The 70,075-nt window shown below is 34.2% G+C and overlaps 9 protein-coding genes and 2 long non-coding RNA genes across 14 annotated transcripts; 6 read left to right on the plus strand and 5 right to left on the minus strand.

Annotated features, from left to right (window-relative positions):
* The first annotated feature begins 980 nt into the window (after nt 1–980).
* Nucleotides 981–3,403, plus strand: LOC129321693 (high mobility group B protein 6). Its single transcript, XM_054967570.1, has 8 exons — nt 981–1,528; nt 1,665–1,784; nt 1,853–2,124; nt 2,200–2,305; nt 2,394–2,459; nt 2,545–2,715; nt 2,799–2,887; nt 2,976–3,403. Exons 1-8 carry the CDS (start codon nt 1,076–1,078, stop codon nt 3,175–3,177), a joined length of 1,479 nt encoding a protein of 492 aa, XP_054823545.1. The 5' UTR covers nt 981–1,075; the 3' UTR covers nt 3,178–3,403.
* Nucleotides 3,404–7,118: 3,715 nt separating this feature from the next.
* On the plus strand, nt 7,119–11,898 carry LOC129322660 (probable GABA transporter 2). Its single transcript, XM_054968981.1, has 7 exons — nt 7,119–7,359; nt 7,464–7,694; nt 7,945–8,042; nt 10,301–10,487; nt 10,590–10,720; nt 10,884–11,120; nt 11,226–11,898. Exons 1-7 carry the CDS (start codon nt 7,272–7,274, stop codon nt 11,613–11,615), a joined length of 1,362 nt encoding a protein of 453 aa, XP_054824956.1. The 5' UTR covers nt 7,119–7,271; the 3' UTR covers nt 11,616–11,898.
* A 6,862-nt stretch (nt 11,899–18,760) lies between these two features.
* Nucleotides 18,761–19,752, plus strand: LOC129284350 (uncharacterized). The gene has a single exon (XM_054919799.1). The coding sequence runs from the start codon at nt 18,960–18,962 to the stop codon at nt 19,467–19,469; it is 510 nt and encodes a 169-aa protein (XP_054775774.1). The 5' UTR covers nt 18,761–18,959; the 3' UTR covers nt 19,470–19,752.
* Nucleotides 19,753–25,246: 5,494 nt separating this feature from the next.
* Nucleotides 25,247–27,387, plus strand: LOC129322978 (uncharacterized). 2 transcript variants are annotated; one of them, XR_008596328.1, is made up of 3 exons: nt 25,247–25,848; nt 25,982–26,228; nt 27,137–27,387. It is a non-coding gene; the product is annotated as an uncharacterized LOC129322978 (long non-coding RNA). The 2 variants fall into 2 exon arrangements; XR_008596327.1 differs by having other exon boundaries at nt 25,248–25,848; nt 25,982–26,257.
* On the minus strand, nt 27,034–28,960 carry LOC129322977 (probable WRKY transcription factor 41). Its single transcript, XM_054969461.1, has 3 exons — nt 28,139–28,960; nt 27,923–28,051; nt 27,034–27,832 (listed from the first exon to the last, which is right to left on the minus strand). Exons 1-3 carry the CDS (start codon nt 28,462–28,464, stop codon nt 27,205–27,207), a joined length of 1,083 nt encoding a protein of 360 aa, XP_054825436.1. The 5' UTR covers nt 28,465–28,960; the 3' UTR covers nt 27,034–27,204.
* A 1,676-nt stretch (nt 28,961–30,636) lies between these two features.
* Nucleotides 30,637–33,324, minus strand: LOC129284529 (transcription factor TRY-like). 2 transcript variants are annotated; one of them, XM_054920041.1, is made up of 3 exons: nt 32,935–33,324; nt 32,693–32,843; nt 30,637–30,998 (listed from the first exon to the last, which is right to left on the minus strand). In XM_054920041.1, the coding sequence occupies exons 2-3, from the start codon at nt 32,788–32,790 to the stop codon at nt 30,857–30,859; spliced, it is 240 nt and encodes a 79-aa protein (XP_054776016.1). In that variant the 5' UTR covers nt 32,791–32,843; nt 32,935–33,324; the 3' UTR covers nt 30,637–30,856. The 2 variants fall into 2 exon arrangements, with proteins under 2 accessions (XP_054776016.1, XP_054776015.1); XM_054920040.1 differs by having other exon boundaries at nt 32,693–32,780; nt 32,935–33,318.
* Nucleotides 33,325–41,709: 8,385 nt separating this feature from the next.
* LOC129321728 (uncharacterized) lies at nt 41,710–42,560 on the plus strand. The gene is made up of 2 exons (XM_054967618.1): nt 41,710–42,220; nt 42,342–42,560. The coding sequence occupies exons 1-2, from the start codon at nt 41,765–41,767 to the stop codon at nt 42,345–42,347; spliced, it is 462 nt and encodes a 153-aa protein (XP_054823593.1). The 5' UTR covers nt 41,710–41,764; the 3' UTR covers nt 42,348–42,560.
* A 16-nt stretch (nt 42,561–42,576) lies between these two features.
* On the minus strand, nt 42,577–45,857 carry LOC129321727 (uncharacterized). The gene is made up of 6 exons (XM_054967617.1): nt 45,633–45,857; nt 45,089–45,150; nt 44,661–44,796; nt 44,505–44,577; nt 43,598–43,663; nt 42,577–43,065 (listed from the first exon to the last, which is right to left on the minus strand). The coding sequence occupies exons 1-6, from the start codon at nt 45,776–45,778 to the stop codon at nt 42,853–42,855; spliced, it is 696 nt and encodes a 231-aa protein (XP_054823592.1). The 5' UTR covers nt 45,779–45,857; the 3' UTR covers nt 42,577–42,852.
* Nucleotides 45,858–47,274: 1,417 nt separating this feature from the next.
* LOC129284485 (uncharacterized) lies at nt 47,275–49,825 on the plus strand. Of its 2 annotated transcripts, XR_008586874.1 has the most exons (3): nt 47,275–47,677; nt 47,813–48,825; nt 49,177–49,825. It is a non-coding gene; the product is annotated as an uncharacterized LOC129284485 (long non-coding RNA). The 2 variants fall into 2 exon arrangements; XR_008586873.1 differs by having other exon boundaries at nt 47,275–48,825.
* LOC129284484 (subtilisin-like protease SBT2.4) lies at nt 48,920–49,728 on the minus strand. The gene is made up of 3 exons (XM_054919979.1): nt 49,602–49,728; nt 49,336–49,483; nt 48,920–49,192 (listed from the first exon to the last, which is right to left on the minus strand). Exons 1-3 carry the CDS (start codon nt 49,676–49,678, stop codon nt 49,130–49,132), a joined length of 288 nt encoding a protein of 95 aa, XP_054775954.1. The 5' UTR covers nt 49,679–49,728; the 3' UTR covers nt 48,920–49,129.
* Nucleotides 49,826–55,018: 5,193 nt separating the features above from the next.
* Nucleotides 55,019–59,009, minus strand: LOC129322353 (probable polygalacturonase). The gene is made up of 5 exons (XM_054968677.1): nt 58,226–59,009; nt 56,643–56,763; nt 56,328–56,502; nt 56,009–56,079; nt 55,019–55,766 (listed from the first exon to the last, which is right to left on the minus strand). Exons 1-5 carry the CDS (start codon nt 58,559–58,561, stop codon nt 55,129–55,131), a joined length of 1,341 nt encoding a protein of 446 aa, XP_054824652.1. The 5' UTR covers nt 58,562–59,009; the 3' UTR covers nt 55,019–55,128.
* Between the last annotated feature and the right edge of the window lie 11,066 nt (nt 59,010–70,075).

The following is a 70,075-nucleotide window of genomic DNA, read 5'->3' on the forward strand; positions in this document are numbered from 1 at the left end:
GAACAAAAGTCATACAATAGCAGTGATGCAAATTGCAAGTCCTATTTTGGTCGAATTCCGTTTTTCTGGGTTAAATATCGTAGTCCATTTTTGTAAGTTCTTGACTTGGTGATCCTCACTAAAAGGTCAACGGTTCACCTTTGGACGCGCTTGAGCTCAAGGAAGTATAACTGGATCAGCTTATCTATGTACCCCCCCAAAAAAAAAAAAACTTTAGTCGGCCCTGAAGGTAAATAATTTAAATTTTAAATGAAAAACAAATAGTTGCTATTGTACCTTTTTTTCGATGATACATAACAAATATAATTATCTTATATATATATATATATATATATTGTAATTTTATTGGATATTTTTTAATAAAAAATAGTAATTCATATAGTTTGAAAAACTATACAAGTTTCTCATATACCACATAAAGCCTGAGATGATTATTTGCGCCTTAAGAGCAATATGGTTTATTATGAATTTTAGCTTACATAGTTATATACTGAAAATGATTAGATTATTGACGGAGATGAAAATATGTACAATATTTATTTTTATGTATGAATTTTATTTCTCTTACTCTATTATATGTCGATAAGTTAACGATATAAAATTTCACCAAAAAAATACAATAGAAGATATGAACTCTAATCTAGTCCAATTATTTTATACCGCTTTGATTGGAAAGTTGAAATTCCATGTAAAAATACATTGTACCATCTCATTGCAGGGCCAAGATTCACCTATTTGGCATAGAGGCCTGAAAGATAATGAATGAAATTGAAACAAAAAATTTGAACGGTGTTTTCCTTTTTTTAAATTTTCTTTTTATGGCGACGACACTCGTGACGGTTAAAAGATTTTCCTCGCTTCCCAACGGTCATGATATACAGTCAGCCAAGCGCCAGCCACAGGGTCGCCAAGTCATCTCTATCTCTTTCAAATTTGAAAAATTAGACCGTTGCGCTTCCTCTCGTTTAAAGGGTCAGCCTAACTCCTAAGTTAGCTGCTACCCTCATTCCCCGAAAGAAGCTCAAACAGTGTTTCACACACACACTCTCTCTCTCTCTCTCTCTCTCTCTCAGAGATGGCCGAGATAAGTGCCGAAGTGTCGATCGATCAAATCCCGTCGAGGAAGCAGCGGAGCCGAAGAGCGTTGAAGGATAAGAACCTCTCAGCCAATGATGCCAAATCCTTGACCAAGAAGCTGCCTGATTCCTCCACGCCACAGGTTTCAAAGGAATCAGACGCCGGAAAGGAGAACCAACCCAGCGTTTCTCAACTGCGCTCCTCACCCAAGAAGGGAAGAGCTGCCTCGAAAAAACAGTCGAAGCAATCTCTTGAGAAAGATTTTCAAGAAATGCAGGAGATGATGCAGAAGTTGCGGCTTGAGAAGGAGCAGACTGAAGAGCTCTTGAAGGTCAAAGATGACATATTGAAGCAGAAGGAAGAAGAGCTTGACGAGCGTGGCCGCGAGCAGGAGAAGCTTCAGACGGAGTTGAAAAAATTGCAGAAGCTCAAGGAGTTCAAACCCATCATGGTTCGTTTTAATTTTGTGGTTGTGTTAATCTTTTTTTTTTCTTTTTTGGTAAGTAATATGTTTGTGGGAATCTGGTGAGACCCCATTAAGTAATATTCGTTATATGTTTGTTAAGTAATATGCATTGATTGCTCAGAATTTGCCTATGCTGAGAGACAAGGAGCAAGAAAAGAAGGACAACAAGAAGAAGAATGGATGCGCTGTGAAAAGACCTTCTCCACCTTACATTTTGTGGAGCAAAGATCAATGGGCTGAGGTAAATTTATAGTCAGCGTCGAAATCGAAAACGTTCTTTTATTTTTAACTCCGGGTGCTTTGATGCAGATCAAGAAAGCGAATCCAGAGGCAGAATTCAAGGATATTTCAAACATGTTAGGGGCTAAGTGGAAGACCGTCAGCGAGGAAGAGAAACAGCCTTATGAGGAGAAGTATCTAATTGAGAAAGAAGCTTATCTGCGGGTAATCACCAAGGAGAAACGTGAAAGTGAGGCAATGAAGCTGTTAGAAGAGGAGCAAAAGCAAAAGACTGCCATGGAATTGCTTGAACAGTACATGCAGTTCAAACAGGAAACAGAGAAAGAAAGCAAGAAGAGCAGGTACAGTAGCTATCTTAGAGTTGATTTACATCAGCGTTGTTTATTTATGTTGTCTGACACTATTATTATTCGCAGAAAAGAGAAGGATCCACTGAAACCAAAGCATCCTGTGTCAGCTTTTATCTTGTACACGAATGATAGGCGGGCAGCTATTCTTGCCGACAACAAGAGTATCTTGGAGGTGATTGATCGTTATCTGCGTTTATGATCTCTTTCAGATGATATCAATGAGAATAGAAGAACAATGATTTAATGTTGATGCCTTGCAGGTTTCAAAGATTGTAGGTGACGAGTGGAAGAACTTGACAGAAGATCAAAAAAGACCTTATGAAGAGGTTTGCCTCTCTGTCACTAATTTGACTAAGCCCTGTTCTTTAGTGGCTTGATATCTTGCTAATTCCTTTTCTTCAAAACAAACAGATCGCAAAGAAGAATAGGGAGAAATATATTCAAGATATGGAGGCTTACAAACAAAAGAAGGATGAGGAGGCTGCGAATCTCAGGAAGGAAGAGGAGGAGCAAATGAAACTTCAGAAAGAAGAAGCCTTGAAACTGTTAAAGAAGAAAGAGAAAACGGAAAATCTGATCAAGGTTCACCATTTTCCACATTTTAGATTAATCATCTTGAGGTTTTTCATTCGTTGTTGCTAACCTACACGCACATATGCCTGCAGAAGTCAAAGAAGAAGAAACAGAACAAGGAAGACAAGAATTGTGATCCTAACAAGCCTAAGAGACCGCCATCCTCATTTCTGCTATTCAGGTGAGTCGAAGTTACATTGGATAGGGTTTAAGGAGGAGGGAATTTCTCATTGCTCAATGTTAAAAGAAAATGTGGTTTTGGTGTGCAGCAAAGAAGCAAGGAGGAGCATACAGGAGGAACGACCAGGGATGAATAACTCTAACCTGAACGCACTGATATCAGTGAAATGGAAGGAACTGAGCGAGGGAGAGAGAAAAGTGTGGAATGACAAAGCTGCCGAGGCAATGGAGGCATACAAGAAGGAATTGGAGGAGTACAACAAATCCATTGCAGCCAAGTTGGACCAGTAAGAATAAGAAAATAGGAATCGAAAAGAAGGGACTGACTCTTGGGGTGTTCAAATTTCTGTTGAATACCGAATGCGCGTTGTTGTTTTTAAATCTGATGTAATCTTCAGTATTCTAATGGCCTGACCACGGCAGATAGTTGCTCAATTTCTTCTCCCTCCAATCTTGATGGAAACGTGTGAACTGCTCACTGCTAGATCAAGATAACTAATGATTTTTGCACAGCTCATCAGTCGTCCCACCCACGGAATTTGGCCCCTTAGCAGTTATCGCAATCAACCCGCAACGTGAGACGTGCCCGACAGCATATGACGTGTGTGTGACGACTACCACTTTATGTTTTTGAAAAAATTACACTTAAAAGAAAAGTGCGAGTGGTTGCCGACCATACTCTATAATGAGTGCGAGTTTGATGCATCTCTTTCGTTGACTGGTAGGTTTCCGTTTAAGACATTCTCACATTCCGTTTAGGACATCCATACTCTAATAAGATGAGGCATCTGCTTTAAAATAGATCTGTAAGGCTAGCAGTGTTCCCTACCAAATGAAATTTCTTCCTTTGGTTTTTTTTTTTTTTTTGGGTCTGACCAATCAGAAAATAATACGTTGTTTGGCATGCTCGTCAACTTGCGTCTACCAGCTTCACATTGTTTCCTAACTCAAGTTCGTCTGTTTGATCTGGTTGGGCTACGTTGACTCTTTGTTTCGGCCATACATATATTCCTTCGGTGTAGGTTGCCCCAGTCCCCAATTAAAGTAGCTTCGTAAATATCTCATCCTCCTGCTTTGCAAAGCTCATCGAAGTATTCTAGATCTATAGTGTTTTAAAATATTAAAAAAATATTTATTTTAATTTTTGAATTTTAAAAGAAATAGATGTAGGGACTGTAGTGTGTGTGTGTAGATATTAGATTTAATAAAAATGATAAATATGAAATTTGTTGTGAGATTATAAATTTAATTTAAAATGTAAAAAATAAATATTTTATATTTTGAAAATTTATGTGGGATTCATGAAAAAATAATAGGCATAGGATATATACTAAAAAGTAATGGTGGATACAAGACTTATAGTGAGAATAATAGGCGTTGGATATTCAATGAAATTACAATTTGATTTAATTGAAAGGTCAAAAATAAGTATTAACTGACTGGATTTTTTTTTGGAAATTTAATTTTAATTACGTGTAAATAAAAATTTATATAATAATAAATTATTATTTATATTTTGAGTAAAATAACATGAGTATTAGTTCAATTATAAGGATTAAGGAAGATTCACATGGGCCAAGAGTTAATATATATATATATATATATATATATATAATAGTGATGAGATTCAATAAAAATGATAAATATGAAATTTGTAATGAGATTAAAAAATTAATTTTAAAAATTAGAAAATATAAAATTTGAATATTTTAAAAAAGCATGTGGAATTCATAATAAAAAAATATGTATAGGAGCCATACTAGAAAATGATGGTGGATATGAGATTTATATAGTAAAAATAATAGGTGTTAAATATGTAATAAAATTATATATTTAGTTTAAATGAAAGGTAAAAACTAAAAACCAAGTATCTAACTGAATGGATTTTTTTAGAAATTTAATTTTTAATCATGTAAGGATAAATTACATAAAATAAGAAATTGTTCTTTATATTTTGAGTAAAGTACAGTGAATATTAATTCCAAGGACCATTTGCATGAATTTTAACAATTGAAGAAAAGTATATGCAATTATAGTAAAATAGATAATGATGTCAGTATATTTTACTCTTATAGTTTGAATATACACAAAATAAGAAATTTTAAAGTAATTTGTGTGAAAATAAAACAAGTTGGCATATATTTTCAATATGCAAGACGAAATTTTTTTTTCTTTTTTTGTGCAAAAATTATTCAATATGTACAATGACATTTTTTTTGTGCAAAAATTATTTAGTTATGTACTTTTTTGTATATTATCTAAATTAGGTTTTGTCTTCTAAATAATTAAATATAATCAAGTTGTGTCTTCTAAATAATTTTTACACATATAGAATTTTTAGAAAAAATTAATAAAAAATATAAACTCTGTATTAAATCAAATTTTCTATGGATATCAAACGTGTTTTTGTTTTGAGAAAATCAGTCATTCTTTAATAATTTTAATTATAGGTAAACATGAATTAAATTAAAAGAGCTTGATTTAAACAAGATAAACTACAAAGATATATTTTAAAATTATTGAGAGAAACTGTAAGGACTTGTAACTTAATTTTTCTTATTTTTGTGATAAATTATTTATATTTTAATATATATATATATATATATATAAGAGTAATACATCACAAAATAAAAATTTTCTTTAGATTTTATTTTCCACAAGGCAGTTTCTAAAATAAAATAAATTATTATTTATATTTTTAATATGTATTTATATAATAAATTTTTAAATAGAATAAGTTATTAATTAGTTTAAATTTATATAAAATAATAGAATAGGAGTATATTAAATCATTTTTATTCTTTGAATATTAAAACATCCCGTGCATGGGGAATATATCTGCTTATTATTCATATTAGACTAAAAAGTAAAAAGATCAAGCGTAAGGTGCAACTAGCATCATCTCCCTCGGCAAAATACTCAAAGACCCTCTCTTAAATATGTTTATCGCATTTATTGGCCAAAAGCCAGATGACTTCACTTCTGACGCGATGATGATATGGCAAGATAAAAAATTTGTACTCTAACCCCATTTAGGAGGCAAAGTAAAAAAATATTTAATCTTATTTATAAATTATTTCATTAAATTTTCATCTCAAATTTTGTAAATATTTAAGAAAGAAAATATGTTATTAAAATATTTATATTTAATAGGAATAAAGTTAAAAAATTATTAAATTTTTAAATAAAATTAATGAGTTTTAAAATTATTGTTGATTTTGTGTAAACATATCAAAAGTCCCTTAAAAATAGGATTAGAAGAGTATTTTTAATCGAAAAACAAGAAATTCAGGCCTATTTAGTTTTAGTTTTCAAAAACAGTTTTTTTTATAATTTAAAAACTAGTTTGGATAGGTGTTTGCAAAATACATTACATCATATTAATGAAAATTATAGTTACATGATTATTACAAATCATCAATAATAACCGCCAATGATCACTATTATTATTGAATTTTTCAATTTCAAAACGGTTTTCAAATTACTACACCCAAACAGATTTTCTTTTTATTTTATTTAAAAACAATTTTAAAAACTATATTGCAAAAAAATTAAAATAAAAAATGAAAATAGAAACCAAATATGCCATTAAAGTTCTTAGATAATAAATATGTGTTTTTTAATTAGAATTCAGAATAATAAATATATGCTATACATACAGAACCACATACGTAAATGTAAATATATATTATATATATTCTCATAAAGAAAAGCGAGTCACATAAAATAAATATCCTAAAATACATAAAATGGGGGGGGGGGACAATCGCAAGAAGATTTTAAGGAAATTGCAGGGTAAATTTTAAATTTCACATCTGCACATTTTATTTTCGTACAGGAATATTAAAATATATAATTGTTTATTAAAAATACAGAATAACAATAATAAATAGAACTTTCAAGTTTTAAAAAATAAGCCTTTTTTGGTATGAAAATTAGCCTAATTTAACCAGTTCAACGTAATTAACAGATAGCTGGATCTCTCAAGCATTGTCACATATATGAAAAAACATCTGATAAAAAAGAAAATGATAAGGCCCACTTGTGTGATTTTCGTTACTCCTCAATTGTAGTTGACATTTACCCTGGCAAACAGAAAAAATAATAGTCCAGTACTCTAATTTAACCGACTCGATGAAAAAAAAAAAAATCGATAGTCCAGTACTCATGTTATGACGTCAGGGACGTTGCCAAGAAATATTCACCTGCGCCTTCCGCCTCTGGTGTTCTCCTACTTCTCACCACATGCTCTTCTTCCTATTCCCGTATTTACAGGCGACTGATGCGTTAGACGTTCTCCAACAAATTAAATTGTGCACGCAACACCAATATTATACTTCCATCCACTCTCCACTTCAATTCCCTCGCCCCCTCAATCCCCGCCCATGACTATCCCTCCCAAGGACGACCCCGTCCTCACGGACAGCCACCGCGACGAGGACGCCGGCGCTGCTTTCGTCCTTCAGTCTAAAGGTACCGATTACCAAACTCATTACCTGGCCGGCTCTTTTACTGTGAAGCCATTGTTACATGTATTTTTTCCCCTTTATTAATTTCACTGTATACTCTGCACACAGGTCAGTGGTGGCATGCGGGGTTCCATTTGACGACGGCGATCGTCGGACCCGTCATACTCACGCTGCCTTACGCCTTTAGAGGATTGGGATGGGGATTGGGGTTCTTTTGCTTAACGACGATGGGCGTCGTTACCTTTTACTCCTACTTCCTCATGTCCAAGGTGCTCGATCACTGTGAGAAATCCGGCCGCCGTCACATCCGTTTCCGCGAGCTTGCGGCCGACGTCTTGGGTGAATTAATCGATGCGATATCCACTTATTCTTTCTTGTCGTTTTTGAATCTCTCTGTCATTGGCTATTAATGATACTAATTATTATTCATAATTGCACTGCTAATTAATATATACAGTGCCGTGCCCCGCTATCTCCTATAACTAACTATTGAAATGCGTTGTGCGATTTCCTCTAAATAACAGAGGCTGCTACTTTCATTCGTTTTCAACGAAGCGCTCATTAGTTTTTTTTTTTTTTTTTGGGACAGGTTCTGGATGGATGTTCTATTTTGTAATATTTATTCAAACGGCAATCAACACTGGGATTGGTGTGGGGGCAATTTTGCTTGCGGGCCAATGCCTTGAGGTTTGCTTGCTTCTTACTGCTTACTAATGCATACGCGCACATCCTTATCCGTCCATTTTTACTGTTTTAACTTTTAATGGTAATGGTTAAAGGTACGCTAGTATGAAATATCAGCGTTGTTATAATTACAACGATGAAACAATAGATGAGTGGTCTCCTTTCTGTCGTTTTACAGGCAATTCATTATACTTAAAACAATGGAAGTTCCATTCCGCTCAAGTGGGTTAACTTAATTTCTTAATTATATTTGCATTTTCATTCGGCTTCTTATTTGTCCCTTCTCTGGTGATCGTTCCTTGCTCTGTTTCTGACTTTCATCGCTTTCCTCCCTTCTTTTACTCCCCCGTCCATCCCCGTATGTAATAAAATCAGACGTTAAATCTTTTTGAGGCCTGATGGAGTACGAATTTTCATTATAAAATCTCCCTCGCCTGCCATCAACCACTGAACCACCCACTCAAGTTTATGGAATCTGTCCACACAAGTTCTGGTGTCAGTTCTAGTTGCATTTAATAAGTTATCTACTTTTCTTTTATCTACAGCGCACAGTGTATGAATCTTTTTACTTAGCTGTGAGCACTGCTGAGGATCTTTGTGAAGGATAAGATATTAAATTTGATAATTTATTTCAGCATAGAACAAAATATATATGGTAAAAACTTTGAGCTTTGGAATATATGCTATGTCCCACACGCCCGTCTGCAAATTGTTCGCCGGTAGATTATGGCCCATGTAAATAACATCTCTGCCGCTCTAGAAGCCTTCTTTTTGGTTACGATGAATACGGTGTAGTTGCATCTTGGTAAACACTTGTAATTTTTAGATAAGATAACTAAATTTTTAGGCCCTCAAATTTATATGAATTGATTTTTTAAATTTAATTTTTATCAATTTGGTCATGTATCTTTGCTTAATTTATCATGCTTTTTATGCTTTAAAGTACAAATCAACTTTTAAATTAATCTGATATATAAAATACTTTAATGACATGCATGTGTGTGGGGGGGTTAAATGAGCACAAATCAGTTTTTTTTATGTTCTTTTCTCCTTTTTTTATCTAATGCTTCTTATTTTATTTTATTTTTTTGTCACGATATTTTGTTTTTTTTTTCAAAAAATAGTCTATTTTACTTTTTTTCTACCTAAGTAATTAATTTTTTCATTAATCTACATACTTTCCAATCTAACATTCTGTTATCTATGTAAACATATTTTAATGATATTACTTTCTCTTTAAATAATAAAAATTAAATTGATTATTGAAGCAAACTAAACGAATTACATCTGTAAAAATTAAATTTGAATGAATAAATCTATAGTTGTTGAACTATTCAGGATGTTTGAATAATTAACCTTCATTGCTATAATATCATTAAGCTCTTGTCTCTATTGTTCTCTCTCCTATATTTCTCTATTGGTTTACTTGTTTTAATTTACAACATCATTGTCCCTTTTTAAATCAATCTCTCCGTTCTTTTTTTTCTCGGTCAAAATTTATATCTACGTTTTACCAAAAGTACGAATGGCAAAGAAAACGCGATGGACATTCATATCCACATACATCGTGGGGTCACTGTGTACTGTACTGTAGTGCGGAGGACAAATCAGGTGTCAGTCCATAATAAATAAGTAAAGTAATAGCAGTCTGACCTCTTTCATCGGTTCCCCTCCTTTAATTCTGCATATATTTGGTGTCCCTGGCTTTTGAGTCTTGTTTTCTTGTCTCGTGTACAAAAAGTTTGGAAAATTTGTCGTATTTAAAAATGCGTCTGACGAACCTCAATTGGAAACTAACATCACCGAACCGACTGATGAGTGCGAAAGTGCTGAGGAAGAGCCGTGTCTACTGTCTAGCTTTACTCCAAATTGAAGTGCTTAACAGTATAATTAAGGTTATATTTTATTACTATAATAAAATGGTATGAAATTGATTAAAAAAATAAAAATAAAAATAAAATAGTAAAAAATGATAGGTGAACACATTTATAAAGAATAGAGGTAATTTAATTTATAAAATTAAGAATCATGATTCATAAAATTTTAAAAGAGTGTGATGATTCTTTTATTTATAATATATATTAATAAATTTTATTATGTTTATTACTGGGAGAAAAATAATTTAATTTATTTTTATATTATTTTTTTAATTCATTTTATTTTATTTTATTTTAGTAAATAAATATGTGCTAAAGGTTTTGCTTTGAAGTGACTGCGGAAAGAGTGTTCATTAACTGACTGATGCTGCTGCGTTGTGAAAGATCGTGTATTCCAACCTATCGCCGCATGGGTCCCTCAAATTGTACCATTTTATAGCAATGGTGACAGTGGTAATGATAGTTCTCTCTCAGCTTCCAACCTTCCATTCTCTTCGACACATCAACATGTGTTCTCTGCTTCTCAGCCTCGGCTACAGTTTCCTGGTGGCTGCGGCTTGCATTTACGCAGGTAAAAACAAGTGGTCCTATAATGGCTTTTTCCCTCCCAGATAACTGCATTCGACTAGAGTCATATCAATAATAATACAAGTGACTTGTTATCATTTTGCAGGTTTATCAGCAAAGAGCAATTCGACGGACTATTCCCTGGAACCCAGAATGTCTGCGCGGGTTTTTAGTGCCTTCACTTCCATCTCTATAATTGCATCTATATTTGGGAATGGAATACTGCCCGAGATACAAGTAACAGGACAATTCTTTCAAAAGTTGATCAATTAATAATGTCCATAGCACTTGCATTTCAAGCTTAGGCCTGGTGCTCAGGATAGTTGATCTGCATTCTAGCTTGGCAAAGTGTTATGTGTGGTTGACTTTCATTTTTGCGATGATGACATGTTGAATGCAGGCAACTCTAGCACCACCTGCAACTGGAAAGATGGTCAAAGGGCTTTTCATGTGTTATGCTGTGATTTGCGTGACTTTCTACTCTGTTGCAGTGTCTGGATATTGGGTGTTTGGAAACAAGTCCAATTCAAACATTCTTAAGAGTCTGATGCCAGATGAGGGACCTTCTTTAGCTCCAACGTGGGTTCTTGGCCTTGCTGTCATCTTTGTTCTCCTTCAACTCTTCGCAATTGGCCTGGTAAGCTCAGAGAGTTGTAATTTAATTTGTAACGATCGAGCAACGTTAAGAACTGGCATCTGATTGGGCGAGAATATAACGATTGTCCCAAAACACACATGACAGGTTTATTCTCAAGTGGCTTATGAGATAATGGAGAAAAAATCAGCTGATGTGAGGCAGGGGATGTTTTCCAAGAGAAATCTCATCCCTCGCCTAATTCTTCGGACAATTTACATGGTACTATGTGGGTTTGTGGCAGCCATGCTTCCATTTTTCGGGGACATCAATGGTGTGGTTGGTGCTCTTGGTTTCATTCCTCTCGATTTTGTACTTCCTATGCTTCTATACAACATGACGCACAAGCCTCTAAAATCATCCTTCACCTATTGGATCAACATTTCAATCATAATCGTCTTCACAGGTGCAGGAATCATGGGCGCATTCTCTTCCATAAGGAAACTGGTTTTTGATGCCAACCAATTTAAACTCTTTAGCAGTGATGTTGTTGATTAAGCAGATGTGTACATAAATTTTAATACAGCAACCACACCAAATCTGCTTTACATCTCTGGCTTGCCTAGTACATATAGCTCATTCTAGGTTCTGAAACACAAGACAGAGCTGAAAGACAAAGCACCATTGTTGTACGATTAATGCTAGGATCAATAAAGGGAGCCTGCAACTATAGAGTCGTTAATTCTTTAGAAACTTGAGAGAAGGCAGTATCAGTTATTCAGTTATGTGCATTCGATGGAAACTCGAATGTGTTGGTTTTGCATTATATTTTATGTGTGTCGATGTGGTTATAATTTCCTAAGAAATAAAGGAAGATTTTGATTGAGCGAAAGAAATTGGGGCATGAAAGTATTTGAATGGAACAAAAAGTGAAATTGGAACATGAAGACCTTTGATATATATATATATATATATATATGGAAGCGGCTGCGTAACAACTGGTATAATGGTTGCGATGCTTTTGCGAGAAAACGACATTATATAAAGATAAGAACCCAAAGTAAAGCCAGCCATCTGCAATAACGGATCAGATAAATTGAAACAGCCAGCATTAAACACCACAAGAAGGCAGGGACGGACATACATTGAGTATAAAGGGGGCTGCTGCCCCCACTAAAAAATTATTCTTTTAAAGAAAATATAAGTAGTATATGTATCTTATGTTCCCATTTTATAAATATCAATTGCCCTCGGTGATTAATAAATATTAGTCACTTATGTCATTCAATTTTTTTATATTTGTATATTCTTAATTTTCAAGACTCACATAAAAAAGTATTACACATTCAATACTATTTATTTTTATTTTTAGCATTTTTTAATTAAAATTGACTTTTTCTTCCCCTATTTTTTCTACACCCTTCCACTTTCACTCCTCAGCTTCAGCAACAACAACAAAAATCCCTAAATCTCAAAAAGCAGACTCCTTTTTCACCGTGTTATTCGGCTCTTGCTAATGCTACACTGTGATTGCATCTTCGTAAGCCTCCGTGGGTGATTGGGTCTGTGCCAAACTACCTCTTCGGTTCTGCATTCGGCATTTTTTGGTAGAGTACCCTGCACATATTTTTTTATTTTATATTTATTTATTTATGTCATATTGTCATTATAATAATTTATTTTGGTTTGAAATGAAATTCATATTTTTTAGGCTTCTCACAATGGAACAATTTTTCAAAAGAAAAGTAACATCGTCAAAACAACAATCATTTCAAGCTCATGGTGAATGCAGAAATGGAATATTAGATCCAACATTTTTGAAATTTAATTTAGAAAAGCTTCTTAATGATTCCGGATTGAGATAAAAAATGTTTTATTATCATCCAAATGATAGCAAGATCACATAGGAGATGAATTTGAAAATGGAAAAATTATTTAACGTTATCAAAATATGAAACTTTGTAGGGAAAGTTAATCAACAAAAAACCTCAGAGGGAAAACTTATGATGCATACTTATCTTTTTTGTAATATGTTGATCCATTTTTTGTGTGTCTTATGAGTATAAATATATGATGCCCCACCATTAATTTCTGGGTCCAGTCATTGCAAGAAGCTGCTTGCCGTTTTGGGTTGGGTGACTTTCCCTCACCTTCGGCTCTTGAGTTGTCCTTGGCCTTTTGATCTGCCTTTTATTTTTTGGGCAACTGTGAAGTTCTCAAACCCATAGTAAGACCTCATGGCCCAAAAATCCTATGTCCAGTCCTTGTTCGATGTTTTTTTACCTGGATCATTACAGGAGTCCAGTTCTCTTTGATTTGGGTTGTTCCTACATAAGACACTGACGTTTCCATTTTCCTACATAATTTTCTTTTTCCTTTTTCCATTAATTGACTTGTCTGTCCCATTTTGTCGGGTGCTGGAGGTCCTTCATGCTCCAGTGATGTGTTTTCTTCCAAGTCAAACATACTTTCTCCATCTTTATATGAAAAAAAGTCTTTTAAATTTTTGTTATACTTAAATATAAAAAATTGTTAGTATTTTTTTAATAAATATATTATTATATTTTTATTAAATTAAAAAATATAAATATTCTTATTAATTTATTTTTAAAAAATATTTATTTTTTATTTATAATAATTAAGGTTAAAATTGAAATATTATTATACTTTTAATTAAATAATTAATTTTTATTAACCTATGTAATTAAATTAAAATATTTTAGGGAGTATATAGTTTGCACCTTTGCTGCGTCTCCTAAACTAGATGTTTCCAATACATTATTAGGAGGACGGGATTATCACGTTGCACTTTTTAACACGAATTCGCACGTTGGATTACTAGCCTGTTCCTTCCCTCTCTCCCTCTCTCTCCCTCTCTCTCTCTCTCTCTCTCTCAAGAGAGACTTCCAGTTCCAGTTTGGATATCCGAGAGGTGTAATATTTTATTGTATTTTATTCGATTGTAAGGTGCATCCATAATATCGGCTTTGACCAAATCAATTTGAACGTTTCAAAGCTAAGGTGCTAGCTCGTCTTAAAATGAAAAAAAAAAAAAAGAAGTATTCAAACATTTTCCTTGAGCCAAAAATTTAGGTTAAATTTGAAGGGCCAATTTAAATAAGTTTGAAAACAAAATTATTATAGTATATCTAGATGCAGAAAGATTTGGATTTAAATTTCACTCAAATTCACTGTTTAGATAATTAAAAATATATAGATTTGAATTTAGAACCTCAATCTTTTTGTAATTTAAAATTCTTTCTAAACCTTATTATTTTAAATCCTACCTTAATCTATTTATAATTTAAATTTTTTTAAACCTCTATTATTTTATATTTTACTTAAATCTCTTTATAATTTCACTGGCTGTACAACAGTGCCGAACAGGACTAGATTGCTAGCAACAATCAAAACAGGATTGCCGCCACAACTGATCAAGACTGAACTGCTAGTGTCAACTAGGATTAGACAATTAGCTTCCATTGAAATTGGACTGCAAGCATTGTTGGGGCTGGAGTGTACGCTACAACCGAGACCAGACGATGACTAGACCATCCAATCTCGGTTGATGCCAGTAGTCCTATCCTAGTTGGCGCCAGCAGTCCTATTCCGATTGGTGCCAGCAATCTTGTCAATGCCAAGGAACCAATATCGGTCTTTGGTAGACTGGTATCAATCCTTGCTTGCACTCTAGTCCTAACCGATGACAATGATCTTGTATTGGTAAAAGTTGGTCATCCAATCCTAATCAGACCTAAGTGAAATCAAGCTTTAATTACTTTTAAAATGCCAAAAAATTAATACTCTAGCAAAGCATTACCCTCTTTGTCCTCTCTTTGTTTCTAGCTTTCTCTCCCTATTTTAGACCTTCTTTTCGTGTTTAAAAAAAATTGATTCTAAAAATTATGCTACAGCATAAATTTTTATACTACATCACAATGTAGTGGGCCAAAATTCAATTTTTTTTCTTTACAATTTGATCCTAGGAGAACTAATTTACTTTTAAACTCAATCCGAAGGCTAAATCAAAACCCAATAGCTACTATAACTATCCTCAAACTCATTTATACTTAAATTTATATATTTACCCTCTATTAGCTTAATTAATCAAATTATAATTTTTTGGATGTTACACTTCCTAAGAGTGAGAAAGAGTCCTGACGGCAAAACACAATAAGAGCCACAAAAGTACCATAGAGAAAGAAAAAGCAACGTCTAACTAAAACCATAAGATCATATTTTCCAAAGCTTTTGCACAGATGAATGAATGTTAGGAGTGTTAGCGCATCGTTCATGTTAAAAGTTGTTTGTGTGGGTATTAGTAGAGGGAGTCGATTTATGGTGTCAGCTCCTAAGGTCCAAATGCTTGAGGGAATTTGAAAGTTCAACATACAAAAGGCATGACTTCTGACCACCTTAACTTAAATGAATTCGATCAATCTGCAATCACAATTGAGGTCTTTACTTTTTTTAAATTCTTTCGCTGCACCCCTTAATCCTATAAAAACGCACTAGGGATGATTTATAAAAGCCTTGTCCATGCTCAGTCATGGCATTTACAATCTCATTCACACTTGGATGACCTTTAAGTGGAATGGCCATGCTTTAGACCTCAGTCCATGCGCAATCAAGTATATGGTGGTCTAAACCTACCCTTGCCAGGCCCTAATTCAGCTATTACCTAGTTTTCACCTTATTTGGTTCCCTAATATGTTTCCAGGCCTAATTTAAATCCTAATTAATTACCTAAACACTTGATTAATTCTAATCCTCCTTGAATGCACATTTGTTTTCCTAATCAATCCTCAAAATAATACTAATTCACATTTGAATTTCTCAATTAAAACCTCAATTTTTACAAGAAATTCCTATTTAAAAATCATGATGTTACAGTTAGGGTTGGGTTTGTTATATGGGCTTTTTATAATTTTCATTGTTTAAACTTTGATTGCTTCAATGAATTTTTGGAGATTTTGAGGGTTGGGAGTGGGAATGAATGAAAATTTTTTGATTTTCTTAGTTGGCTATGTTTACGGGAGGGGTGAATATGTCACTTTCCAAAAAAATAAAAATGATAGACAAGTCCGTAAATACTAGAAAATAATTATTACATTTTTCAGTACCTATTTATCATTTACATATTTCAAAAGTATTTTATTACCATCCCATTTGTTATGTATAAAAGCTCATAGCAACCAACACTAGATGTCCAAATCTATCAATAATCAAATCAGAGATAATAATGCAAGTGTTTTTAAAATAAAGCTATGAATGGAAATTATAATATATTTAATATATTCTATTAAAATAAATACATGTAATCTATTTAATTTTTTTTGTAAAATTAATTGAAATTGATTTTGTGGACACGCATTTCCAATACCCTTTTTTGTTTAGGAGAATGACAAATAAAGACATTATAAGAACACTACTGCTAAATTAGAAACTTTAATAGTGTAACATGGTAGAAGAAATATTGAAATTTGGAATTGTCAGTGTTGAAAAATTATAATTCGATATTAATATTCTTACAATGTCCTTATTTTTCATTCTCCTATTTTGTTTTGTGAGCAACGTTTCCCATACTCTAAGCAATGCTGAACCTACCCACTTGAACATTGAAGATTTGTGAAATCGGTCGTCAGATGTGCAAATCCATAGTTTTAACTTTTTGGTTATCTAACATTAATGGCGATGCTGCATCATCAGAGATTATAAGAAAAATTAGATTAAATAATTTTTTTAAATATCTTGGTTATCATCCTAGCACAGTGGCAAAAATTATAAGAATATTTGAAAGACTCAACCTTTATTGAAAAGAGAAATTACCTGAAGTTAACATCTATTTAGATTCGATAGAGGCATTGTCACTCATTGGCTACAATTACACAGAAAGTCATCCTTATTTGAACTGTCAAGAAAATCAAAATTTTATTGTGAGGGATTGAATGGTCACATTTGATCATGTTTATAGAGAAATAAATAAATTGATCCCTTGACCCACCAGAAATCACATGACAGCTTTAATGTTACAATCTTCGATGAACCCCTGCATGACTGCAGTAGCATCTTAGTTTTAGACATGACTAGATCCTAGTCTTTCTATATTGTTTGTTGTAACCATGTATTCAAAAAAAAAAAAAACAAAGGGATACTTTTTGGCTATCACAAAGCAGGTGAATCCATGACCTTTAGTTAGGGCGTTTGGACTATTATTATATTTTGTATTTATTTCTATTTTGTCGGCAAAATATTTGAGATGTTTTGTAATAAAAATTTAATATTAACCATGATATTGAAATATGTATTATTCTATCTCTCTCTCTCACTTAAAAAAAAAATACTACCACAAATCTACAATACAGGAAAATTCATAAACTTAATATTATTGTGAGATATATATATATATATATATATAAAAGAAAGCTACTTATTCGGAAGTGAGTCGTACAATAATTTTTAAAACACAATAAATATATGCACGCACGCGCGCACACACACTTTGTTAATAGTTTTTTTGTTTTTTTTTTTAAGGAATCAAATACATGCCCATACATACGCAATCTATTCATTTTCTCTAAAGGAGTGGGAGAAGGTTCTATGCTTTCTCTTTCGTATTACCTTGTCTCTCTTTTTTTTTCTAATTATTAGATTAGGATTTGAAGGTAAATAATCAAATTCAAACTGTTAATTTAAAACTGGGGTGGAAGCAAAATTAAATTAAAAAAATATTTGACGAGAGTTCAAATATAAATCATTCAAATATTAATCTTATGGTTAGAGAATGAAGAAAAGGGAAAAAAGATGAGAAAAGAAAATGAGTTAATTTTAATCCCCATCTAAAGAGTAACACATGGTCACCACACTCACACTCCACCCCTGTATCATGAGATTTATTAGAATCCACAACCTCTCAGTTTTAAAGGGTGTGCAGGGTCATTTAGCTAGGAAATTTGAGGCATAATTTTTTAATGCTTCGTCGGAACATACATCTTTTTACACTTTAGTGCCTATCACACAGATAATTTTTATAAAAATAAATAAATAAATAAATAAAATATATATATATATATATATAAAACAAATAATCCTCTAAACTTTCATAACGTGCGATTTAATTAATTGACATCCCGCGTTTTAACAATGAAACGGTGACGCGTGACGTGAAACGATTCAAGGGTATGCGCATGGCCACTCTCACCTGGCATTTACTTTAATAATAAAAATAAATAAAACTCAGACTACGATTCAAGGGGCCACTCTTTTTCCACGTCCTCCAGCGGCCCACTTCAAGCGTTAATTTGTAAATTTTTATATTTCAGCAATAATTTATTACTCCTCTAATTTCATTTATAAAAGAGAGAGAGAAAAGAACATGATCATATTTATAAAAAACTTATTAATTTTTAATACTTTTTTTTATATTTTTATTCTTATTAAATATTTTGAATTAAAATATGAAATTTAAAAAGATTTATTGAGGTAAAGATGAAAACTTATTAAATTTTAAAATAAATTTAATAAAATTTAATATTTTTTTATTCTGATGAAACAAGCTGAAATAATTTATAAATATATTCTAATTATCATTATTAATTTATGACGCACATATGTTGAGTTGGCACTTTAAGCTGTGTGTCAATAAAGAATTGACCGAAAGAGAAGGAAGAGAAGAGATACATGGAAGCGTTGTGTGTTAGTGGAGAGAGAAGGATTAACGGTGCAATATAAGTAGGCCGTGAAACCAATCAGCCTTTTGATCACTTTCAGGTCCCAAAGTCATAACCGACGCGCGTTCGCTTCCTTCACCAAACGGGCAACCACTTCATAAAGGCAAACCCGACCTCCTCTGTCTTAATTCTCCTCTTCTTCCTCTGCCTTACCCTACTTTCTGGGTCGTTCATGGAGAATCAGAATCCTTCATCAAAGCCGCCTAAGGCCACCCCTTGGGACTGTGGCAGCACACTCTATGACTCCTTCGAGCTCAACTCCTTCAAGCGCCAACTCGACTCTGCTATCGCCAATTCCGCCAGAAGTCTCTCCATGCCTCACATCTCCGACCGCCGACTTCCGCCCCCTCCTCCTCTTCCGCCGACCATGTCCAAAAAGCCCTTCAAAATCTCTCGCTCCCTCCATAAATTCCTTCGCTCCGTTTTCAAGCTCAACCATAATCATAACCATAATCTTCATAAATCTTCATCCGTTAATTCTTCTAGTAGTAGTTTCGAGGTGCCGCAGAAATCCAGAGAGCGTTTCTTTGTAGTTTACGACAAGTCAGTGCCCGTGCTCTCCTCCATCCCGGAGCTGCCGGAGTTCGAGATCCCTAAGGTTTCGCCGGATATCACTTCTCTGGTCAAAAGGTCAGCTTCGGATCGCTTCACGCCCACGACAATCGGTATTTCCTGTGCCTGATAACTGACCCAGCTGGTTTTTAGGCAGCATGATCGTATATTACTTTATAGGTTTATTAGTATCATGGTGATAATAACGTAGCATGTGTGAATAACGTGTGCTAGATTTCTGGATTATTCTGTTGTTTTCGTGATCCGGGATGTGTTATTTTTGTCTTTTCCTTTGTTTTATACTTATCTGGAAGATGAGACGCTGCTGGTTTGACCATTATGTGATATTAGGTATAGTTTATGAAATAATAGGGAAAGTTTGCTTGACTTTTTCGTCAGGCAATATATGGAAACCCCGGCAATCACAGCTTAAATCCAACTATCTTGGACGTGATCCTCTCTCAATCTTATCAGCTTTTTTTGTTTGTTTATTAGTCGATTTCTTAATAAATAAAAACGTATTGTTCCTGTCCTTTTTTTTTTTTAAAAAAAAAAGTCTATTGTAACTTACCACCTAATATAAGTTGAAAAACTGAAGAAATTATTATATATTACTCTTTTTTCTCTTCTCGTTTTTTTTGGTGATGGAAGAAAACATGGCTTTTGAGAGGGAAGAGCTTCGTTGCTCTCACATCCAAGGGTTTTGTTTTGGTTTTTTTACCATTTTTGGTCAAACAAGTTATCAATACTATGTGAGGTTTGACTATTTTGAAATGAGATTTTCCGCTTTGTTTTATTTTTTCTCTCGAATAATTGTTATTATTATTTTTCTTTTGTGTACATTGAAAATTTATAGTGCATTATATTTTATCCTGAAAATTTTTACGTTTGAAACTATAGATGCTCTAAAACTCTAATATAATCTGATTTCTGCTGATAAAATACTTCTAATTTAGTCCTTGTCCCGGAAAAATTAGCTATGCTTTTGGCGTTTCTTTTTTAAGTTGGCCGCTGATAAATGAGTGTCCATCCATTTAACTAATCGTAGATAAGATCACAGTCAACAACGTTCTACAATCCATGATCTAGCTATATATAGTGAATGAAATTAACGGGTGCATTAATACCAAGAAATGTGTTATATGTTTTACTATAACACGTTGATGAAAGATCACCAACAACAAAAATTAACAATCTTTATTGTGATAAAAAAAAAATTGAAAGATGCTCACGTATGAATGCTAAAATTGAGATCATGTAATTCTAGAAAAGGACAATAAAATGAGAAATTCTTTCATCTTAAGATCGAACTGACAAGGGAGAAATAAATTAAAATGTATTACACGCATATGGAAAACCGAAATTAAATTTATCACAATAAATTCCCTTTCAGCGTATGCTTGGAATTTTACAGAAGTTGGCTTGAATCACAATTCCTGAAACAATAAATTAATTGTTTTTGTTTTCCATATATTTTGGCCAATATTTTCTGTTGTGTGTGTGCATAAATATACGAATACATATCGCTAATAAATGAAATGCAACACCGGAAAACTCATACGGCCCTGATTATCATCCTATTTTCCATTTTTAAATGCCTTTTATACGTGCTCCAATAATGGAGGATAGTTTCTTTTTCTTTTTATTTCATCACTCGCGGTGTCCTGAAAACTTGAAATTATTACCATTGCTTTAGTATAATGGAGGATAATTTCACCATATTCATATATCTACAAATTAAGAAAATTTATATAAAATGTTGGAGTTTTTTTTTATTAGTTTTGTTCTGGTGTAAGGGTAATATGTAAAAATGGAAAGATATTGTTTAAAAAAAAATTCTTACCTTTTGAATCAACAATAACTTGTAGATGTCTTACATTATGCTCAAAAGAAGTACTTGCTCCTTAAATGGTGTTTAAATATATCAAGAGATTAGTCTTATGGTTGTTAATTATGGGATACCTTGGACCCAAAAAACAAAAAACAAAAAACTTACTCACTCACGTGTGTTTTTTCCCCCCGCCCTGGTACCTTTTTATAAGCAACGTACTAAGAAAATTATAATGCTTAGTAAAATATTTATTATCTTCTTTGATCCTAAATATAATATCCTTTTCCCATTTCCTTTGTCCTAAAAATAGTACCTTCTACAAAGCAAAATGCAAAATTTATTACCATTACCATGCACGTAACCTTATTCAATTAATGTCATAGAATGTAAGAAAACAGTATACTGTACATATTATCTTACTCTTTCCAGTAAAATTGAATATGGATATATAGGATGAATGGCATCGTTTGTGGAAAGATTAAGATTGCTAACTATTAAAAGCCCATTAAAAATACGAGAAATGTAATAATTTTCATTATTTTTATTTCAATACATGGGTTTAAACGAGGACAAAGTGATGATTAAACCATCCTTATTTAATTTTAATGATAGAAGGGTCCGGAAGAGATATCTATTTTATTGTAAAAGAAAGAGAAAAATAAGAGGAGAAAGAGGGGCATTGATTTTGTTAATACTCTCTCATTCTTATTTTTTTTTTCGTTTTAGGCCTTTAGCAAAATTCGTTGTCACGTTTTAGATGTCATTTTATGATATCAATGGATAATCATTACTAGGGTATTTTTCTAATTTAGTCCTAACAAGTAATTATAGCTTTTTTAGGGAAAAAATAAGTCTTTGAACTAATTTTAATCGATTTTTTTTTAATTCAACAAAGGTCTTATAAAAAAAAAGGAAGGAGTAATTTTTTCTGGCTAAAAGCAATACTACGCGTTCAATCATTATATCAGAATCTTAAATGACACTTTAAATGACATGACATAATATAGATAATAAAAGGCATGGGGCCATGAAGATGGGTCCACCAACACAATATAACGTTGGCTACAATGTGACCCACAAAACTATGCTTAGGGATTATGCATGGGAGTTTAATGTTGTGGGTCCAGGAACAATCGTCTTCACTGGGCCACATAGCTGATGACTTAAAAGAGTGATGCTCCTTCTCATCTACTTTCTTAATCGGCAGGGCACTTCATTAATATTCAATGCTCCTTCCAATTCACTCATTCTTGATCATCACCACCATTCTCTTCTCACTCTATGGGATTCTAACATTTTGTGGCTTTTGAAAATGTTTTGATGATTTTTCTTACCAGGAGTTGTCAATTGGTGTTTATTTTTTAGAATTGATGTTGTAAAGAAATTAAAATAAAAAATAGACACACTATTTTTAAGATATTTATAAATTTTAAATATATACTCTCTAATCCCTCCGCTAAAAAATATAAAATATTTTTAATCGAATCTCACTCTCAATAAAATAAATGCTTACTTTTAAGTTAATATTATCTTTTTATATCTATCCCTATTAAATATTATACAATAAATATAAAGTCATTATCAATAAAAGTATTTAAAAAAATATAATGATTACATTTTGAAAGGTTAAAAATATTTATATTTTTTAATATTTAATTCTTTAAAAAATATTTTTCAACAGATGGAATATAACTGGATATAAATATGTTATTTTCTTGCCAAAAAATTTATAAAAACCTTAAACCTGCAATACAATTTTTTTAAAAAAAAAAAATTTGCACTTTGAGTGGTGAAGTACCGTGGTACGATCGATTTTAAAAACTTTTTTGGTCCCATCCAACCTCATTGAACAAGAGCCACACTAGATCCTTATCATTTAAGCACTGACACACACACACACACACACACACACACACGAGAAATTAATAATGGCGGCAAATCTGTAAGTACCATAACATTTGAAAATAAAATAAGCAAAATATACAGGGTTTTTAATGAAAAATCGCATGGAGATCGGGACTTGATGATTATTGTTGTTCTGATGTTTTCCACGGGAAGAGGATTATTTGAAGACTTGATTTCAGTTTCATTCCATTTCGATCGAATTTCTGTGTGTGACTGCGCGTAAACCAGCATGCACTTTTATTTTATTTTCTCTTAATTTATGTGCAAGGTTTAATTTAAAAAATTATCCTCACCTCACAACCTCAGATTCTGATATTGCCCTCAATTCCTACTTAATGCTAGGTAATATATATATATATATATATAGCAGCATGCATAGGATATTAGATTTTGGCTTCCATTTCGTTTTGCTCATTGTCATTGATTTCCCAATTCCAAGTTATAAATGTATAATTATCAAAGAATGATTCTTTAGCAAGAGAACTTCCCTTGTATCCCTTTAATTATTCCTTTGGACAAGTCCCTCTTATCCCTGTTTATAAGATTTTTGTAAGGTATTAATCACTTTTTTTTAATATTATCCTATTTAAATTCATTAAATGCAAGAGAGAATCTAATATAAATTTGAAAAAATTTTATTTAAATATAGTTAAAATTAGAAATTTATTCTACTTTTAGATAAAATTAATAGCTTAACTATGTCTCCTTAATTACAGTGAAATAATTAAATGCGTGTCTTGTAATGAAGATAGGAGAGAGCATATTAAATTGTTACTCTCTTGCTTAAAAAAATATAAGAAATTTTTTCAAATGTAATATATACTCTTTTTGTTAAAAAATGTAAAATATTTTTAATTGAATTTTACATCCAACTATATAGTTACTTGTTTTGAAACTAACAACGTCTTTTCATATTTATCTCTATTTAATATGGTGTTTCACTCTAAAATAAATATAAAGTAATTTATTCATTAATGGTATTTTTTTTAAAAAATAATGATTATACTTTAAAATACTAAAAATATTTTATATTTTTTAATATACAATTCTCAAAAAATATTTTATATTTTTAAACAAAAGCAGTGTGTGTGTATATATATAATATAAGGCATTTTGAGTCTTTTAACATTTAATAAATGATGCTTTTTCAAAAATATTTTTAATTAAGGGTGTAATTAATAATATTTTTTAATTGAGACAGTCTATAACTGGTGTATAATTCAGTTAATATTCAATGGAGGGGGTATCATTTTGATACTTCGATCAATTCAATGTAATTTCTGTTAGTAATTTATATAATGACATGACCAATTGAACAACCATGCATGATTTCCTTTTCCCTTTCAAGTCCCTTGCATCAATTATGCGAAAAAAAAACCTCCAACGTGGCAGCCCTCAGAGCAGAAATTTCCTTCAGGCCTCTTTCATGGCGAGCTCAATTTTCCCGTGACAAACTGATCCTTTACTGCATTGCATTTATGCTGCTTGCCTGACCACATTTAATAGTTTCTTGCTTCCACCATCACCCACTTAATTACTTGCCTCCTCACTCCCTCCATTTTATATTTTCAAATTCAAGCTCCTCCTGCAAAAACCAGTTCTAATTGTTGGAATGATTTTATAAATTATTAACTGCATTGACATCAATGGATCAAAAGGAACAATTATAGATTAATCATTTGTTAATTAGAAGCTGTTGCCAATCTTGTAATTTAAAAAAAATTATTCATATTTACAAGTCACTTCTAACAATTTTTTATTAGAATTAAAGAAAAATGTTAAAATTCATGTTTAAGGTTGTTTTAAAAAACCAAGGTTCATTTAATAATAAATAAAAATATGATAAGTTTTAAGTAAAAATAATAAATAAATATAATCTCAATACATTATAGAAGTTTAAGTTACAATCTCCACACAGTCCAGTAGGCACATGTATGTCATGCTTGCTTGAGGCTATTCTTGAGTCCTAGCTATCAGATATTGCCGTTCAAGCCGAATCTACCTTTGTTGATAAAAAGTTGTACTGACTATGCTTCTATTTGTAATAACCAAAAAAAAAAAAAACGTTGCCGTTCAACAAGAAAATTTTTGTTTTGATTTTTCACAGGTATTCTCTACTATTAAGCATTAAATATGTACACTTTTTTTTTATTAAAAATGTAAATTTTAATTCATTATATTCACTAGATTCAACCTCTATTAGTCAAATTCTCTTTTGACAAAGGAAAAAAAGAGAGCAGATCTTGATGCTTAAGACGATACAGGCTACATACCCCATAGTTTGAGCCCATATCAAGAAGGGGCTACGTAAGTGCCCACGTTGAGGGCAATAAGATGAAGTGGCCCATATAAGTGCTTGATCCATGAGCCCAGAAGATCTGAAGTCTCAAAAAAGTCAACTAACAATTAACTAAACAAGAGTAAACAACAAACCAAAAAAAACAAAAAAACAAAAAAATCCAAATTGACGGATTGCTATCTTTCTTTCTTTCTTCTTTTTTCGGCCGGAGATATTGAGATATACATGAATCTGATAGAACCGAAAACGGACGGCCTGAAACGGGCAAAAAAGTTTCCCCAGATAGTCGGATCACCGTTGACTTGCCACTGCCTATGGATCCGTGATAATTGCTTGCCAGTTATTCGCTCCTTCCTTGATTTCTTACTTTGGCTTCTTGTGCTTCCTTACTAACTACAAATCTGCCACAAACCTTACCCCTTCGCTCGGTTTCTACTTCCTGCTTTCCTTTGCTGCTTGGGCCTACGATTACGAGTGAGTTTTACAAACTTTTCCTTTTTTGTCCTTTCCTGTTCAGGCCAGCAACTTAGCCGTTCCTGCATTACTGCATTTATTGGTTTTTTCAAGAAGGAGAATGATTATTTATACCGGCATTTATTCGTCACAGTTACAGATAGTTTATGCTACAATCTCCAACGGAAAACATTGATATATAATGAGAACGAGTTCAGATGCACTCGGGTGCTTTAATTTGTTATGGAGAGTTGAGATTAGAATAAGTTGCAGGGTGCTTCTAATGCGTTTGCTTCCTGGCAAACAACAGCCTCAGTACGAAGAATAACCTTGGACTGTTTTAGGATCGTCGGGGGAAAACACGTACGGACGAGCGAGGAGCTAGTTTAGCATTTTCCTGGGTAATGCGCTAGGTTGTCAGTAAATTGTTGTAAGCATTATATTATTCTTTTGCTTAATTCGTGTCTAATGTACTGTTTCCTTTGCAGCATCCCATATTTCAGATCCTTTTTTTCACCTCCTGTTCTGGTCCTCATTAGATCAATTTAAACTTATATTTTTTGTTATTTGTTGGAGAGTTAAACCACTGACGGGTTTTAAACCAATTAATGATAAATAATATCCATATATTCTGAGAGAATAATCTTCATCTTGCGCCAACCTCTGATTTCTTTCACGGTGATCTTTGCACTCGTTTCTTGTTCGGTTGGCACTACTGCAGTGCTTTTAGCCGATGAGAATCCTTCTTCAATTATTTGTTGACATATACAAACACTCCCAATTATTGGCTGGGATATTCGCTGCAAACCTTTATTCTAAGAAAATTCCTTCAGCTTTTGGATAGCATTTTTTTTTGTTATTCTTCTTACCGTTCTGCAAAATGGAAAATGGATTTGAATGTTTTTTTTTTTTTTTGGCCGAAAGGGTTGGATGTTGAATTTGAAGCAAATCATACATAACCTTGCAGGAATGAAGTCTTGTGATATCATAGGCAGCACATTCGATTTTGGTGTGCGTTTTTCTTGTGTTGTCTAAGACTTTTTTTTAAGTTCATTTTTCTTGGGCTGATGTATTATGCTACAGTTAATAATTCCATGAGTGGTGACTGCCTGCTGGAATCCTCTGCTAAACGTATCCCAATGGAAATTTCGGACCTTCTATGATTCATCTGTTTGAAAGTGAATACTACTAATGCTGCAAAAATAATTGCAATCTCAACTACAGTGAAATTTCTTATTGCTATCATTGCTGCTCCATTGTTTTGTGATCTACAGCTTTCCTATCTAAGAGTTCGTGGTATGGTTAACAGGCGTGATTGATCAGTTCTTGCAGCAAATATTGAAAATTATTCGTATGGTACATCTCTAATGCTCAAAATTATGGGAAAAGCCCAGGCGTGTCAAAGGGGAAATTTGGATCAATTTCCGCTGGATCAATAGGGAAATTAAAATCAAGAATTGGAGAATTGCTGGCTGATGTGTTGGCTGAAATGATCTCAGTAATGTCAGATTCCGAGCATGGCTGGTGTTTGATGCCATGGAACTCATCCATCTTGAAAGACAGAGATGGTAAATAGTATGATTGTGGCGTGTTTGGGGACAGCATGTCTGTTTGTGAAAGGTTCCCCCAGAAGGAATCATTCTCTAGTGCCAAGGGAGGTAAATTGTGGCTTTCTGGTGTGATGTATCCAGAGGAAGTTGAAAGGAAAGTAAACGGATTTGCCATCTCGTCGTGTTGAAGGTTACCTGTACTGACACTCAAGTTATTTCTAAATTTCACTAGGCTCTCTTGTAATGGCTCGTGATGGCGGATATCACTTTCATAATTATTTAGTTTCTCCTGTTTGTCTGGGGACTTAGGTGGTTGAACAGAATTATTTCCCAGGGAACAAGTATGCCTTCCTCGGTAAGTGATGTCAAATACAGTAGGGTCTTCATCTGATCTTTGTATTTGCTTCGTGGCCCAGCAGTTCTGAGTCTTGCGGAAAGTGCACCTATAGTAACTCCTGCAATATGTAACAGTGTTTTGTTAGATGCCTGCATGGGTTGGGGACAATGCTAATAGCATAGTATACTGGGATTTCTTGTCCTCTGACCTAGGATATTTGGCACCTAGGATGTCTTTCTGTCCATATTTTCTCCAGCTGAAGCCATCATCATGGGGTCCTTCAAGGGCAGTCTCTGAGCTAGATCTTACTTGTTCCATCCATGTGGGCATCATCTTTCTGAAAACCAAATTGCTAGAGGCGTCAGGATAATCACGCACAACAAATGTTACATGTATTCTATAATGTCTGCATAGTAAAATTCACCTTTTCTTGGAGTCTAATTTAAATTCAGGGTGATCTTTGATGTCTCCGTCAATGTCATCTCTCAAAGGGCTTACGTTGGCACACATTGGAGACTCCGGCGGCAAACCAGAAACTCCCTCTATGGGAAGAGGATCGGTATTTGATGCATTCCATTTCAGAATTAGTAGAGCCTTTTCATAAGATGATAATATCCTCTGTACCAGCAAATCCCTGGTCTCTACTGAAGATTCTGTCCTAAAATCTGCGCTCAACTTCCTCGCTGCCTCCATTCCTTGAAGCAGCTCATTCATGAGTATGCTTGGCTCCCACCTCATTTTATCCTCCATTTTTGTACAATCTCGTTAGAGTAATGACCTTGTCTTCGAGAAATATGGTGCTTTATATCTAGTTCATGTCAGAGAGCGCCGCTTCTACTCTCTGGGAATGCACTTTTAGCTAGAACCAGCGGCTTCTTCTTCTGCAGTGGATCTGGAACTCGAAACGAGGGAAATATGGAAGAACCGTTGAATGGTAAAGTAGGAGCTATAAACATGGAAGTAGCCAGAAGGGTTTTGAAATTAGATTGATTTGTTCTTGAATGGTTTGAGGGTAGAGCAGAGAGAGAGGAGTGTGGAAGTAAGGTTGATGGAGCGAAGGCTTGATGCTTACAGAATGAATTGAAGGTCTCGTATTTAAATGGAGTTCGTTTGAGTTGCAAAGAAGACACGTAGGAAGGAAGATCTGGGTTGGAAAGTCCAAGTTTGACCGAGAAAGCGAGTTATTCAGCGAAGACTGGTCTCGGTCAGTGGCCCAAAAAGTGCTGACCAAGTCCACTTCAGCTCGGCAAGTTTTAAAAAGATCTACAGTTTTGCCAACGATTGGTTCCTTTTTATTACAAGTCATGATTGAAGTGAAAATTGGGAGTCATAGTTGGAACGAAGGTGGATGTAGAATTTTCAAACCCATTCCGCGTTGTCTCTTTGATCCTTTGGATTCACTAAACGTGAGCAGTTCTGTATGTAAAAATATTAATATTTCTGACGTGTGCTTGTGCTTGTTGACATCAAAGATCAAACCCATTTGCTACTCAACGTCCATCACTCTTCTTCCAAGCCATGTATGATAATCAGATAGACTATCTCTGCCCGCCAAGCACACAGTTAATAACGTGTACTTCGCACAAAACCATCACATTTCAAACTATAATATTACAGATGATGAGTTTTGTTCACTCAAAAATATATTAAAAAAAAATGGAAATTAGGACATAACTATACTGTTATGAAGGCCACTTGGAAAAACCCATCAGCATCAGCATCATCCCTGGCTGTGGCATGCATCCTCGCAAAGAGATTATGATTGAATGCAAGAAAACTGGATCAGGTAGAAAAATCTCAAGGATGAATAGTTTATTTTACAGTATGTGATGGGGAGATAAGCTAAGCGTATAGCTAGCTAGTATCTGGTTGCAAGATTCTTTATTTCTGTTTATTTCCATTCCTTTCGCACCTTGGTGTTGACTTCCCAGGTTGAGCTATCCTTATAGTGGTGTCCGGCTACCGGTCCCGCATGAGACGACGATAAAAATAAGGAGGTTTCGGGAGTGAGGTGGTTTTTCATTAACTTGACGCTGCTTCAGACGCAGAGTGAGTATATTAGGAGATCCTATGTGGATTAAGGAATTAAGGAAAACGTTTAAAAAAAAAAAAAACATCACGGCTCAAGGATCAAGCATACCACTTCAATAATATGGCTGATAAGTGGATGATACAAGACAAATTCAGTGCTGCTTAACATTCCTGAGGCTGATCATGGAGAAATTGAATACGGAAACCAGGAAATTGTGCGAGAAATGGGCTAGCCCAATTTGTCGCCATTCCCCACCCTGTCTTTTAGTGAAGCCCCGAAGCTTGTTTGTTTTCTTCAGAGTCGGACCATCCATGAATGAAGGTCATTGTTCATTCAGATTTCAGAATAATGCCAGAAAACGATTCAGAAATCTAACTAAAGGGTTGAAAGTTGAAACCCAGGAAAGCAGGAGCGTCTTAACTCTTAATGTTTATTAATCTCTCCACTAAAAAATATAAAACATTTTTTGATAAATAAATTAAATGTTAAAAAATATAAGATATTTTAAGTTTTTTTAAAGTGTAATCATTATTTTTTTTAAAGTGCACCAATTGAATATATTATTTTATTTTTTTAAGGTGAAACACCCTATTAAATAGAGATAGATATGACAAGATATTATTAGTGTAAAAATAAATAAATACTTTATTGAGTGAAATTTAATTAAAAATACCATATATTTTTTAACGAGGAAATACTTTTTATTTAAAGAGAAGAAAACAAAAGAACTTGTGCCTGAGTTCGTCACTTGAGCTGTGCCACTTTGGCTAGTTAGATGCATTGATTTCTTGTATCCATATGCAAAAGGATCAAAGCAGCTATTCGACTCATCCCAGGTAGTGTTGTCCCACTTGTTTTTATAGAGTAACAAACTTATTAAAGGAAGGAAGGACACAAGGAGAAAAGAGCAGCTGCTTATGAATTAATTATGTCACAACGCATTTATTCCTAGGCTTACGCGAACTTGTGCGCCTAGAAAAAGAATGCAATATTAAGAAGAGATATAATGAAGTAACCAAAACAAAATCATATACAAAATTAATGCCATATATAGAAATAAAATAATTAAAAAAACAGAAAAAACTTCTCAGCAGAGAGAGCCAGGTAGAATCATGAGTCGTCACTGGGGGTTTTAGACACATGTTGAATTGTTCTGCTTGTAGCAGAGAAGGCTTCACTGTGTTTCATTATCCAGAATCTTTCTATCTCTTCTGCTTTACGACCAGGAACGCGTCCCGCTATCAAATCCCACCTGTTCCACTCACATTATGATCTCTAACACTTAGTTTAGCAAGTAATTAAAACTCAAAATTATATTCAAGAACTTTTACCGCCTCTTCTTACTAAATTTGCTTGTCCGCATCTCACTGAATCTCTTTGTTATTTTTATTAGAACAAGACAAAATTGCGCGTGGATGACATACTTTCATAAAAAAATTAATCTTTTGATCATTCAACTTTTAACTTACTTATAACTCAGTCTCTTAACTATCACTCGTTGTGACTCAGTCTCTTAACTATAACTCACTGCAATTCAGTCCTTCAACTTTTAATTCACCTATAACTCAATCCTTATTTTTTAATCTTTTTAAAAAATTTTTATCAAATAAGAGGGATAAAAAATACTTATATATTATTTTAAAATATTCTCCCCTTGTTCATTGATGTGAGATGCTAACATGAAAAAAAAATTAACAAAAATTTAGGGATTAATTTGTAAGTGATTTAAAAGTTGAGGGACTGAGTTATAGGCGAGTCATAGTTGAAGGACTGAGTTACAGCGAGTTATAATTGAGGGACTGAATTACAAGTGAATTAAAAGTTGAAAGATAAAAAGATTAGTTTTTTCTATTTTCATCTAAAGATCATGAAACCAGACCCAACACAAGCACCACCGTATATATCAACCCTTTTCCAATCTAAACTATCTGTTCACCACACATTTTATTCATCATAACTAGTTCAACCGCAATAAACGCAAAAGATCATATTGCATAATTTTGAAGAAAAAGAAATGGGGATATCATTACTCAAAAAAAAAAAAAAAGAAACTACAGCACTATCTTGGCTGTGATCATGCCTATTGCATATGATTACTTCAAAAAGTTGCATATATTGTTCAGCGCATACATAGTTTTGTGTTTGCCTCCGGTATAGTTTATAAAATACATGTGCAGGATAAGAATCCTCGGACCTAGAGAATATTCGTGAAGAAAATACACGAACCTCAAAAAATACAGGATTAAATGAAAATTATTGAGGAGCCTATTATTATGTCTAGAGTGCTTACTTGATAAGATTAATATTGTCCATAAATCAAGGATAAGGCTGTGAAGTCAACCTGGTCCGATTTTATCGCCTAGGTAACGAGTTGTTATATGTCATATAGTAAACTTCTACAACCATGTGACGTAACTCTAGTTAACTGTTTCCCCAAACTATTCACGAATTAATATTGCTTTTTTATGCCCCAGAGGCCTATATATATGTAATATTTAAAGGTGAAAATTACTGTGGGTGATAATTGAGGAATTGTTGATCGAGAAATATCAAAACACGAAGGGATCAATTATTGAAGATGGGTAGGTTAGCCGCCCTAACCTAACAGCAAGCGAACATGTATGTCCCGGATTTCCTGTGTGATTCGAGAGAAACCAACGGCAACAAGAAAATGATGATGGTGTTATATATATATATATATATATATGACGTGTGTGTGTGTGTGTATGGGAATTAGTGGGGCTAAATTTGGTAACTGTTTAATTAGCCTTACAAGTACTGGAAACTTAATCTGGTAACTATGTGATGAGTTGCAATAATTAAAAAGTCGAAGCGATTGAAGCCTGTGAATTGAGAGATGAGCATATAGTTACGGAACTTAATTAACCGGAACGCAGCGACGAACAAGAAGAACCGAAGCTGAGAAAATATGCGATACATACAGACCTGTCGCCGACGAGCCTGTACATCCTGTAGATGAGATCCTCCTCTTGCTCACTCATCTTTATGAACTCCCACTCAATACTGCTCACTTCTGCGTCCATCGTTAAACAACTCTCAATTAATGCCCCTTCTCAATCAATGCGTTGCAAATAACCTAATCGACAAATTAATATGAAATTTAAAGAATAATAAGGCGCAAGGGAACAATAACTATGGCATGCTTTGCCAAGATATTAATGAAGAACCTTCTGAGTTTGACTGTTTTGGGTGATGATCATCCATTAACCAGCCTTTGATGCACTATTGAGTTATTGACAGAGAGGTGGGATGAACGAACTTGAGAGAAAAGTTGATCTGATCTGAGCCTGGTTGAGTCACAGTAAGGCAGTTTCCCCGTTCCCTACTTTAAGATTTAACAATAAAAGGAAGACCCAGACAACTGATCTCGAGTGCGCTGCGCTCTAGCTTGCTGTGTGTGCGCGCATGCGCGCATGAATCTCTTCCATTCACTTAAATCATTGCAATAATTGTCTGTGGTGAAACGCAATAGCTACAAGACAGATCCAGCAGAGATTGAGAATCCTGATTTGCTGGAGAGGACACAGATCAGGGATTAACAGTAAATATCTTAGATTTATCTCTCAGGCTTTTTGTTTTTTTGTTTTTTTTTTGTTTTTCTCACGTGGCAGAGGTTTGAAGGAGGAGCCCCCACACACCAATTGAACGACTGGTTGAGGTTGACTAGTAGATCTCTTTCATTGTAATGCGTTTAATTAATAATGTGCAGTTCGTTAATATATCAGTCTCATTGCAAATAGTACGATCTCAACAATTAATTAAATATGCGACGACCATAACCAAGTCTAAGTCTCATTCAACAATTAATTAAATTGAGCAATGCTAAATAGTAGCCCGTGTGTGTGTGAAAAATAACTCGTATTATTATTAATTTGGTTGAAATTAAAATCAATGGCCATGAGCACCAGCATCTTTTTAAAGAAGGAACTATCCTTATTAATTTCATCATTATATGCTACTACCTCCGCTTCTATTTATTTGTTGTGAATTTTTTATTAATTTTAATAGAGAGAAAAGAAGATAAGATTAATTAGTCAAAAAAAGACGATAGCTACGTAGAAAAAGATACAATAAAAAAGAGATATAAATATTATTAAATTTATAGCTGGAGAAAAAAGTTAATTAGGCCTTGAAATTTTAAAACAAAAAAAATCAAATAATAAGTCTAATGGATATATAATGGAGAGATTATTATGACTATTACTATTTTATATTAATTAATAGCACCGGAAGGAGTTTTGTTGATTTTCATTAGAGTGCCTTCTAGAAAGCCTATTAGCTTTTGAGTCAGTTCCAGCGTGCATGAGCATACCCAGGAACTGCCCAATTTGGTACACATCATTTTCATTCCTGGAGGTAAAATTGCTAATTCAATATAGAAACTTGAACTATGTAATCAACAAAGCCACAATTCTACTATATTCTAATACTCGGTTCTTTTTCTGGGTCAAAAGAAGCTCCATTTTCACAGTTCAAGGATTAATTTAATGATTACTCATTCTGTTAACAAATATAAAATATTTTTAATCTTTTAAAATATAATTATTATTTTTTTAAAAAAGTATGAATAAATTATTTTATATATTTTTTAAAGTGAAACACAGAGCAAAATATGAAAAAATAAAATTAATTTAAAAATAAATGAAATTTAATTAAAAATATTTTATATTTTTTTAATTTAAAAAGGGGGGGCACCAATAAACAAAGGGCATGCGTAAGTGCGTTAATTGCTTGTTATTGTCATCTTGTAATGCTTTCTAGATTTTCAAATTGAGCCAAAAATATCGCCGACAATTTTACTGTCATTTGACCCTTGCAACGTTAATTCCAGAATGTTTGCTTGTTTTTGTAATGGCCATTTGTTCACACACAGACAAAAACACAAATATGCATTTTCAAACATATCCACCATGTCCACATAGGCCCCCTCGATTCACATCCACAGGACTTTCAATTCAATTCGTCATCCAGCTTCTTGTTTGTTAGATCGATTGTATATGGATATGTTGATTGTTAATTTCGATCATTTTCTTGGTTAATAGAACAAAAAGGTGTGAAAAAAATTAAGAAATTTAAAATGTTTTGTAAGTGAAGCATGAATCATATCCATAAGAAAGTGAAAAAGACAGAGAACTTGACGTTAAGAAGCTTTAAAATTAAAATATTGTTTTTATTATAAAATTTTGTTGGGAACTCATTACTAAACTCAATTACCTTTGGGTGTGGAGTTTAAGAGATAAATACAAATGCAATAAATACAAAATTTTGATTGTAGTCAAACCTATTACATGCTCCTATATTTAAAGTAGTATATGCAAAATTTGGTATAAATTCATACTTCATGTTAGCTAAAAAGTTGGTAGAAGAGATCAAATATTTTTTGACATGATAAATGGTCTCTGCTCCCAACCCTCCTATTAAATATGCTTTCCTTAATGTCAATTCTATTCTCCATGCTAAAGTCTCTAATTTTTATAATAATGCAAGTCGATGGAATATTGACTTTTTAAGTCGCTACCTTCACTCAGATATAATCAAACAAATCTTAATTGTGCAACCTCTTAATCAATAAAGTGAAGGCGTTCTTTTCTGGAGGGCCTCTTCTGATAGCAATTTTTTTATCAAATTTTCTTACAAAGCTATGGAGACTTGCAAGGATCAAAATCACTCAGATATTTGGTTTAAGATTTGCAAGTGACCTATATCCAAAAAAAATCAAATATTTTCTTTAAAGGTTGTTTGGAATCACCTACATAACAACCATGTGCATATCATTGGTTTCTCTCTTTAACAAAGTTGCTACCCTTTTGGTCGTAACTCCTCAAACTCTTCTATACATATTCTAAGAGATTGTAAGGAAGCTAAGAAGGTTTGAAAAAAATTGGTAAAACAACAACAACAAGCCTTTATCCCATTAGGTGGGGTCGGCTACATGGATTGCAAGACGCCATTGTGTTCTATCATTTATCAAACTTTTAGGAATATTATTAATTAAGAGATCGCGTTCAACAACTTTCAAGAGTGTTCTCTTAGGCTTTCCTCTACCTCTCTTAATCGAACTCAAAGTTATATGTTCTACTCTTCTCACTGGTGCCTTCCTTAGTCTTCTTTGTACATGCCCAAACCATCTCAACCGATTTTCTACCATTTTTTCCTCAATAGGTGTTATCCTTATTTTTTCATGTACGTGCTCATTTCGAATTTTATCTTTACGTATATGTCCGCACATCTATCGTAACATTCTCATCTCTGCTACTCCAACTTTATGCTCTTGCTGTCCCGTTAGAGCCCAGCATTCACTACTATATAATATTATCGGTCTGATAGCAGTGCGATAAAACTTTCCTTTAAGTTTATTAGGCACCTTACGGTCGCAAATAACTCCTTTAACTTTTCTCCAATTAAACCACCTAACTTGAATCCTATGTGAAATATCTCCACTGATTTCGCCATCATTTTGAATAATGGCTCCCAAATATCTAAACTTTTCCACTTGAGGTATAATTTGATCTCCCAATTTGACTTCCAAATTATTGTCGAATAGTCTCTTACCAAATTTACAATATAAAATATTTCATCTTACTCCTACTCAGACGGAAACCTTTTGACTCCAATGCCCTCCTCCATAACTCAAGTTTACAATTAACCTCTTCTCTTGTCTCTGCTATAACAACTATATCATTTGCGAAGAGCATACATTTGAAAATTTTTCCTTGAATATATTCCATCAAAACATTTAAGATCAAGTTGAACAGATAAGAACTTAGAGACGATCCCTGATGTAGTCCAATCTTTATAAGAAAATCCTTTATTTGACCACTAGGCGTTCTTATACTAGTTTTTACCCCCTTCATACATATCTTATATGGCTTTAATATAAGCAATCCGTACTCCTTTTTTTCCAACGCTTTCCAAAGCACTTCTCTTGGTATGCGGTCATAAGCTTTTTTCAAATCAATAAAAACTATGTGTAAATCTTTATTTTTACAACGATACTTTTCCATTAATTCCCTTAGTAGATAAATCGCCTCTGTAGTTGATCTACCTGACATAAAACCAAACTGATTCTCAGAAATACTTGTCTCCAATCTCAACCTGTGCTCAATTACTTTCTCCTACAATTTTATTGTGTGGCTCATGAGTTTAATCCCTCTATAATTAGTATAATTCTGAATATCTCCTTTATTTTTATAAATAGAAATTAATGTACTTCTCCTCTACTCATCAGGCATTTTCTTGGACCGTAAGATCACATTAAATAACTTAGTTAACCATCTCACCCCTTCTTCACCTAAACATTTTCACGCTTCGATAAATATACAATTAGGTTCGTTGGCTCCACCATTTGCCATTTTTTAAGAGCTTCTTTTACCTCCTTATCACGTATTATTCGATAGAATGACAAATTTTGTTCTCCTTCACCAATTACTAAATCTTCCAAGTTACTAGATGAACCCTCTTCATCATTGAAAAGTTTGGAAAAGTAAGTCTCTCATATATTTTTAATTTCATCATCTGTAACTAAAATTCTTCCCTCTTCATCCTTAATACACCTTACCTGTTCTAGATCCCTTGATTTTCTTTCCCTACTCTTGGCAATCTTATAAATGTTTTGTTCTCCTTCCTTCGTCTCAAGGCTCTTATAAAATTCTTCAAAAGCTTTAGAACGAGCTTCACCCACAGCTCTCTTAGTTTCCTTCTTAGCCATATGATACTTCTCCCAATTTTTCTCATTGTTACACAAATATATGGCTTTAAAATAATTCTTTTTATACTTGATTTTATCCTGTACACTATTATTCCACCACCAAGACTTCTTATCTCTCGGACCAGAACCTTTTGATTCTCCCAAAACTACTTTTGCAACCTCCTGTATCTTTTTAGCCATATCCTTCCATATGATGTTAGCACTTTCTTGAGATTCTCAAATTCCTTTGTCCAAAAGATTTTGCTTGAAAATATCTTGCTTCTCACCTTTTAATTGCCACCACCTAATCCTTGGTGCTACTACTTGTCGATGCTTTTGAATTTTACTCATAATACACACATCAAGGACTAAGACCCTATGTTGTGTCGTTACAGCATCTCCGGGGATCACCTTGCAATTTTTATAAAGTCTTCTATTTGCATTCCTGACTAAAAGAAAATCAATCTGTGACCTTGAGGCTCTACTTTTGTAAGTGATGAGATGCTCATCTCTCTTCTTGAAACAAGTGTTGGCAATTTTAAAATCATACGCCAATGAGAAATTAAGAAGAGTTTGTCCTTCATTGTTTTGCTCTCTAAAACCAAGACCACCATGCACCCTCGTATACTGACCAGCCTCCCTCCCAACATGCCCATTAAAGTCTTCTCTAATAAAAATCTTTTCACTCTTTGGTATGTGTCGAATCAACCCCTCCAGATCCTCCCAAAATAATTCCTTAAGACTGGCTTCTGTCCTGATTTGTGGCACATAAGCGCTAACAATATTAACAGTCTCACGTCCAATTATCATTTTTAAGGAAATAATTCTGTCTCCAGTTCTGCTAACTTCTACAACATTCTTCTTCCACTCCTTATCCATAATGATGCCTACTCCATTACGTGCGTTTACTTTTCCTGTATACAAAGTTTGAAACCTTGAATATCCTTAGCTTCTTCTCAACGCCATTTTGTTTCTTGCAGGCAAAGGATATTGATTTTTCTTTGAATCATAAACCCTACAACCTCTACAGATTTACAATTCAATGTCCCAACATTCTAAGTACCAAATCTAATTTTGCTCTCATGGACTAACCTCTTTAGCCGCACACGTCCAGAATGATGCAGTAGCTCTTTCTCATTTAACACTACATCCGGGCGCCAATGCAGCGGCTCTAACTTACTTATCACTGTACTCGAGCCATGCAGCCCGTTACTTACGGGCAACGACCTAGCATTAACATTATAACGTCTATTGTCCATGTTCATGATAGATTCAACAAAGTTTTACATTGGTTGTTGATGGCCTAACACAACCCTCCTCCTTTACCTGGGCTTAGGATCGGCTATAAACATAGGCGAAGTTTGGAAAAAAAAAAGAAAAAAATTGGTAAATCTTGCAAAATTTAGCACCTTTTTCTCTTTTGATTTGTAAGACTGGATAATTTGAAATGCAAAGAATGAAGTAGAAAATTTGAATATAAGAACATTCTGGAAGAGATTTTTCACCCAAGCTTCATGGAATATTTGTAAAGTTAGATGCAAGGAACTATACTTTGAATATAAGATTCAAGACAACAATATTGCTTTCTCTAGTACTCAACAGATTAACAATGACTTGAAGTTTCTATCAAAAATCAACTACTTGAACAAAAGAGAATCTAGATATGATGTTAAATGGAGCCCACCTAAACTTGAATGGGTTAGACTCAACACTGATTGCACTATCAACTTCAATTGCACCATTGTTTATGGAGGAATAATCAAAGATGATAAGAAAAATTTGATTAAAGGATTTTTTAAGTTTCTTGGCTATCATCCTAGTAAAGCTGTAGAACTTATGAGAATTTTTGAAGGATTTAACCATTGCTGGAAAGAGAAATTATCCAAAATTAATGTCTACTTTGGCTTGATGGAGATGCTGTCTTTCATTAGCCACAACTACTCTGAAAGTCATTCCCTATCTGACATTAACAAGAAAATTATAAATCTCATTATAAGAGATTGAGTGATTATCTTTGATCACATTTATAAAGAAAAAAAGAGATGGGTAGATTTCTTGGCCCACAAGACAATATGAAACATTTTTGATATTATGATTTTCAACGTACTCCAACAAAACTGTAGTAGCCTCTTGTAATTAGACATGACTAGATTTTAATTTTTTTATAGAGTTTTCATGGCCATGTAATAAAAAAAAACCTAGCATAAAAAAGAGGGCAACATCCGTGCATTGCAAATTCGCAATATTCATTTTCTTTAGATCAAATTTATATAATTATCTCTAAAGATATAAACCCCAACTCCAAGAAGAGTACAGGTAATTAGTTAAACAATGCATGTGAGGATGAGTATAAGTGGACTTGAGTTGAGGCCAACTTTTCAAGTTGCAACCAAGGTTGGCCTATCTTGAATGAAACTTGATTCTAATACTATTATTTATGAATGAGGAGTGATTGCCTAATAATATGAGAGAAGAAAAATGAACAAAATTAATAGAAGGACATTATATTTTAACTGATCAGGATCTCAAAATTCAAATTTGTGAGTCATTTTCATCCTTTATTACATATTAATTATGAATTCTAATTTTATTCTCATATCATCCTAAGTTCATTTACATTTAGACAATTTAATACTTGGCGGTTTGAATTTTATATTCTTCTTTTCTTCTTCCTTTCCGCCTTGCATGTCTGATTATTCCACTTATATAACCACTTATACTTTTAGTATCTATATCATCCATCGCTGATCCACCACTCTTTTAAACCATTTGTTATTGATATCAGTTTACACTCCTTTTTGATCCAAAAACCACCATGTCGACATGTGGTATGCATATTTATCATGATTTTTTTTTTAATCACACGAATAAACTATAACAGCTTGAGATAACTAGCAGATCCAAGTTTGTGTATACGGAATGATGTGTTATTCAAAACTGAAAAAACAAATAGAACTTTCTTTTAATTAAGCATCATTGTAATTATTTAAAAAAAAAACGAATTAATGGAATGACCAAGCAGCATATTTGGTAGTATTCGTTAGTTCAAGAGATCATAACATGAATGACGATAGTTTGAAAAATAGTATTTATTATCGTTACCAAGCATGTTCATCAATTTACTACACGTGTGTGCGTGGGGAATAAGCATTGTCAAAACTAGATTTTTCGAGAACAATATGCTTAGTTTATTGGTTAACGATTAAGTCGATCAATTTGTAAATAAATACACTATTACATATATTATGAAAAAAAAATCATGAAGATAAACTTTTATATATTTTATGAAACTTCATATTTTTTATTGATTACCATTATGATGTTTTAAGCTCTTAATCAAACTCATCATTCTAAAACTATCAAGATGATTTTACATCATATAGAAATACGGGGTAGTCTAATCCTGCGCAAATTGAGCGGACTTAACAGTCAACAGAACCAAGAAAAAATTGATCCCGTTTGATGCTAGCAAATGAAGATGAGTTTATAATTTTTTTGGCCAAACATGTGTTATTTTAATTCATACTGATTTATTTATAATAATTAATTGGTGATGTGAGTGATCATTGACTTGTTTTGTTATTATGAATATAGATGAAGATTTCATGCATATATGGTTTATTCAATTTCTTTTTGGTAATATAGTTTGTTTAATTTATTTAGTACAAAATGTGCTAAGCCGTCAATATATCTGGGTCTGAAAATTTTGGATCATTCCAGTATTAATCCAGAAAAAAAAGAATTGGATCATTGAAATGGCACAACCCAATCAAGTCGTCCAACTAATTATCATTATGAGTTGGACCATGCTAGGGAATCTGACCCATTTAGCTTCATTTTTCGTTCCCCATTTTTTTATGCTAAAGAGGTACGTACAGTTTCTTTAGGGGAAGAAAGGAAAGAATGGGTTTCATAAATTCATTTTTTATCGGACAGATTGGGTAGAAGGAACTTGTTCATCCTTTCTGGGCCATGAAATTTACCCACTTTATTCTCCAACTTGCTGTGCTATGACACACAGCATCGGTTCCATTGTCTTTCTTGACTTATCTCCCCAAATGAGAGAATCACTAGACTAAGCTGTAGCATGATTATAGCGGGATGATTGAACCCAAGTGTGGACATGAGCATGTAGAACCCTTAAATGTATATATAATAATCACAACCTCACCAACAAGACGAATAATAAATATCAAGATTCATAGTGGAGAGATGGAGCACCCACTCAGTCTGGATGCCAATAAAAAGCTCTAAGGCTACATGGCAGCATCAAGGCAGAGAAGTAAAGAAGCTGTTGGCAAAATCTATCCATGGCTTCTGTTCAGTGTCAGAAACACAATGAAATCTGCCAAAAACAGAGCCACCACACCAAGTTAGGGCAGAAAATCTGTGAGATGACTAATAAGGCTTTCAAAGGCCATGGAAATACCAACACCAACACTTCCTCCAAAGCAGAGACTCATTGCTACACGCAAACTCAGACGTCCCAGAACGTGACCGATCAGAGCGAAGCCAAAACCGAAACCGAGATCACCCTTTTAGTTGTGCAGGCCCGCATCACCCAAACTAACACCAACCATCCTCCTGCTAATCCTCGTGGAACAACCACGACGTGCTTTGGGAATCATACCTGGAAAAACCAGAACAACAAAAAGGATATGACTTTATTCCGCAGGATTAAGGACGGCGTGTCCCGTCATAACAACTGTGACAACGACAGCAGCAGCGACAGCGACAGCGACAAGGAAAACTGTCGAAAGAGGAAGGTAATCTCGTCCTACCCAAATCTTTCAAGTAACACAAATGTGTATCTTCCTCATAAGGCACAACCAAGTTCATTAATTGGCATTTGATTTTGACTTCACTGTTATGAATCTGCTTCCGCAGAATTGATGAAAGGTGCAGCAGCACATCAGAGATGAGCAACGTTTCCTGTTTGCGACGGTTGAAAATGGGTGCCTTTCTTAAAAATAATCACCTTTATGATGGACAAACACATATTGTACTCAGAAGTTGAAGAAAATAAAAATAGCCAATCTGATTTGGCTATGCTGTGTTCCCTAGTTATGACAAATAAACATGTAGCTGTTTGGCTACCGTTAAGCATCTCTTCCAAAATGGAAATGTAAGAACCCAATCTCTGGCCAATCACTATTAACTGAAACTTTAATGCTGAGAGGTAAACTACATCAAGTTAGCACTGTTAAATTAACACTCCATAACAAGTGGATTACTCAGTTCTGCTTGCAAGGAAAGGAGTTACAGAAGAGATCCCTATAATTTACTCCAAATACAATTACAGCTATCTTACAAAAGCACAAGGGCCACATTCAAACAAATGAACAAAGTGTAGAGGCAACCCTTGTCATGCCAAAATTAACAAGAGACGTGAAGTATATTATCCCTCAAGTAACCTAGAAACGAAAGCTGCAATAGCCTGAACAGCAGCGTCTTCAGCTTCGTCTTGGGTGGAAACTTTTGATTGCAGATGCTTCTTGCCAATCTTGAAAGAGTGATCACCACCATCAATGACATGCAGCTCATTGAGCACTTCCATCTTCTTCCGAGTGGCTTCTAACTTCTCAAGTGGACAGAGACTGTCCTTGCTGCCCTACACAAGAAAATCTCAGAAAGGCAAACATCGGGAGAAACTCGAATAAAGATAAGCATATTTATAAAACGAGGCAAATCATGCTGTAAGTTTCCGAATACCACACAAATAAAAATTAATAATGGCCCAATTCACCCAATAATTTCACCAAAATAATAGATAACCTCTAGCTACTAAATACTCCCTCTGGTCCTAAATGTAGGAGCAAGAAAACTAATTTATACATATTAAAGAAATTAATTAAGTAATTAAGTTAATCATTTGTAAAAAAACGTGTTAGTTTTCCTAAAATATCCCTCCTTTTCATCATTTAAATTGGCAACTACCCCTATTGATTGCACGCATTAAAATAGGGGGTAGTTTGGGAGAAAAATGATAAAGTTAGGAGACAAAGGAGATTGAGGTCTTACATTTAAGACCAAAGTAAACTCCTCAAGTCCTACATTTTAGGACTGAAGGGAGTGCTAATTACTTAAAGATCCTCCACCGCTTCAACACCGTCTAACTCAAGAATTATAACCATAGGAACTACCTGTACAAACATTGTAGGAACTGTCAGCTCAAGAAGTGTTTCATCTCTAATCCCTCCACTGATGCCCTGAAATATTGGGCAACCAAATTATTGTCATTGTGGTGTTAGTTGTACTTCGTTTCTTTCAAATAATGCAACATGATGTACGCTTATGATTGCTGGAACAGAAAACTGAAGGCATAACAAGCAAACTATCTGGAGAATGGAAGGAGGAAATCACGAGTTTCTAGACTCCACAAGGGCAACAACTTCAGAAATCATGCAGCTGAAGTAAGATGGCCAGCCTAAGGCCAAACTGACAGATGGACTAGAATGATTACTGACTCAGATAAGAACAAAAGACTTAATAGCCTCTGTAATACTAGAACGCTCATTTTACCAAGAGTTGTTGAAAGATACACTACCTTAAAACCTCTGGTCTAGAAGCCTTACAATTTGTAATTTTAAAGAAATAACTTCAGTAATCTCTTCAGCAGTAACCTATTAATCTGCTTTGAATACCTGGAGAGAAATGTAGTCATTACTCTCACAACATTATACTTTATATTTTTGTTTGCAAAGTTGCCCTTTATATCTACTAATCATGTTAAGAATCAATACATTCTTTCTCAGTGAAAGCAAGGGAATGGTTCCCAGAATTTTAAACCATGAAAATCCTTCAAGGCAACCCATGCTCTTAACATTCTATCTCTTCATACACCACAGCAGATGCATACACGAAAGATATAGAAACTTCAAGTTTCACTGCGTGGAGGCAGCGCGTTCTATTAAGACCAATTAATGCAAGTTAGTAAACTTAGATCTTCAAGCCTCCAGCATGATCAGATACTGATTCTACAAATAGAACAATGAATAGTTGAATACAGTACTTAAGATCAACAAGATGTTATGCAACAGAACATCGAACCTTTAATGGGTAGCCCAAGCAAACTACAGCAGTGACATTAATTTCTTTCATACCAGCCACCATGCAGCTAACTCTACAAGAAAACAACAATGGCATCAGCTAATTCCAGGCAATCTGTCTCGATAACATAGGTTCAATGAGCACAATATAAAATACCTAGAACCCATTGATTTTCCCGCCAAAATAAGGGGATGAGCAGGGAACTTAGCAGCAGTTTCCTTTACAATGCCCGAGTGAAACTCAACCAGTTTTTCTGCCTTCGGAGGAGCCCTCCTTTTCCCGCCAGAAATGTCTGGTAAATCCATTTATTCACATAAGGCATGTATTTGTCAATTTCATTAGTGGCGGTCATAGACTAGGTAAATGCAACCATAAGTACTTGGGAACGCATTAAAATGACGAACACATAAAGATCCTGATAATGTAAGCAGTGGGCATGCCCAATTTTGATAATTGAAAAAGAGACAAGAATCAATGCCACATTAAGCGTTGCATTTAATAAAAAAATTGACCCTTTGATCGAACAACAAAAAGTCAATGCCACACTAATGGAAGACATGAAATTTAGTTCCAAACAAACTCACAAGGATAGTCAAAGGTGACGACTTCAGCAGCATGCAGTGCCTCACTTAACATATGCTTCCATCTGTTAAAATTACGAAACAACGAAGATTTAAGCATATATATGAAGATTTTACGGTGACCAAACAAGGATATATCTTAAACTGCTTTTGAGTCCTTGCTCCAGAGAATTGCGAAATGAGTCTGAACTGCTTTCAAGTAATATAACGATAAACCTAAAACTCAACATGCCGTTTACACTTTGAATAAAATGGATATGGGCGCGAAGGATGTAAAACCACATTTCCAATTTAGCGTAATCGGGGCTTCTTTTCTCATTGAATCCCTTGATCGTGGATAAGAGACGAATTTGGCATCAGTAATCAAAAATTTAAAACTATAACAAGCCCGCAAGCGCACGAGTTTTCACTTTTATCGTCCACCAATTTAGAGTACAGGTTTGGCGTTCACCGGCATTTGAAATAAGCAATTAAAAGCAGTGAGTAAAGAGAAACGATAACGGCCATATATTTTTTTATTTTTTATTTTTTGTAGCTAGTGAAGAACCTTATCATCCAAGGAGAAGAGGAAGGAGCTCCAGCACCATGAGCGAAGACCACCACCGGTGACAAGTTTTCAGATTTCGATAATGGTGTCAAGTCAATATCGCCGTCACTGCTCTGTCGCTGGCACTTTGCTGGAGGTGAATCCATGTCTTCGCAGGGACAAATTCCTAGAATCAAGTTCCCATTCGAACCTAAGCAATTTATTACACTATTTTTCGGGCCAAAAGTGAGAAGCGAGAATTTTTTTTTTTAAAATAATTGCCCAGTGGTTCTTCTTTTTATTGGGGGGTTTTCCACTGTTCTTAGGATTTGTTTTTTTTTTAAAAAAAAAAATCTTGGATTAAGAGGAAGATGGCCTTGCCAAAAACTTTGTAATGACATTTTGGCGGTTCTGAATTCATAGTCGTCCATCTTTTTCTAAATCATCATATTCCGTTGATCTGTAGTCGGACATAAGGTTAGAATATCTATGGCCCAATTCCCTTTTTTTTGAGGGACTTGGTGCTAAACGACTGTCTGAGATTTCCCTAATTTTGTTTTTGTCTAATTTCCTTATGTAATCTGGGCTCAGCCCTCATTTATATATAAAAAAAGAATACTATGGCCGTCTTTGAAATTCTCAACCTATTCTTCCGAAAGAGGCTCCACCACACACCCACTTCTCTTTTTACCCCCGGAATACTGCGGAAAACCATGCAAGACAAATAATGTCATGTTACTTTACCCATCAATAAATTGCAGGGCACTATTATCTTGGAGTTTTTAATTTAAAAAAGGATGTGACTTGTGTTGGGCTTGAGAAGCATCTCGAAAAGAGGGGGAACACAATAATTCTAAAAAAATACATGTACATAAATACAATATCACTTCTTAACACAAAATTATATATTGGACTTGGAGAACATCTTGAAAGAAAGGAAAACACAGTTGGGCCACACACTCAATAATTCTAAGAATACAAATAAATGAGTATAAGTCTAATTCAAAACATTAAAAACATTGAATTTGTGATACTTTTACTTATATAACTCTTCTCCCATCAAATTCCATCTAATGTAGGACATTCTTTTTATACTAAGCCAAGTCAACTCACACATGATATCCCAACACACGAGACAAGGGTTGCATGCAGGAATCGGTTTGGATACAGTTTAAACACAATTATTCAGCGAATTTGAGGCGTTGCATGATGCATGCATGCAGGATATGAAAGCGAAGAGAGGAAAACTGGAAAAAAAGATACGAAAGGAATGTCAAATAGGAATTAGATATGCTAATGCTTTCATATGCATTCATGGAGATAAGGTTGAGATGCCTTCGCTGGCCCTTAAAGTTGCTTTAGCCATGTGTTATTGTCTTTATAGCCTGATAAGTGCTATCCATCCAGCAAGAGCAATATTAATTAAATGTCAATGAGTTGCATCAACAATATGTAAATATATATATAGATATATATATATATATATATAGTTATATTCTTGCCAACGGAGGGAAGCAATATTAGGACTGGGTATCGATGCTCTGTCTATAAGATAGGGCATATGAAGATAGATTCTACTCCGGTTGCAATATAAAAATGGGCAGAGAGAGCCAAATATACAATCCCTTTCATCAAGGAATCAGTGAAGGGATTGGTTGTTTACTCTCTCTCTCAAGGGCTTCTTGCTGCGTGACCCCCCAAATTAAAATTTCTTCACATTGAGTTCGTAGCAGCAAGCAGACAGAAAGGCCTAGAGAGAAAGAGTACACAAGCTTCCTCTTTTCTTAATTAAAAGGCCTAAAATATGAGCATGCAGTTTCTGAACCGGTACCATTCATTGCTCAATCCCCTCAAGGACTTCAGATTTTGCTTCAAGCTTGTGGCAAAAGCCTAGCTTTAGTCTGGAGTTCATTTGGGGAGTGAATGATGCTTGATACCTTCGGATCCCTCCATCTCACCCTCTCAATTACTTAATTCATTAATTCGTTCCCGGACGGTCGCTCCTCCTTCCTAGCAATTAGTTTTCCAAATCCTTCAAAGCTTTTTCCATTATGCAATAACGTTTGGTAACGTATCTTCTTTTCCTTGCAACATCTCTCATTTCCTTTTCAGAAATTACTTTTCTATGTATCAAACATGCTATATATAAGAGCCATGAGTGTGGTCATCATCGTCCAGTCAATGCTTCTGTGTTACTGCAGGTGCATGTATTTTCCCTATTTTGGTAAAGTGAAGTGGGTAGGCCCTTGTGGCCCTAACTGGAAAATCCCTGCAAATATCTTCAAGGACCATACGAATTTGTGAATGGATGGTCAACACAAGGATTTCAACAACGAGGGTGAGATTGAGAAGGGGAACAGCTTATGACGCCTGCCATGTGAATGACGTGACCCCCCATAGATCTTAGTACATGCTTAAGCTTTCTTCTCAACTCAAACTCAAACCTTATTTTTGAAACAAGGAAACACGTGGGATATCTAGCTTGTACTCTCTTCTATTACCTGAACTGGCAATCCTCCTGGTGGCGACTTGGCACATGCGTATGTAGTCCTCTCACCCTCACACTCAGCCCACTTGGTAATTTTCAAACCTGCATTGTATCACGCCAAGTTCTCTTTTTACTTTATTTTTCTGTGGACCTGCCGAGGCACTATATATAAGAATTTGGCTCAGCATGATACACACACACACACACACATATATGCCCTCGTTGATTAACTGTGTTGTTGGTATTAAACGAATAATAGCCAGTCCCACTTACACATGCATATGCCCTATACATGGTTCACTTAACTCTTCCAAGTTCAGTCAACTATCATCCGTGCATGTCTATGCTTTGTCTAGTACCGATTCCTTGTTCCTTTATAGATCATTCTACAATTAGTACTTTTGAGGGCTTCAATTTCATTCCACTCTGCTTCAACCACTAATCAGCATCTTTAGTTCCTAGATAGCAGCTGATCAATGTCTGGTTCTTTCGTTTTCATGCTCTCCATTCACAGTTGTCATATATAAGGTTGAAAAAAACATGCAACTAATTTTTAACGCAAAACAGAATTTATTTTTTTTTAAATAGTTTACAGACAGTTCCATCCAGCGGCATGCAGCAAACTAAAGTGATTAAATGAAGCTATTCTTCCAAGTTCCAACCTTGCTATTACTGGCAACAGACTTTGAGCAAAGCTCATCGTTGTACAACGGCGTTCGATTTCGGGTACGTTTTATTGTTCTTAGTATATAGATATATGATTTTAATATTATTGGAAGTGACACCCGACAGTGTCCGAAAATTGAAAGAAAAATAAATTAAAAAGAAGAAGATATTATTGCTACAGTCATGAGGTACCACAATAATGATCACTACTTCAACAAACATTGTCAGCTCCCAGATGACTCAAGGAAATTGAAATTCAAACACCCATGAAACATTCACTTGATAGCCACAAGTTTTTCAGAAATATCAGTGAACCTGCGACTTTAATTAATTTTCTTCTGAAACGCGGATCTTGTCTTCTATCCTAGGCCACTTCCTCGTTTTTCTCCACAACCCTCACTCCTTTTGCAGATCTAAGCACTTTCGCCTGTTTCAAAGACAAATTGAACCCAAAAGGGAAAACATCAGATCACATACATACAATCTCATATATATGTTTATATTATATGAGGGCCAAGACAAGTCAAGACGAGGAAAACACAGAGATGAAAAGAGTACTTAAAAACGTACTTGATCTTCCGTGATTTTGACAGCAAATCCATCAACAATGACCAACGAAGATGTCTTGGTGTAGCTTCCAGGCTCAAGGGTTCTGGCTAACAGTTCATCGTGCTTCTTACTGAGATAGACGTCAAGTTCATGTGATCCACTCTTGGTTCTAGTTACATCAAGTGGTTACACACAAATAAACACGCAGAACACAACAAGATGAGTGCGATGAAAATGGTGGAAGGGTAATTAAGGCAAATGCAATATAAAGGACAGTTCAAACTGACCGATCCGCTCGAAGACGCTCGTATTGGGGATCATAGTTCATGAACACGAAGTATGACTCCACTTCTTTGCTTCCCATTTGGATTCTGTCTCCTTATCTCCTGCTGTTTCCTTTATTTTCAATGTGTTGAGCATATGAGCATGTCCACTGAGTAGGGTGTACTTAGTATTTATAGACAACTTAGACCGCAATGAGTCAAAGATGGGTCCTCTAATTCAAATTTTAGCATAGGGTTTGTCTTTTTCCCTTTTTAATGTCCTATTTTTCAAGTTTTTGTCTAACGGGTAGCTCATCTAATGCTAAAAAGGTAAATTATATTAATTAAATTTAATTTGACTGAAATAATATCTGATACCTTTTTTATTTCAAAAATTACATTTGATTTCCATAATATTTACACTCATATATAATGGAGAAATTAAACTTTCCTTTTTAATTAATCTAATTTATCTCAGATAATTTTTTTAATCTACCGCACAACATACGGTTATGATTTTATTCTTGAAATGGCGATAAAGATAATTAAGTTTTTTTAGGTGAAAAATATATCTAGCATTTGGCTTCCAACTATTTTAAATTTGAGCATTGTTGAATTTGAATGAGGATAGCTTATGATGTTATTTTTAAAATATTTTTGAAATATTGCATATTGTCTAAAAAATTAATCTTATATAGTAAACGGGAGGAGGGGAAATTTTAAAACAACAAGCATGATGTGCAACAAGAAGTAGTGCTCTGATCCAACAGCGATTGGGTCGAATAAAAGAAACTCAGTTTTTGTTAAATGAGGCTGAGGGTTCAAAAAAAAAATTGAATTGAAAAAAAAATATTTTATACATAAGAGTTACCTTCAATAAACTTAGTGATCAAATTTGACCCTGCTACGCAAAAAGATACACAAACAAATTTATCAAACAAAATTTCTGCATATTTCAGCTAAAGCCGACTCGTTGTGAGTTTTGATTTTGATGATGTGACACTAATATATACTCCCGATCCTTTTTACAAGAGACACTTATAAAAATTTTATTGATCCTATCTATAAAAGACTCCAACTTCTAAGCTGCAATAGTTAATAGCGTTTTCATATTTTTCCCTCGTCAATTAGCTGTATATACTAATGTTATCAATTATGTTATTATAAGTCAACGTTCAATTCCATAAATAAGAGTATTTTTAAATTGCATCTTGACATAGTGATTGCATTTACTGATTTTAACTATAATTTTAATTTAATCAGCTGATTCGGTTAGTTGTCTCTTCCTATAAGAGTAGTAGCGTGCCACTTGCAAGCATAATAAATATATGATTAAAGTATATTTTTAATCCTTTTATTTTATATAAACTTTTATTTTAATTCTTTAATTTTATAAAGTATCTTTTTTATCATATAACTCCAATACTGTTAGTTTTATCAATAAAAAATTCTGCATTAAACTGTGAAATATTGAAAAAACATTCTCAAGTTAATATAAGAAATTTAATTTTTTAAATAACAATTATTGGTATAAAAAATAATTATTTTAAATTAATGATGATATTAGGATTAAAAGGCTGAAAATACTTTATAAATTTAAAAAATACTAAACTAAAACTTTATACAAAATTAGAGAATTAAATGTATATTTTAATTAAAATGGAAAATTAGTTCATGCATGTGGGGAGAGACAGACAGAGCAGAGTCCGCGGTGCCGGAGCCACAGCACTACATGTTAATATGTTCGATCGCGACGGCAAAGAAAATATCGTGGTTCACACTTGGACGTTGTTTTGCGCGGGAGGCTCCAAAGAAAGTCAAAAGGGAAGATCAGTCAGACAATCACACGCTTGCGACACAAAAGTCAAATCTAAGCACCGTTCACAATGAGGACGGCAATTATATATATTAATTAATAATTAATAATAATTAAATAACTTAACACAATTCTGACCTTTCAAAGTCAAATGAGATCCCATCATCGCTGTGTACATGGATGAATAATTTTCCCTCATCCCAGTCCTCATGTGCAATAATTAATCATTTTGAAACCCGGTGCTTCATCTTTAGTAACATTCATGAACTTCCCCATTCAAGCCTCGCGTACCCGCGACTTTTATCGAGTTCAGACTTCAGAGGGTTCACACACACACCCACAAGGCCTTGGACTTTATAATCACATGTTATCGTCAATTCAAATCCAATTATTAAAAAGCATTATTAGTTGTAATTTACCAGCCTAGCAGTACATCAACCTAGCTAGCTACTATATTGAACTAAACGATGAATTCATTTGCTAAGGGCAAAAAAGCAGGCACAACATGGGGGCCCAAAAAAAACAAAAGAAAGAAAGCATCAGAACGGGAGCTTCACTCAACCCAGAAATTAAGAAATGAAGAATAAAATCAGTAAAACTCCATGACCGTATGCATTGGATGGATTTGAATTAATAATAATATGGGTACTTTCAGTAGAGATCATGGATGAAGGTGGTTGACTATAGAACCAAGCTTTTGCAGTTTTTTTTTTTTTTTTGACCAGCAAGCTTTTGCAGATTAATGGGGTGAGCATGAGGGATGTAACTGTGTGAGTGAGAGGTGGGGGCTCACTGGCGGAGAACGTGTGGCAAGGAGGCACGTGGCAAGCAGGCAGAGGAGGGTCGTCCAGTGTTGTGGAGGGCGAGGCTTGCCCCGACTCCATCATTGGTACGGTCACTTGTTTTATCACCAGATTCTGTGAATCTGTCCACTCACATGTCGCTAGTCCCCTGGTCGGTGCCCCTACGGCTTTTGCTGCTCCTTCCTTTATTGCTTTTGCTGCACCTTCCTTTATTAGACTTTCTCTCGTCATTTTTTGATTTTTCTCAGCTCACTTCACAACTCTTCCCATGGATTGAGTTTCCCTGCAGATCTGGACCATCCAGATAAAAAATTTGGATGGTCCAGATTTAAGTATCATTATATTATTGTATACTATATTTATTAAAATAAAAATGTATAAAATTATAAAATAATTTTAATAAATGTTTTATTTTTAATCTAGTTCAAATTTAATTTAGAGAATCTAATTTAATATTAAATTTTTATAACATATTGATTATCCATATTTATTCTGCACATTTAAGGACTATGCAAAGTGTGTCTAAATAATTAGTATACATTAGTTATACAAATTTTAATATTAAATCAAACCTGCTAAATTAAATCAAACTTATTTTATAATTTTTATAATTTTTATTTTAATAAATATAATATATAATAATATATTAAATTTGGATGATATCTAAATTGTTTAAATTTCATTTCAAGAATAAGCATCATATATTTATTCTTGAGTTGAGCATGAAAACCGGTCCCCTCTTCATATACTCATTGGATGAAATGGTTCCGGCCCAAATGTCTCTCCTCTCACAATGCGCCTCCTGACCGTGACCCATCGTAGAAACAAGGCTCCCCTTCGGCCCAAATGAATAAATACATGTATTTCATGTTACCAAAAACACACACACACAAATACTTCATAATTTTTTTTTTTTTGATAAAGAATACTTCATGAGTTTATCTACAAGAAATTTGAAATGCCTTATTTGAGATAATACGCAGTTGTCATCTTATCAACCATCAAAGAATGAATACGACAACAAAAAATGAAGTTTAATACTCCTTTTATTTTAAATTATAAAATATTTTTAAAAAAATTTTACATATCAATAAATATCATTAAATATATCTAACAATTTTACTTTTATAAAAAAATAAAAATTTTTAAAAATACCATTTATTCAATAACTTTAAATTTATATTTAATTAGTATTAAATAGAGAGAGAAAATGTACTATTAAAATAAATTTATTTAATAAAAATTTCATTTTTTTAAAATATTTTATATTTTGAGATTATAATTTTTTAAAAAAAATCACATATAATTTAGGATGCAAGGAATGTTATCTATGTGCGCTCAACAAAAGAATTCTTTATTCAACTTTATTGTATGAGAACATCGAGTTTTTTGGGGTCCAGTAGAATATCAAATCAAGTTGAATGTTATCTGTTGTTTGCGTGTTCACTTAGAAGGCTCCATTAGACTATGACTATCGCTAGAATGTATCTGTATTAGGAAAAGCAAAGGCCGAGGTAGAGAGAGAATTGGACTCCATTCACGTGGCAGCACGTAGATTTCACACTTTCGTTCATTGTTTGCCGAAAGTCAAATTCCCACCCGCCTCAATTCCTACTATTTATATCTTCCCTTTGCCTTCTAGACTTTTATCGTAAACACCACAAACCCTTCCCCCCAAAAGAAAAAAACAAACAAACAAACAGAGAGAACATAGGCATGGCTGCAGGCTTCGCATCCTTCACCGTCTTCTTGTGCCTCGTTTGCTTCTCCGCTCTTTCGACGGCCGCTGATCTCCCTGCGATTGATCCGGCCAACCATGATCCATTACCGGAATCCCGCACAGGTTCCGATGAGGCCAACGCCATCTTCCTCCCCAGCGAAAGATCCGAATCTGAATCCACAGCGGTGATCGGGTCGCAGCGTGAAACCGCTGATTCCAAGATTTCCAAACCCAATTCGGAAGCGGAAACTTTGAAGCTCACAGAATCATCCGAAGCTTCTGACTCCCCTCCGATCACGATGATCACTCTACGCCCGCTCAACCGCCATATGCCCTGGCGTCCGATGCCGTTTCCTTCCCGCTCCGGCCACCGTTGCCGCCACAACCATAAATTCAAGCCGTGGAATCCGCGCCTGCCCCGCCACCAGATCCCGTACGGTAACGACATGATCTTGAGCAACGGTGAGGAAGAGAAATTCGATGTGCTTCCCGACGATCGAGCGCGTCAGATTCCGATCAGATGGACGAGGTTTAGCCGCTTTGAACCTAGTTTGACCGATGAACCTGGAATGGAGAGGAGTGAAGAGGTAATGATGAGACCTCATCACCATCACCATGACCACGAACACGAACATGATCACCACCACGATCACGAGCGGGTGCACGAACACGATCACCACCACGATCAGTTTTATGAAAGAGATGATGAAGATGGTAGCATGATGAAGAGTATCCGCAAGTTTCTGCAGCACTTCTGATTTTTATGCCACTGGATGCATAGTGATAGTGATCACGAGCATTATTTATTTCGATACCTTCTGTTGTATTTAGTTATATTAGGGAAAGGAGTTCTATATCCTGTAAATAAGTTCGCATCTGCCAGAGATGTAGAAGCATGCTTTTGTATTTTGCCTGCTGGTGGACAGCCAGACATGCTTTTCTGTATGATATATATATATATATATATATAGCTTGATTAATTCGTTCTCTTTTTACCGCCGCGGCTTATACGAGAGGCGTCGTGCACCAAACCTACTAATCCAAGAAATGATGAAAAACCTAACCAATCATTTGACTCGGACAGATATACGCATTTCAAAAGTTGCATACACAACAGGTAGCGGATCATTGCATTTCCTGATGATAGTTCAATGAGCAATTACAAATATTAATTGTCTGATGTAAAATTAATCAAGAACATGCCGGGTGAAGTCAGAAGTTATTAGCACATGATCCAGGTTGCTGGGTGGCCAGCTCTGAACATGGAGACGGACTTACCTGACGAGATGCTCCAAGAACATCAGAACACTGCCATGGAGGAGATCTAGGTCCCATGATACCATGAAGATAGATATCAGAGAGACAAATCTGGGTGAAGGGGGAGTTTTTAATTCCGCGTATCAAGCCTGCCTGCCGAACCTTCACACCCCAAACATTATTAACTGTAACATCCTTGACTATAGGAAGAGCATTGGGGTTGAATTTGTCATCAGGGTGATCTCCAACATCACCTGAAATCTTTATTCCAGTCCTTGCCTCCTCTATGTACACATGAGAGAAGGTTATATTCCTTATAGTTCCTCCCCTCCCACTGTTAGTTTTTATGTGGATACCAACTCCTGTGTTGAAAAGATTTATGTGTTCAGCAAGTACATTCTCCACCCCGCCAGAGGCCTCACTGCCAATTGCAATTCCAGAGAATGGGGATGATCCCGTTACCCGCCGGATGGTGATACCGGAGCTAGGTCGACCATAAGCAATCCCATATTCATCCCACCCACTCTTCACAGCCACAGCATCATCTCCGCACGATATGTATGAGTCCTCTATGCACACATTCGAACTTGAATCTGCACAAATCATATGCAAGGATGAATGGATAGAAGTATTCTGAGATTTCTCACATGGCACTTTTATGGAGCTCAGTAATGTAGACGTTGTTGATGGGTGAGACGTCTGTGGATCTCCCACAGAGAGAGGGTTCTTCTGGACCAATTTGTCCAGTGTAAGATTAGACTCCTTAACCTTATTCATCATTTTCAGTACGCAACTGTACTTATTGAAATAAATAACAGAAGGCTAGTATATTTACCTGGATCAATTCCATCGGTGTTAGGTGAGTCATGTGGAGCCAATATGGTGACAAAACGAATGACAACATTACTGCAAGGAGGGAAGAAGTTTCAATGTCAGATTTTAGGTCCATTCACCGTCATATTCACTACCCTTTTAGTTTAAGCTTCGGACAAGCAAAAAGTGGACAGATTCAAAACAAATAACTCTACAAATTTGCCTCCGTTCGTAGTAAAACAATATTACCACAAGGGGAAAAAAAAGGCATGAAAACAAGTAATAAGTAGTCAGTGGACAAATATTTAACTCTCATGACTGTATGACACTGTGAACTGTACCTGCTATAAACCGGATGTATGTTCCAAAAAGGAGAGTTCTTAAAAATCACATTCGAAATGATGATATCTCTGGAATTCACAAATTCAAGAAGGCTTGGCCTGGTGTATTGAAGAGTCCTCTGCCTCCACATGTTCCACCACACCTCTCCTTGCCCATCAATCGTCCCATTGTCCCCTATGAAAATATGATGTATAGCAGAGACCAAGAGAGAGATGTTACAAGTCAAGTTTGGTAAGGAAAAAGGAATCAATCAATCAGGTCTGTAGTATATACTGTGGAATACATCTACGAATAATTAAAGATCTGATACCCACCGGTGATTACCACATCTTGCAACCCGTCTCCTTGGATAAAGCTAATATACCTTCCTCCAGGGCGCTCTCTTCCTCTTCCATAAGATGGCAATGGTGGGATCAATGGCCAATGCTTTGTATCCTAATGAATCAGGCAAGAAAGAAGATTTATCAATGAGCTAAGAATTACTTTCTCTTATATATATATATATATATTTTGGAGATGGGGGGGAGTACATAAAAGTTGAATAATAAGCATCTTGAGTTCCATTGGACTATCAGCATCCACTGCAGAATGCAGATCACCTTTGAGCAGCATAGCATGGGTATTCAATATTAGATGGCAAATGAGTCTCATAATAATATACGATGGTGCACTAGAGTGGCAAGCAAATATGGGTCATTTGATAAATGTTTATACTATATTTAGATACATATAAATTTGGATTCAAGTCAAATCTCTAGTTTGAGCACTTAAAATTTATGAATTTGACTTTACTTGTATATGTATTCGTGTAAGAATTTGAACTATATGAATTTAAAATTTAAAATTTAAAATGTGAAATTTTAAATTTAAATTCACTAATTCAAACATTACCTTAAAAGTTTACCTATTAGAGCCTCTTCATTCCTCCATCTAATAATGTATAAGAGACAATTCCTATCATGAGATTCATATGCAGAAACAAGCGATATTTGAGCATTGTGTATTTATTTTTATGGGCCCAAACCCAGATGGAACATTGTCTATTTTATGTTGTGTCAAATCAATAAAGTCATTTTTTAGTCTCCACTGCCTGATTGTAGAAATCTTTTGTACGATAATATGATACATCTTGTCATTTAACATGGCTTATTTGTAGCCTTTTATTTACCAAAAAAAAAAAATCAATAAAGTCAATGACAAGTTAACACAGTATCAGGCAAGAACAGAATTAACTAAAATAAGTCCACAATGCATGGAACTTTCTAATCTAACGAATTTAAGAGTTGACTGCCCTGAGCCTTGACGATAAGCAGCATCATCAAATCATTGATTGATCAACTACCATTTAAGGTGATTGGCAGCCATGTTCCTCTTATTAACACTCAGAACTACCACTAGTTTTAAAACGTAATATCTCATTAGAGCATCTGCCTTTAATGCTTTATCCAACAGATGAATCATATATTCATATCCAATCCCCATCTCTTAGAAACAAGAATAAAAGCAACGTTCCATTGCCGCTTGAATTTCACAGAATCACAGTAGATGACAATGCAACATTAACTGGCCAGATATCCAGCTGTCCTGCAAATTACAGCTATAGCGATTGATGTTCAGCACTTGGTGGCACGCCGACAGAGACCCACCATATTCACTTTCCACCTTTCACCCAGGGACCCACCATAAATCATGGAGACCCTTTATCAGGGACACTTTTAAATCATCTATTAATCTAAACCAACCAAAATTAAGATATAAAGATAAACAAAGAAATTGGCACAAAGCGTCCCAAGCTGGAAATCGCCGACTTCCATTTAGCGGTTGTTCGATTGATCAAAACGGTTTCAAATTGACTTAAAAAATAAAAGATACTAGCATAATGCTGATCTGTGCTTACCTGTGTGGCTTTGATAACAGCACCACTGGCTAGATAAAGAGTCATGTGGCTAGTGAGATTGAAGCTTCCAGTTAAGTACACTCCAGGAGGAATGAAAAGAAGCGTGCCACCTCGCCTCTTGAGGTGTTGAATCCGGTATATGGCCGCTCGAAATGCCTTAGTATTCAATGTCCGTCCATCACCGACACCACCAAAGTCGGTAATGGAAATCCTATCATGTCGAACCCTACGGGGCACTATATTCGAGCAGGTTATCACTTTAGCCAACACAGAAGAGTGGAACAAGTTTACAATGGCGGCAAACCAAATGAAGATTAGGAGCAAGAACCGAAGCATTTTTTAAAAATTAGATCTTACTCTCGAGTTTCAACTTCAGTATCAGTGTTTTTCAGGAACGATAATCAGAAAGAAAGAATAGCAATAAAGAGATCTGTGGAAGATAATGAGCGAAGGAGAATAAATATTCGGTTATGGGGGGGAACAACTGATGGAAATGTAAACCTTGTGCGGGTGATTTCAAGGGAAAGTGGGTATGAAAAGAAGTTTCCTAAGAGAGATGAGTAAAGATCTGGAAATTCGAAACAGATGCAAAAAGGAAGATGCGATAGTTAATTGAAACTTGGGGAAAGCACAGAGATAATGATAAGAAACGAACTCAGAGCATAAAGCGAGGGAGACTGGGGACTAAACCAGGGGGAGCCAGGCAGGGCATTAGATTCTGAGTACAACAGCCAGGAAGCAGCTATCTATTGGGACTTGCAAGCCGGAAGTGAGTAGTGAGCGTCGCAGACTAAACATAGCTTACTGAGCTTAAACAGTTAATGTTAATATTAATATTTATTCCTTCACTCTTTATAAATTATTTTTGTTACCCTTATCAATATAAATATTAAAAAAATAAAAAATGAAAATGTAAAAAATTTAAAAAATAATATCATATTATTTTGTTTCTCTTATGAAGAGTACTTTTAAAAATATATTTTGAATGTTATCAAAAAAAAATACATCATAATTTATAAATGAGATTAAATAAATCTTTTAAAATATAACTTATAAATAAAATTGGAGGGAATATACTCCAACTCTGTCCATTTTCAGGAAATAATTAATTATACAGTTAAAAAATTGATTAAATATAATAATTATATTTGAAATTTAAAAATTTAAACTAAATTATTCTTATAAATAATCAAACAAATTTATTTAATGAAAAAAAACATTAATTTTATAAGGAATAATTTGAAAAAATGTAATAAATATTTTTAAAAATTTTTAATTTTATTTACAAATAAAAACAAAAATAAATATAATAATTTCTCTTGTATTTAAAAATGGTGGAGTATTAGTTTATCAAAAAAAAAAAGGGAGCGTATTAGTGTAATCCTCCGACACTGACTCACGTCTTTGAGTTGTCAATAAATCATTGACGCCGACTTGCAAAAATCTGCATGGAAAATTTTCAAATCCATATTTATTAATTACTTTTGTCCTCTTTTTTTAGCAATTGATAAGGGAGAAATTTTTGCGATCCAAAAAAGTAGGTAAATTTTTAAAATGGTATTTAATTATTTATGATATCTATATCATAATATAATAATAGTTTTTTGGTACATAACTGAATATTTCCATGTTTTATTTAAAAACACGAAATCCTTCTTATATTTGCTTCCTTCCTTATCTCAAAATTATACATATCATCATTAAAAAACTCCTTTGTGTAAAAATATAACCTAGAGAGCTTTTCTCCAGGTTGATAACGCCTGTCCAGCCTTCGTTCATGTATACCAAGACAGTAACTCATTGCCATACTTATTTTCTTTCTGGGGGTTTTAAAATGGGGAAAAGGGATCCTCCCTTTCTTTTATCACCTTTTCTCTTCCTTTCTCAATCCCCACCATTTATCAAATTTATAATTAAAATAAATTTATTTAATAAAATAAAATGAATGGTGGAGATTGGGCCTACTATTTTATCATATTTTTAATGCATCTGGAGATTGTTAGCAGATATTCTTGCATAGTGTTAGGAGTGGCCATATTTGGTATGATGGAAGAGTTTTTAATGAAATCGAAATCGGAATCAGAATTGAAATTGGAATAGAATTGGATTTAAAAGTGTGTTTGGTATGATGATGGAATCCTGATATAATTTTAATAAAATATAAGTACTTAAAATAAGAAAAGACTAAAGTGTCCTTTTTAAAATTAAAAAAATTATATTGAAGGAGAGAGAAGGGGCAAACTGGAGAAAGGGAACCATGAAATCGGATTCTATGATGCATGTGATGGAATTAGATTCTGCCAAATTTCCTTGAATCCAAATTTCAAAGAATCATAATTATTGCATACCAAACACACATGTTAACAGATTCCATGCCTAATTTCATTTCTTTCTCTATGATTTCAAATTACCAAACAGGGCCTTAGTTAGTTGTCAACAGGGAAGCCTATGGGCCTCTTTGTTTGGGCTGTCTTATTTATTTTTTGCAATTTCTGCTGAGCTTTAAAAATCTTTTCATTCCCTATGACAAAAGAAAAAAAATGCTTCCCTTCTTGTAGAGGAAAAAAAATATTTGTTGCTAGCATTGACGAATCATTTTTGTTTTGCTAGCTAACAGTCATTATCTTGACATTCAGCAACAAATGAATGGCCTAGGGCAAAAACAAAAGGACCCAAATTTGGCCCCTAAAAAGAAAAAAAGAATCAAGGAGTTCATTGCCACGAGATATTCATTATAAGGAACAATTTTGAGCGCCAAAAGCCATGGCCCATCGTCAAAATCATATAATATTTTCAGCAAAGTTTAATGCAGACTTGGAAAAGAGTAGGGTTCGCTTGGGCGTTTGTCCCTGATACTTCGTTGAAAGTCACTAGACTAGCCTCCTATGTGCAACTAATACAAACTCTGATATGAAACTGGCTTTCCTCAGTGCTTCTTCCTTGATTGAGGAATCTTACTCGCCCATACTGCTCTGGAAGTCAAGGAAATTTACAAGACAAGACATTGATGAAGTAAAATGAAAGAAAAAGGGAGTTTGATCATAATGGTGACAGGGTTAACAGATGCTCAAAAATAATATGACTTCTTGCGTGTGATTGCTTTTCAATTTTCAAAAATAAAAATTCTAAAAGAAGCTATAAACTTCTTAAGAGATGAGTGTCATTGAAACAACGTGAAGCCTGATGTGTTAGTTCATGTGCATGCTTGATAGGTAACTGATCCATGTCTTATACTTCAACTTATTCCTTTAAGAAACTGATCAAATTCATTGTTTTCTTAATATTATCTAACTCATCAACAAAAAGTATTATACGTTGTTCCTCTCAGTCCATCTTCATTATTTGGTTACAGTAATTTGCAATGAAGCATGAAAGAACTTAATTAGCTTCAATTTTATTGTTCTTCAGTCGTTAGCTTGAACTACAAACATGAGAGCTACAGATTAATTGCTTCCGAAATATAACTAATAGGTCTATCATGCACGACTCAATGTTGGATGGTCAGGAGTACAACGTGATATAATTGGGCTCGACCTCAGGATTACTAAAAAGCTATAAGACCTATGTGTTAGCCAACTGGGCCACCACCCAATATTTCAAGCTACAAACTAAAAGGCATTAGGAGTAGATGATTGTTACTAGCACAACTCTGAAAAGCAACTTCATCTTCTCTGCTTTTGCAAGGCCTGACGAATCCATGGATCCTTTTACTTCAAAAGAGGAGGATGATTTGCTAAAAAGAAATGTCATGAAATTGGATGAAGAAATGGTGGATAAGGGGCAAAATCACTCACTCTCGCAAGATCTAAATCTGCAAAATGCAAAATGCTCAACAGATATAATATCAGCTTCCACCAACATCCAACCAATGGACATATAAGCTGACAAAGACACAAAACAAGATGCTTATGCAAATAAGGAAAACACGATAAAAGGTATTAAAGGTTTCAAAGCACCTATCTCTTATAAAGATTCTCTTATTGATTACAATGGTTGTTATGAGATTAATAAACCAAGAGAATCTAAGTTCAGAAACGACACTCTTGTTAAAGAGTTAGAAAAAGAATGGGCTCCAACTAATGCTATTGTAAAGCTAATGGAACGTTTTCCCATGGTGTCCATATCAGATCAAGAATGGAAAACAATTTGCCTTCCTTGGATGGATGCTCTGGTCATTAACACACTTGGTATTCAGCTACACCCAAGATCACTTAAACCCGGACTAGCTAAGATGTGAAAACTGTAACAACTTAAATTTTTTAAAAAAAATAATTTAACTCAACCATGGTTAAAAAGTGTCTACCATGATAAACAAAAGTCAACTTATCTTATATTTTTTTTAAAACAATTTCATAATTTAAAACACTACCATGGTAGAAAAGATTAAACCCCTTTTTAAATAATACAAAATAATTTTATATAACTAATATACATTTACAACCATAATTGGGTTACAGCCATCTAACACATTTTATATTAATAAATTCAATATAAAACATTTTATAATTGGTTTAAACTTGCACAATACAACATCTCAGATAAATTTTTACTTCCCATGTACCATTAGGCTAAAACCACATTTTCCATCCTTATACTCCCAACAAGTACAAACCATAAACCAATAACTAACAACTTAATCAATTCTCAAAATAAGTCAATTATTTGGCCTCATAATCATGTCATTTTAAACCATCCAAAATAAATTAAAGATTAAAGTTACAGTCATCCAAAGTGTATAAAAAGTAAAATAGTTTAAAGGGTATGATTACATCATTACATTCATATAATTGTCAATAAACAAAAGCCCTAAGTATTGACAATATAACATATTAAAAATCATAAATCAAATACTCAAAGGATATAGTGGACCTATGTCACTAAACCTCAGGGACTCCTCCAAGCACCACTCGTGGCTCTTCTCCTAAAAATTGTTAACTACATAATGAGACTCAAAAGTTCCAGTAACCAATGTCAATTTATGATAGTGTATACAAACAGTTAAACGTGTGCTTGCTAAGTGGGAAAATAACAGTCATATAATTCTAACAAAAATACAAAAAATATTACAATACGTAACAAACAACCATCTTTATCTCCCTCCATTAACCCCGAGCTGTAGCCCTCACTCGGTGTTAAATTACCCGATCAAAGGTAAATTAGCCCGAGCTCTTATAAGCCACCTATTGGGCTCCAATAGGGGCATACCACGTGGCACATAAATACAACAACAAAAACAAGTCTCCCAACACCTCTCATACTAATCAAATAAATTCATAACAATATTGTATAATTATACAATATTGTTATGAATTTATTTGATTAGTAATTATACAATATTACAATCTTCACAATTATTTCATTTTTAACAATATTACAATATGACATTCCATTTGGTAAAAATACTTCAAAATGCAAATCCACAATTTCATAATTTTTCCATAAATATAATAAGGTAATTTCTCAACAATAATTCATAATTTTCTCAATAATCACCTAATTAATATGAAACAACACTAAATACAAATTAAAAGCATGGTTACCTTGTGGCTTTTTCAATAAATTATTACTTACAATTTCTCTCCCACCACAATCTTCACCAACAACACAATTTACAAATAACATATTATTTATAAATATTAATTTCAATTATTGAAACTAATAAAATAACTCGAATAATAGGATTAAAGAATATAACATAATTTTTAATCTCAATCTTAATACAAACTTAGAGTTAGTGCTATTAAGTAAAATTTTTGACTCCTCTTTTAGTCATCAATAAATATTATTAAGCTAAAATCAACCTCTAAACTAATTTCTATTATCAAAATTTTCCTTTTTATTTCATAAATTCGCACCTAAAATACCCAAAAATTAGAAATTGAGTCTCAAGCTTAGAATCATCATCCTATAGCCATAATAATCCATTTCTCATCCCAAATAATCATTTAAACCTCAATAAATTAACATATATTTTCAGATTTAATAAAAATCTAGCCTAGAGTTTGATCCATAAGCCTCAAATTCCAAGTTTATCAACAAATTTATAGTCTAAAATATTTATTATACTACTAACAACCTCAACAACCATATTTATTCAATAAAATTCATCTCTCTTTCAAACCCTAGATTTTTTACCACCACAAAATCAGAAACCAAAGAAAAAGGATGGTTAAGAAAAAATTTTAAAACACTTAAAATAGTCTTAAAAACCTTAAAATTACATCTTAAATATCCTATTAGGAACCCAAACCTTTAAAACTCAGATTTCTTCTCGCCGGCAGACTCGCGTTGTCTTGTCTTTGTTCTCACGTAGAAGAAAGGAAAGGGCTGGCGGAAGGAATTAGAAAAGGAGAGAGGTTGGGGATATTTAAAAGGGTGTGGGTCGCATAACCTTTTTGTTTTCCTTCATTTTTTTTAATATATATATATATAATATATATATGTATATATATATATATATATGTATATATATATATGTACGTAATCACAGCACACAGACCGCTCCACCTCTTTCTCCTTTTATTTTATTTTATATATATATATATATTTTGTACATTACCTGTGCGTTCCACCTCCCCTTTTTTATATTTTTTTAAATTTCTATATATAAATCTCTTTTTCTTTTTTCATAATAATAATAATAATAATAATTTTTAAAAATATTAACTTAGAATTATATCCTAAGTTAGATCTAATAATCATCTCCTACTAATTTATTTACCTCTAAATATTCTTCAAAATTTCTATTAACCCAAATTAACTATTAAAATTTAAATTGGGATGTTACAGAAACTAAAAAATTTTGAGTTGATTCACTTAGTGAATAATTACTACATTATGTGTACAAAAGACTCTGAAGCTTATGAAAAGATCATCAATGGTGGACTGTAGACTATTTTTTATCATTGTATCCTTGTTCAATGATGTACTCTTCACTCTAACCTAAACAACAATCCCCTAGGTAAGGTGGCTTTATGGGTTCGGCTAACAAACATCCAAATCCAGTGTTATAATAAGGAAATCCTCTGGAGGATAGGAGACTGTATTGGTAAAACTCTCAAAGTCAACACTAACACTATATCAAAAGCTGAAACTAAGCATGCATCACTCCAAACGAAAAAGGGCAAGTTTGTGAGAATTAGTGTTGAAATTGACCTACAAAAAAGACTTGTTCCAAGATTACTCATCAGAGATGAATTGTATAATGTTGAATATGAAATTTTAGATCTTATATGCTTTGGTTGTGGCTGCTACGGCCATAACAAAAGCATTTGTCTATATAACCCCAAGAATGGCCAAAAAGCCCTAGGCAAAAATGATGTTAATCACACGAAAGATTCAATAAGTAACTTAACTCAGAATCAGTAATCGAAGCAGTATAGAGAACAAGGGAGTTCAAGTGATCAAATGAATAATCAAAATGAGGGCTCATTGGAAAAATTTCAACAATACCTACCGATAAAAGACTGCGGCGAGTGGATGAAGGTCCGGCGACACAACCGAGCTCGGATTTTGAGGTTTGCAATGGATAATGTTCTCAACCACAACAATCACAAATATCCCACAAATCGAGGTACGAACATCTCCTTTAAATCTAGATTTGATATCCTAACTAATCTTGCATAGGGTAGCGACGTCAGTGGCGAAAATCAGAGATTGACCTCCCATAATGATCCACCTACAAACCCCTCTACATTAAAAGCTGTCAGGAAAGTATAAAGGAAGAAAGATTTATCAAATTTTAAGAGATTTAGGTTTGTCAAGAAGGATGAGATGGGTGGCAGTCGAAGAAGCTCAAGGAAAGAGAAATCCACTGATAAAGGAAATAAAAAGCAGCAAACACTTAGGCCTTAGTTTAATTGGAATGGGCCTCAGAATTTCTCCAAAGACATGATGCCAAGCAAAGATTTAAAGCCTATAAACATAGCTTCTGAACCGAGTAAGCGTATGCACTCAGTTGTTAAAGGAAATAAGCAAGAAATGGGCTCTAAAATTCAGCCCAAGAACGATAGTACCGAAATAAAATCTAAGGAAATAGCTTTTCACTATGAACCTAATCCTAAGGTTTGGGATGCATCTAATTCTCAATCTAGAAATATTGGTACTCTATCAAATTCAACTTTCAAGCATACACAAAGGCTGGATCAAAATAAGCCACCAAACCTAGCAAATTCATCATGTCTCGTCCCTAAAACTCAATTTAACACTGATAGTGGTATGGAATTTAATAACCAAAATATAACCCTTGGAAACGTGGAAGACATTACCGGAATTAAATACATTGAGGAGAATGCTAAGGATAATCTTCTTTCTGAAGATTATGAGCATTCTCCAATGAATAATGACCTTGAGGATGATGAATTCAACGATAACTCAATCTTTGAATTCAATGTTTAAACAATTACCAAGTTCCTTCTTTCCCTTCCTTAATTTATTTATTAATGAAAATTATTTATTGGAATTGTAGAGGTTCTTGTAGTAAAAGCTTTCCTTCACGTGTGAGAGAATTAACTAATAAGTATAACACTCAAATTCTTATTCTTGTTGAGACTAGAACCAGTGGATATCGAGCTAATAAAATTGTTAGGAAACTTGGCTTTAGTGATTGGATCCACATAGAAGCCACTGGTTATGCCAATAGTACCTATTTACTTTGGAATAATGATATAGTCAATATTGAATATATTTGTTTCAATGTCCAACTTCTTCATTTCAAAGTCTTTCACCTCTCTAAGAAAACTTCTTATCTTCTCTTTTGTGTTTATGGTGATCTTAACCCTTATTGTCGTGATCTTTTGTGAAATTCTATTAATAATCTTGCTTGTACCATCACTAAACCTTGGCTCATTGTAGGGAATTTTAATTCTTATCTATCATGTGATGATAAAAGGGGAGGAAATGAGTATAATTGGTGTGTTATGAAAGTTTTTTAAGCAATGCATCAACTCCTCTAATCTCCTTGATTTAAACTTTATTAGAGATAGATTTACTTGGGAGAAAGGTAACTTAAAAGAAAGACTTGATTGATCTTTTTGCAATATTGAATAGAGGCTCAAATTCAACCAAACTAACTCTTTTAATCTTCTAAGATATGGCTCTGATTATCGTCTTCTCAAAATCCAGCTTGAAAATTCAAAAAACTCAAATATTCATGAAAGACCTTTTAAATGCCACGCTGCTTGGATGGTGGATGATTCCTTTCAATCTATAGTTAAAGATTCTTGGACTGAAAATGATTGGAAAGAAGGTTCCTTAAGTTTGCCATCACTGTCTCTTCATGGAGTAAAAATAATTTAGGCAGTATCTTAGCTAATTAATGAAAGGATCTTAAGAAGACTTAAAGGAATTGATCGCAATAAGAGAATTAATGACAATTACTTTCTTAGAAAACTTGAAAAATCTCTTTAGGAAGATTATAATGAAATTCTCCTTCAAGAAGAACTTCTTTGGTTTCAAAAATCGAGATGCAAATGGTTAAAATAGGGTGATAAAAATACCAAATTCTTTCACACTATAGCCATCATTAGAAGGAAAAGAAATCAAATTCTTGCCCTCTAAGATGATGAAGACAAATGGATTTTCAATCGATAAACCCTCAAAAACCAGGCTGCCTTTTACTTTGAAAACCTATTCAAAGAAGATACTCAAAACAAGCCTAAGTTGATGGCCGAAAGAAGCTTTCCCTCTCTAACCCCTACTCAATTGCAATCCATTTACAGGGAGGCTGTGGAAGAAGAAATAAAGAATACAGCTTTTGATATTGGTGCTTTCAAAGCACCTAGTCCAAATGGCATTAATGCTGGCTTCATTCAATGCTATTGGAATGATCTTAAGGATAGTATCAATTAGCTTGTTAAGAGAGTTTTCACTGACCCTACTGTCATTAGTGATATCAATGATACTTTTGTCACTCTCATACTAAAAAATGACAACCCAAGTTGTATGAAGGATTTTTGACTGATATTCTTGTGTAATATGAGCTACAAAATTATCACCAAAATCCTATCTAACAGACTGCAACAATGTATGAATCATTTGATTGGTGACAACCAATGTAGCTTTCTATAGGGAAGATAAAGCAGTAATAATATCATCATCACTCAAGAAGTCATTCACTCTATAAGAACCAAAGTTAGAAAAAAGGGGTTCATGGCTCTTAAAATTAATCTCGAGAAAGCTTTTGACAGACTTTCTTAGGATTTCATTGATGAGACTCTTCTTAGCATAGGGATTAAAGATAATATTAGAAAACTCATCATGGTAGCTATCTTTACCGCACGAATGAGAGTACTCTGGAATGGAGAACTAATAGGAGAATTTAAGCCAACACGCGACATTAGACTGGGAGATCCTCTCTTGCCCTATCTCTTTGTTCTTTGTATTGAGCGATTAAGTTATAGCATTATTAATAGCATTGATAAGAAAGATTGGAGACCTATTAGATTAACAACTAATGGCCCCCCAATTTCACATTTATCTTTTATTCATAACTTGTTGCTTTTTATAAATTCTTCTCTTGATCAAGCTAGGATCATCCAATAATATCTCTCCCATTTTTGTGAAGGTTCAGGACAAAAACTTAACTTTGCCGAATCTAAGCTCTACTGCTCCAAGAATGTCAATATTAATAGAGCCTTGTAGATCAGTAAGGAATTGAGAATTCCCCTAACTGGAAATCTTGGCAAATATTTAGGGATTCTTATTATCCGTGAAAGAGTTTCTAAACTCACTTTTGCCCCTTTGCTTGACAGAATCAATTCTCACCTAACCAATTGGAAAAGCCGCTACCTTAACAATGCTGGAAAAGCTATTCTTATAAAGTCTGGTCTATCTTTTATTCTCAATTGTGCCATGCAAACTATACTTTTACCAAATAATGTCCTGACTGAAATGAAATCTCACTCACGCAACTTCCTTTAGGACTCTATTGATAGGACTAAAAAGCCTCATCTAATATGTAATAACCTGGAAAATAATTATGAAGATAAAATGGCATTAAGGTAAAATTTATTGTAGTTTTTGTTATTGTTGGAAAAAAATTTAACAAGGTGTGTTAGTGGGCCTTGTGGTATTCTTCCTGGCTCTCCTTCAATTGATCATGTGTTCGAACCCTCTTGGAAGCAAAGGAGGAATTTTATTTCTATAACTTATGGTTAAAATTACCATTTTGTCCCTCTGGTTGCATCAGGAAATATAGATCTCACACATGTCATTTTTTCCACATTACTTCTTCGGTTTCTCCAGAATTGCCGAGAGTGAGAGAGCTCTGATTGTCTCATCGCCCTCTGTCATTTCCTTCACTCGTCTATATCATCACGGCATCGCCAGTGAGGGCTTTAACTCCACCGTGAGGTCACTGTCATTACTCATTTTCTACTTCCTTGATGTTGCTTAGCTCTGTTGATTCACTCCCCCATCTTCTTCATCTTCCTTCTCCGCATTTGCCATAGCAGACGTTGGTGCTTGTAAAGGCTTCGACCGTCACTGTTGAGCTTTCTCCTTCCCTATTCGGCCAGTAGGGTTCTCTGTTCTTTCCGAGCAATAGAAAGATTCAAGTGCGTTGTCGTTCTGGTATGGTTATGGGAGTACGCGAACACTCTTGTTCTCTTCTCCTTCTTAAAGCTCACAGCTTCTTCTATTTCCCCTACTCCATTGTTCCTTCTCTTCCTTTCAAACAGCTACAAGGGTGCATCAAAATCTTCTACTCCCCTGTATTTCATTGCTAACGTTCACTGTTGTAGAAGCCTCATCAAACACCCAACTTCTTCCTTCAATGCTTCACATTATTCCTATTTTTCTCATATATATATATATATATATTGCTGGCTAATCTAGCTTGAGGAAGGGCTT

Source organism: Prosopis cineraria, unplaced genomic scaffold, assembly GCF_029017545.1.
Source record: "Prosopis cineraria cultivar Desert tree isolate PC_DT_omini unplaced genomic scaffold, ASM2901754v1 PC10, whole genome shotgun sequence".
In the NCBI taxonomy this organism is placed as follows: domain Eukaryota; kingdom Viridiplantae; phylum Streptophyta; class Magnoliopsida; order Fabales; family Fabaceae; genus Prosopis; species Prosopis cineraria.

Coding starts and splice junctions, on each gene's coding strand:
- LOC129321693 (XM_054967570.1), top strand. CDS start 1,076: ATGGCCGAGATAAGTGCCGAAGTGTCGATCGATCAAATCCCGTCGAGG. Junction 2,460..2,544: donor AAAAAAGACCTTATGAAGAG/GTTTGCCTCTCT, acceptor CAAAACAAACAG/ATCGCAAAGAAGAATAGGGA. Junction 2,888..2,975: donor TCCTCATTTCTGCTATTCAG/GTGAGTCGAAGT, acceptor TTTGGTGTGCAG/CAAAGAAGCAAGGAGGAGCA.
- LOC129322660 (XM_054968981.1), top strand. CDS start 7,272: ATGACTATCCCTCCCAAGGACGACCCCGTCCTCACGGACAGCCACCGC. Junction 7,695..7,944: donor GCTTGCGGCCGACGTCTTGG/GTGAATTAATCG, acceptor TTTTTGGGACAG/GTTCTGGATGGATGTTCTAT. Junction 8,043..10,300: donor TTGCGGGCCAATGCCTTGAG/GTTTGCTTGCTT, acceptor GCGTTGTGAAAG/ATCGTGTATTCCAACCTATC.
- LOC129284350 (XM_054919799.1), top strand. CDS start 18,960: ATGGAGAATCAGAATCCTTCATCAAAGCCGCCTAAGGCCACCCCTTGG.
- LOC129322977 (XM_054969461.1), bottom strand. CDS start 28,464: ATGGAGGATAAAATGAGGTGGGAGCCAAGCATACTCATGAATGAGCTG. Junction 28,052..28,138: donor AAATTAGACTCCAAGAAAAG/GTGAATTTTACT, acceptor TTTGGTTTTCAG/AAAGATGATGCCCACATGGA. Junction 27,833..27,922: donor CTAGGTGCCAAATATCCTAG/GTCAGAGGACAA, acceptor TACATATTGCAG/GAGTTACTATAGGTGCACTT.
- LOC129284529 (XM_054920040.1), bottom strand. CDS start 32,971: ATGGATGATCATCACCCAAAACAGTCAAACTCAGAAG. Junction 32,781..32,934: donor AAAACAGTCAAACTCAGAAG/GTTCTTCATTAA, acceptor CGATGGACGCAG/AAGTGAGCAGTATTGAGTGG. Junction 30,999..32,692: donor TACAGGCTCGTCGGCGACAG/GTCTGTATGTAT, acceptor TGAGTGGAACAG/GTGGGATTTGATAGCGGGAC.
- LOC129321728 (XM_054967618.1), top strand. CDS start 41,765: ATGGCTTCTGTTCAGTGTCAGAAACACAATGAAATCTGCCAAAAACAG.
- LOC129321727 (XM_054967617.1), bottom strand. CDS start 45,778: ATGGATTCACCTCCAGCAAAGTGCCAGCGACAGAGCAGTGACGGCGAT. Junction 43,664..44,504: donor GCTTGGGCTACCCATTAAAG/GTTCGATGTTCT, acceptor CCAATATTTCAG/GGCATCAGTGGAGGGATTAG. Junction 43,066..43,597: donor TTCCTACAATGTTTGTACAG/GTAGTTCCTATG, acceptor TTTCTTGTGTAG/GGCAGCAAGGACAGTCTCTG.
- LOC129284484 (XM_054919979.1), bottom strand. CDS start 49,678: ATGGGAAGCAAAGAAGTGGAGTCATACTTCGTGTTCATGAACTATGAT. Junction 49,484..49,601: donor GAGCGTCTTCGAGCGGATCG/GTCAGTTTGAAC, acceptor TGATGTAACTAG/AACCAAGAGTGGATCACATG. Junction 49,193..49,335: donor TCAAAATCACGGAAGATCAA/GTACGTTTTTAA, acceptor TCTTTGAAACAG/GCGAAAGTGCTTAGATCTGC.
- LOC129322353 (XM_054968677.1), bottom strand. CDS start 58,561: ATGCTTCGGTTCTTGCTCCTAATCTTCATTTGGTTTGCCGCCATTGTA. Junction 56,503..56,642: donor GCAAGATGTGGTAATCACCG/GTGGGTATCAGA, acceptor ATATTTTCATAG/GGGACAATGGGACGATTGAT. Junction 55,767..56,008: donor CACCGATGGAATTGATCCAG/GTAAATATACTA, acceptor TGATTTGTGCAG/ATTCAAGTTCGAATGTGTGC.